Source organism: Haliotis rufescens, unplaced genomic scaffold (genome assembly GCF_023055435.1).
Source record: "Haliotis rufescens isolate VD_foot unplaced genomic scaffold, xgHalRufe1.0.p SCAF_4, whole genome shotgun sequence".
Classification (NCBI taxonomy): Eukaryota; Metazoa; Mollusca; class Gastropoda; order Lepetellida; family Haliotidae; genus Haliotis; species Haliotis rufescens.
The window spans coordinates 43,600,028-43,672,116 of NW_025964112.1; the positions used below are offsets into that span (position 1 = coordinate 43,600,028).

General features: G+C 40.9%; 1 protein-coding gene across 1 annotated transcript; it reads right to left on the reverse strand.

The window, feature by feature from the left end:
- Positions 1-418: 418 nt before the first annotated feature.
- On the reverse strand, positions 419-18,485 carry LOC124135914. The gene is made up of 4 exons (XM_046501597.2): positions 18,301-18,485; positions 2,910-2,981; positions 2,008-2,113; positions 419-1,404 (listed from the first exon to the last, which is right to left on the reverse strand). Exons 1-4 carry the CDS (start codon positions 18,340-18,342, stop codon positions 743-745), a joined length of 882 nt encoding a protein of 293 aa, XP_046357553.1. The 5' UTR covers positions 18,343-18,485; the 3' UTR covers positions 419-742.
- Between the last annotated feature and the right edge of the window lie 53,604 nt (positions 18,486-72,089).

Consider the following 72,089-nt stretch of genomic DNA (forward strand, 5'->3'; position numbering starts at 1 on the left):
AAATCCGGTTCGTAAACTGTCGTGCCGATTTCGGTCGACTGCAGGATTTGCAAAGCATGTGCACCACCAACTCGTTGTCAGCAGATATTTTCCAAATCTTTTCATGTTTTTAATCAAGGTGCTCACGTGATTTGATGCATTTCGCGATGTAAGACAATTTAGATCTTGATTATTTATCAGATCGTCCTGAATTGGCGCCGCCGTTTTGTTTGAAACAAATGCAAGTGATACGAGAGGTGGAATCTGATTGGTCAAAATGAGAGGCTTAGACGGGACATAACTGGTAATAGCCACTGGTGGCACTACGATCGAGCCCAGGAATTCCAGCGTCGTTCAGCAAGGGTGAAAACTGGACTTTTAAAGTCAGTTAACTCCCTTGCCTCGGTAGGATGATAGAAGTTAATTCTTCATTATAACCGTTACTATTATTCATTAAGTCTTCAGTTTCCTTCGCCCCACATGATCTTTCAGCTACTTTGATGACACTATGACGTATCATGTCGGTCTCTCAAAGGCATCCCTTAGACGTTACTAGTCATCTGGCCCCCATCCCTACAACCAAACTGAACCAGTGACATTATTGATGCAGTATTAGACGATAGTAGTTGCTATAGGAAGGGAACTGTTTGTTATGAGTTTTGTTCTCTGTCTTTCTCTGATTTGAGTGAAGGAAGGAAGACTTTGACACATTGCACTGGGTTTTAGACACAATGTCCGAAAAAGAAACGTCACACCTTTATTCTCAGCGTAAGGATATGCCAATAGGGTTGTCTTTACTCGCAAGGATCCTGAACAGTCTGAAGTTCCTGTAGAATGATGGCTTGCTCTTTCGGTATTTCCTGATTTTCCTCTCCCTGTTACGTTTGGCCAACTTGTCTTCTCCCTGGTCATTCTGCGCCTTCTCCGATCTGTAACTCGTCTTCCTCACTCTCAGTTCAGCGTATGGTCCGGTGATGTTGTGCTTCCTCCCCCTTCGGCGCTTGCCCTTCCTCCCCTTCCTACCTTTCCTGTGCTTCCTCCTCAATTTATATTCCCTCTTCTTCATCTTCTTCTCCAGTTTCTGCTCATCCGTTTCTGTGTCCAGCTCAAAAGCTTCTCTAGCATCACTTGCCTTCATCTGTAGTGGTATTGGTGCAGGATGAGGAAGAACAGCCGGCTTCCTCAACGCTGGGTCAGCAGGAATGCTCACAATGGCGTTAGACGTTACGAGGGATTCTGACGACGCGTTGGCGTGGAGGCAGACACGTTTGCATTCTTCTTCGTTCCGGAAGTTGTTCATGTTGCCGTCGCAGCCGCCGTAGGTAAACCAGGAACACTTTCCGGCGTGGACGTTGAAGTACCATCTTCTGAAGCGGGCACCGCAAACTCCCGGTGCCGGTGCCAGCTCGCAGACCTTGGATTTCACTGAAATCAGACAAACGGTGACGTATAAGTTCAAATTTGTTCTTTTCATCTCGATTTTGTGTGGTTCTAATGGCGTGTGTTCTTCAACAGTGTTTACGAAGCATACTTGTGAATGTGTATGAGGTTGACGTCACGATCCAGAGTAGTGCGCTTAAATCAAGCGACGTTCATACACGTGTGTGAGTGTGGCTTTATGTACTAGACACATCACAGGGGAAACTCACAGGAATGGGTCTCAAATATTGTGTCCATGTGGGCCCCCGGCGTAATTAGCAAAAGCTACCACACCGTCCCGACGATACTCGAAGTGGTGTTTGTAATAGAATTGTGTATGTACCCAAATTATTACTTTGAGATGGTAATGTTGCGAACGATCCAGCAATGGTATGCTACTCCACATAATGAAAGTATCTAGAGGTGCCGGACTAAGCGTTAAAGTATATTTAACGCTTATGTCAACAGCGAATTTCGGGTTGAAGGAAATAATATCAGATCATGTTGAATCAGTTGACGACCCGATATTCGTTAACCACCAATAGCGTCTATCAGATCTGGAACCAACTGGAACAGTGTTACGGTATAAAAGTGTATGGATGTATCTACCTTCGATCTTCTGTTCATGGACGCAGACAGGGAAGGACATCTTCCTGGGCCAGACCAAGTGTTGGATGACGCAGATCTTGGAGAGCGGACACACTTTCTTGTAGGCCTGTAGCAGGATGAGTGTACTGGGTGAGTGGTACATATCAACAGGTTTATTCGTTCCGTCATTTATTCGTTCATCCATTCATTCATTCATTCATTCATTCATTCGTTCGTTCATTCATTCATCCTTTCGTTCATCCATTCATTCATTCGTTCGTTTATTCATTCCCTCATTTATTCGTTCATCCATTCATTCATTCATTCATTTATTCGTTCATCCATTCATTCATTCGCTTGTTCATCCATTCATTCGTTCGTTCATTCATCCATTCATTCATTCGCTCATTTATTCGTTCATCCATTCATTCATTCGTCAATTAATTCGTTCATCCATGCATTCGTTTGTTCGTTCGTTCTTTCATTCATTCATCCGTTCGTTCATTAATATGGTTCTAAACCGCTTTCAGCCATATTCCGGCAATATCACGGCAGAAATGGGTTTTACATATTTTAGCTATGAATGGATTTGAACCCGGGCTTCGGTTTGACGAGCAAACGCGTTACCTCTTTGCCACCACACCGCTCAGAATCAATCAAGCAATCGATGAATCAGCAATCAAATACATTTTCAATATTAAATAACGTGTACATTTGCTGCCACCAAATCTCTGTTTGGTAAAATACTGTTTTATATTCAGTAAGCAACTTATCTTTTTATTGGATCTTTTTATCCCGTGTTCCTAGTGGAAATAAAATTTATTCATTTTTTCAATGGTTTGTCCCGTATAAAAGTATTCACTTGTTTGGTAATGTTTGTACAGGAACATGGAGACAAGCAAGCCCAGATGCGAGATACTCACTTTACATAGCCTCTCAGCCTCCACTCCGTAAGAGAACTTCTTCGTTCCAGGATCAAGGGTCATACTGTTGACCTGCGAGTAGATTGACATGTCAAATTTAAAATCTTGCAGAAATCAGAATCGACACAAAACAAAATTAAATGATTTCTATATGTCTATATCATTGATCAACGTAAATGTGATAAAAGGATAAAAGTTTAAATATATTTTATTTATTTATTTATTTATTTATTTATTTATTTATTTATTATTTCATTTTATTTTACTTTATTTTTTTATTTGGGGGGGGGGGGGGGGGGGGGGCTCATTCATGATTCTCGAATGTAATGAAAATGCATTCCTCTCATTCCTTATTTATGATTTCCATTGTCTTGTTTCGATCAAACAACCTCTACCAAAGACAGCACCAATGGAATTGTTGGTACAAGAGTTAGAGATGACCTCACAGCCATATCGCTTTAATCGCATTCAGTCCGACAGCATGAATCTGTGATCTCATACTCTCGGAATCCTTGAGGTCATCCTAACATGTGGAAATACCGCAGGGGTTATGATATCACGATTTCCTCTTGTTTCACAATCGTGGAAGCATTTGCGGGTAATTAAGATAACAATGCGATACCGACAATGCACGCAAGGCACTGAGGGGTATGAGGTACCCCACGTAGTCCAACAAGGCCACGTGGCACCACGTGAGTCTCGGAAGGTTACATCGTTGTTGTCTAGATACATACAATGTTTCCCTAGATACCAGCATTGTGTTGGCAACGGAAAATACAAAGACTGATTAATGCGTTTCTCCATGTATTGTCATATATGGTAGGACGTTTCTTGACCAGGAAATCTTAAATATGTGAGTGAGTATGGTTTTACGCCGCTTTTAGCAATATACCATAGCCTAGTGGTTAAAACGTTCGCTCGTCACGCCGAACACCCGGGTTCGATTCCCGACATGGGTACAATGTGTGAAGCCCATTTCTGGTGTCCCCCGCCGTGATATTGCTGGAATATTGCTAAAAGCGGCGTAAAACACTAGTCACTCACTCCATATTCACAAGACATTACTGCTAAAAGCAGAGTCGATTGAACGATTCCGACTACACCTATTTAGCATATACAGTAGTCCTTTTCATAATCGTATCTTGTATCACCTTTCTGACGAAACAGTTGCAAGGACGGCAATAATGTTTCCTAAGGTTATATGGAAGCTAAGGCTATATGAAAACAAAGAAACAAAGGAGTGATGTTCCAGTGTGTGTGTGGCTGCTTGTACCAGTCCGGACTGATGCCGATTTATAGTGCTAGCCCACTGAGATACCATGCCGCAGTTTAACATGAATACCCCACTCAGACACAGTATACTGACTCCGAGCCGACCAGTCCTTGTTTTAGCCCCTTAATGCCGAGCGCCAGGCAGGGTAACACCAATTACCATCTTTTAACGTCTTTTGGTTAGCGCGGGTGGGGATCGAACCCCCAACCTTCCGCTCTCCGGGCGGACGCTCTACCACTAGACCACGGACGCGGTCTTCTGTCAAAAGACTACAACAGCCTATGTCACAAACAGATACCCATACATTCCTTCCTTCATTCAGACTTTGCACATCTGCCCTGAGCTGCATATAGACTTGTTTGTGAGGTGCATCAATTGCACTGCTAACGCAAGGCCACGCCAGACATGTCTTGCTGGGATCACACGTTGCGAAATGTCATTACAACTTAAAGTACATCCGAGTCTTTGCACAGCCCTGCTAACATCACACTGGTGTGTTAAAGGAACGTAAAAGTTACACCCTAAATGATCTGTACACCATAGGCTTGTTAAGTTGTTATCAATTACGTTTATTGTTCTTTTTATTGTTTACGTACAAACATGATGAAATACAAAAAAAAACACATGAGTACAACACGCGTATATTTTTGTTCATTTCATGGTTTCGTATCGTCCAATCTCGTGAAGATCCGGGGTAGAATGGGACTTCAGAAACCCATTCTTGTCGTAAGAGGCGACTAACGGGATCGGGTGGTCAGGCTCGCTGACTTGGTTGATGCATGTCATCGTGTCATCGTGATGCATGTCAACAAAATTGGCTGGTTCGATGCTCATGATATCAATCACTGGATTGTCTGGTCCAGACTTGATTATTTACTGACCGCCGTCATATAGCTGGAATACTGAGTGCGGCGTTAAACAACAAACAAACAAGTAGCATCCAATCTCAGTAACCAAATGCTTGTTTACATGACGCCATACGCATGTTACGTCAGAAGGCCTACAGAGATTATCTATCTGTCATGCATACTAATGTCGCGAACGGACATGTGTTAAAGGGGTATGGTGGTAGCCTAGTGGTTTAAGTGTGTGTTCGTCACAAGACCGGGTTCGATTCACAATACCCATTCCTGGTGTTCCTCGCTGTTGTGTAGCTGAATTGTGGCTAAAACTATTGCAAAACCCAACTCACCCAGAATGCTCAAGAAAAAAAGAGGATATAAAAAAAACTTAATTCTTTAAAAAAAAAATCCTTTTTAGACGCAGACAATCTATTTATAAATTATTTCAGGGTCTCATCCTTCATGTAGTGATGCGGGGCGGTCGGGTAACCTAGTGGTTAAAGCGTTCGCTCGTCACGCCGAAGACCCGGGTTCGATTCCCGACATGGGTACAATGTGTGAAGCCAATTTCTGGTGTCCCCCGCCGTGGTTTTAGTGGTATACTGCTAAAAGCGGCATAAAACCATACTCACTCACTCATGTAGAGATGCAGTACAGGGGTTTTAATCAGTCTTAACCAAATACATATACCAATTCCAACAAAGGAGAGCAATAAAACCCCACCCTTGGTTCCCCGCCCCCTCCTGTGCCAGCTACATTCTGCACCGGATGACCTCCTATACTGTTATATCACCCCTCCCCTCCTTCAGAGATAGCACGTGTAGGGTATTTATATACTCAAGGTCAAGTAGATTAACATTTCACTCTTCCTTATCGTGTGATATTAACACTTAAACGACAGGAGAAAAAATACAAATGTGTAATATGTGTTTGCCCTTCTTTATTACATGTGTTTTGCTGAGGGTTAATGTCACTGATTTGGGTGAGGTGTGATAAGGTATGATTAAACAGCTTGGGACGCTTTTTATAGCACATTCTTAAGATTCTGACTGACATTATAATTATAAAATGTCAAGGCAAGAGAATAACTACTCCTGATTATCGAACGAAACAGATTCATTTTGGGGTAAAAGTGCAAAATAGCTCTGTAAATTATATAAACGGGGAACTGAAAATCGGTTATTGTGACACCAGGTTTTTGCGAAACGCAGTATTAGGATGTTAACGTTTAAGGCATAGCCAAAGATGAGCAAGATTGAGCATTGTCATACACTCCAGCCTCAAGGATCTGCGTTGGGATTTCGGGTTTGGAACAATTTACATTTCCAAATTTGACGCATCAGTGACAGAATGAGTGTTCTTTAGATATATGACTTGCCTTTGCATGTGTTTGTGACGGATGCACCGGTGGGGGCAGGTCGCGAACACCTGGTATCGTTACTATTTGATAGTAATTCATAAACACATGCTGATGGCATAGTCGGAATTGTGCAATGGACTGGTTATAGCAGAGATGTCTTAGGATTGTGGAAGAGTTTTGTCGGTTTTAGTTTATTGGCTTTGTCCCCTGTAACATATGTTGGTCGTGAAATACAAGTGTCTGGATCCAGTTGTTAGGGACTACGTGTATTACGTCCCATCGTGGGGGCACGGGTGGCCTAGTCGTCTAAGGCGCCGCGATTCACTGTGCAGAGTTTCGTTCCTTTGACACGCCAGAAACCTATGATTGTGGGTTCGAATCCCGGTTCGCCCCAATTATGTTTCTAGGTTTGTCGGCGCCATAGCCGTGCTCGTGTGTTTCACCGAAGTGGTAAACGTCTAAGACCTGCATCACTTCGGGCTTTCCTCCCACATTAAGCTGACACGCAGTGATATAACTGGAATACTGTTAAAATCGGCGTTAAACCCAACTCACTCACTAACTCACACGTGCCATCGTGACCACGCCGTGTGGGACGGTGCTCATGGTATCAGTCACTGGTTTGTCTGGACTAGAATATTTAAAGGGCCGCGACGAAACAGCTGGCAGCACCGTTAAACGACACACATACAAACAAACAATGTTAACCTCAGAGACTGATTGGTTCGCAAAGAACTTAACACATCAACTACAAGTGCCTCAACAAATATTAAGCATAATCTAGCATTCGCGTCAAAGTAAGCTTAAAGGAGTGTTTTGATGACGTTCCATCCAAGGCTAATGAGGGTGGATTTAGCAGCGTGCAAGGCTTTAGCGGGTACGGGATACTATGTTCTTATCTGTGCACAGCTCCTGTTTGAAAAGGATGGTGCAGTGTCAGTCTCATGCAAGGTTGTGTGAATGGACTCAAGGGGGCTCTAGAAGAATTCCTCATTCCGCAAGAGTCGCGCACCTATCTCGCCATACTCGCTGTAAACATGGGTAAACAGCATGCGAAAAGGTGCACCTTTTTTCATATGTTAAAGTGCGAATTCTGGGACACGTAAATATTTTCGTATGGAAGAGCGTACCTGGTTGCATTCAATTGCGGTTTCTTTGATACCTGACAGGAACCTCTGCTATGACAAATATTTTGAACTTTAACTTTCGTTAATGGCGTGTTTAAACCTGCTTGACATAACAGCTACATCTGTTATATACTGGGAACTCGTAGATTTAATATATATAAAATAATTGTGCCTTTGACATCAAAATATCAGGTTGGTTCAGGGTCGGCGTGGAGCTGATTAAAATGTCAAATCTTTGGCCATAATCGCATTTGTCTCAAGAATGAGTAAGATGGATTTTACGCCGCTTTAGCAAAATGCCACTTCCACGACGGGGACACCAGAAAAGGGACTCACATGTTGTATCCCCGTGGGAATCGAACCCGGGCCATTAGCGGGACGAGCGAACGCTTTAACCACTAGACCAACCACCGCCCGAGCACCCTTAAAAAAAGTTTCATCACTATATTTTGACTAGTGTCCTCTGTGAACTGAACATCGACAGAGTTCAAAACAAGCTCTGTTTGAAGTGTAACAACCTCGGTAAAAAAACACGCCCCTCCGCAATTCCACCCACAGTAAGTTCAGGATACCGCAGTCAATACACCAGACCTGGCTGTGATTGGGGGTTGTTGTGACGTTATAAACACGACAATCAAAGCCGTCCTCTGTACCACAGCCAAACCAGTAATGTGATCTAAAACATGCAGTCATTCACCGGCCCCAGGTCCCAATTACAAGAGAAAGGCACGTCTATTTGGAAACGGGGAAAACACCACCGTGATTGTTTCAGTACAATCCCCCCTCCAGCCGTGTTGCAAACGTTATATTTGGTTTAAACCATGCCATCTTGTGTCCGTGAAATCGCAAACCGACGAACTGTGCATAAATCTTAACTGAATGTTTGATAAATGTTTGATTGGCATTCTAGACGTTGGTGAGTAAGTAAGAAAACATACAACTTTATGGATAACAACTTCTCGTCTGCCTAAGAAGATCTAATCAAGCAATATGCGTTTTTATTTAGGATCCAATCAGCTTGTCACAACTGTTTAATGTTTTAATCCTTATCCTTACTCGTTTGTTTGTTTGTTTGTTTGTTGTTTATCGCCGCACACAGCAATATTGCAGTATATGACGGCGGTCTGTAAATAATCAAGTCTAGACAAGACAATCTAGTCATTGACATCATGAGCATCGATCCACGCAAATGGGATACAATGACATGCATCAACCAAGTCAGTGAGCCTGAGCACCCGATCCCGTTAGTCGCCTCTTACGACAAGCATGGGTTGCTAGAGACCTATTGTAACCCGGATGTTCACGGGTCTTATCCTTACTGTACATCTGGCTTCATTGTCCCTCTGCTTCATTACGTGTGCTATTTGTTATTCTTACTGTTCATTTGGCTTCATCCAGTTATCCGAATGCTACTGGGTATCTACTACCTGTTGTTGACTTTGTTAATCTGCTGCTTATCGCAACATGTACCTCTCATCCCTTGGTTGTTGTCACACGACCTTGATAACGTCGCTATATGCAATAAACCAGAAGTTTTTATCCATAAAGTTTACGTTTTCTTAAATGTTTCATTTCGAAGACAAGTCACTGCATCAAGTATATCATGCATGCAGTTCAGTAAACTACGGCTATAACGAACTCAAAGGGACTACTAATTTTAGTTCGTTATGACCGTAGTTCGTTATAAGCATATATACAGCATAACTACAGCAAATAATCGGGACCAAAAAAGTAAGTTCGTTATATCCGTCAGTTCGTTATAAGCGTGTTCGTTATAACCGTAGTTTACTGTATTTATATGAGTTCAAGGTCGGATACAATTTCTCTTTCCATCTTCCATCTTCACTGACCAACGCCCCGCCCTGTTAGGTTTACGAACGTACGTAGGAACACATTGAAGGGTGCTGAAACATTCTCGATTAGCATCAATGGATTGCGGCTCCTTTGTTGAGCAGAGCCCTGACCCTCCCATTATTGTATGTCCCCTGTGTCCAAATCCCCATCAATGGACATGCTAAGTCCACGTAAACACGGACCTAAACCAATTAGCTGGTCCAATGTTCCTTCTTTCTTAGGAAGAGTCCATATCAATACTGCAAGGAGGGGTTGAAGGATTGACACAGTGGTCTCAGGGTGTGACCCTTCTCTTGCAACCGGTGGGTGTTTTCTCTGTGTGGTCAATCAAATTCAGGCAGGTGTACAACACTGTGTCCATATATGTATCTATGTATATTTAATATACTTAATAGTGTTTCCTCGACATATTCTGGCCTTGCATAAAAATATACATATTTTATGATGTATATAACTGATGTATTTTTATGTGTGACACTTAAATTAACAATTCATTCACTTAATTGCCTCTATATGTCCCACCATGGGATGTGACCATAGCGGCGTAAAGGTATATTCACTCATATTATCATGACGTCAACTTATTTATAAATGTGTGAAGGACTACTTTCTAAGCTTTTAGAGTAATGGATACGTTATGTTAAAACATGCACTGATCACTTACATATACATATCAAAGGGATATGGACATTTCTTTACTAAAAGTAAGTGGGTTGCTTTACGACAGCTCTGAACAGGATTTCGGTTTTATAATATATATTACATATACCAGCTGTGGGGAGAAAGCCCAAGGTGATGCAGGTCTTAGACGTTTACAACTTTCGCGAAACCCACGAAGACAACACCAGATTCGAAACCAAGTCAAAGGATTCGGGCAAAACTGTACGTAGCGACTGGGCCGCCCTTACCACCCTTTACCATGACATATATGGTGTTATTACCATAGATACCGCCTCCGTGGTCCAGTGGTAGAGCGTCCACCCGGAGAGCGGAAGGTCCGGGGTTCGATCCCCGGCCGCGTCATACCAAAAGACGTTAAAAGATTATACTTGTTATCCTGATTGGCGCTCGGCATCGAGGGGGCATTATGTTAAACTGCGGCATGGTATCTCAGTCCGGACTAGTACTAGCAGCCGCACACCCACGTGCATGCACGTCGCTATATAAGCGCAATGACCTTGAACGCGACGTTAAACCCTATCGAAACTCACCTATCGCCATGGTTTAAGACCTGGTGTACTGGTGGCAACAACCAAGGACACATGGTACCATGTTTTCATAAACTATATCAACGTGGTGGCCTACAGCGATAGGAATGAAAGCTAAACAATATCTCACAGATGGGACATTTTAGCATAACAGACCCTGTTCCAAGACTAAGGAATTCGTTCGGAATAATATGTTCAAAACATATCCTGCTTCAAATTATTATTCTATTTGTGCCATGCAAACAACGTTGATGAGATGCGATGCCATTTCCAGATTGTAACTCTGAATGGAAGTATCTTTGTTTACTGTTTACATGCAACAACAATATATTGACAAGCATCGTTCCCGGATCCTGGCGTCATTGTCCTTGTAAATTAATATGCTTGATCCTTGCCAATTATGTAAATCGTATTGCTATTTGCTGTTTGATAAAATCAGCCACTTCCGTTCGCAATGCATGGTGGGTGGAGCTTGTACACATGGAGCTAATACATCTTACAGCTGACGGACGTACCACACATAAAGCTTTGAAAGGAATCGCTAGTTTCTTGTGTAAACGTGCAATATACGGGGTAAGTGAAGAACGGTGTCCAAACACAACAAAACACAAGCAGCCTCAGAAATTAGTTTTTTAGACTAGTTCAGATGACTAGTGGAAACGGAATTTACTAGTCCTCAGAGGTTGCAGCTAGTTCTGTTTGAACAAGACAAAATGTTTGCTGTTCAGATGTTTTGTCGGGTTGATTCAGTTCCAATTTGTAGCAAAAATTGAAGCTTTGGGAACGGGTTCATAATTATATTCCTCAAATGCTCCCAGTCAATGGGGACTACCATCATTGGATTTATACTTGTCTCAACACAATTTAGTAGTCTCGGGCTAGCAGACTAGTGAGAATTTCGAAAGTTGACCATAGCAGAGACCATATAATAGATATCTCTGGCCATAGTGTATGGCTGGAACAGAAACGTGAAACAGAAGATCAGAGACCATTGTCAACCTCCGTTAAAGGGGGACCAGACTCAGGGTTCCTGGCAGTCCCAGCACGTCCTTTCAAAACCCACTTTGTTTATCTGTTCATTACAGTGTCTCAGTGTTACACATAGCACTAACAATAACGACTTGAGCTGAAGTGAGTATAGTTTTCGCCGCTTCAGCATTATTCCAGCAATAACACGGGGGACACCCATATGGGCTTTACACACTAGGGAATCAAACCAGAACTTCGGCGCGACGAGCGAACACTTAACCACTAGGCTACCCACAACCCTTATCCAACTGGAAATTGACAACGGGTTGTTAAGCACAGTCCTCCTTTAACTCAGTATCGTTATCTCGCTACATGCAGATCTGGAAGTTAACGTGTGTCGCCATTGCACCTGATTACTGCAATGCTCTGCAGCGCACACATCGTTGTTGAACTACTGTATATATATCACAGACTCAAACTGCATTAACCCTTTGGTCAAGTTTCGCATCAACATCCTGTCAGAGGAAGTGAAACGTCCCCGTATGCACATCTAACATGTGGTACGCTTTAAATGTTTGTTTGTGTGAGATGAAAGCTATAGCATCGCCAAGTAGGGGCATGGATAAATATCATAAAATCCAACCTGGGTTAAGTTCGTTTTAATTTCTGAGACTTCAGAACATTTTCATCATCGACTGCCCGTCCATCGGGCCGGGTGACTTGCATCTCACGTTATATTGGTAACGTAACCTTGGGATTTATTATTTCAATCCTTCAAGGCCGCGGTTGATATAGTCACGTCCAAAAGTGTTTTAATTCTCGTATTTATACCACAGTAACTGATTTATTGAGTGAGTATGTTTTACGCTGCTGTTAGCAATATCATGGGGGTACCAGTTGTACCCATGAGGGGATTCGAACTCAGGCCTTCGACGTAACGAGGAAACGCTATATCACCGCCTTACAATATCAAAGAGAACAGACAGAATGAACACCACTAGGATTTATCATCAATTTCAACATACGATGGCAACAGGTATTCGCAATACAGTTGGGAATCAATCCCTACCAATAGGTTCGTAATGCGTGAAGGCACTCTTTGACGTTGTTGATAACAGTATTCATTAACTATTCAAGTTTGTCCAGAATCAAGAACCTAGGTGTATCCCCTAATCTTCACAAGTTTCAAACAATTAAAAACATGTCAATGCAATGACAGAAATAATTTCCTTATTTTGAATGAGATCAGGCGTTGTATTCTTCATTCAACAAAAGCTAAACGGAAATGGTATTCTTTTAAAAATATGAATGACGAATAACCATAAACAATTAACAAATTCTTAACCGAATTTGCAAGCGTAAACAATATTTTTAGGCCACCTTCAGAGCAAAACAAAATTGTCACGTGAAAACTATAATGCCACTAATTCAAATATTCCTAAAATGTTTACCAGCTGGGCCTGGGGAACCCTGTAATGATTTGGTAAAACGTGAGGGTCTGTACCGCTAAGTTGCGTCTGTTCTACAGCGTTCTGGGGGCACGGGTTGCCCAGTCGTCTAAGGCGCCGCGATTCGCTGTGCAGAGTTGCGTCCCTTGGGCACGCCAGAAACCTATGATTGTGGGTTCGAAACCCGGTTCGCCCCGATTATGTTTCTAGGTTTGTCAGCACCATACCCGTGCTCGTGGGTTTCACCGAAGTGGTAAACGTCTGAGACATGCATCACTTCGGGCTTTCCTCCCTCATTAAGCTGACACGCCGTGATATAACTGAAATACTGTTAAAAGCGGCGTTAAACCAAACTCGCTCACTCACTCGCTCACTCACTGTAACTTCATCATAAAAGCAGATAACACAAATGCAAGTTATGTGATGTTATCCCACATGTTATTGTTTAAATGAATGCCTTATGTATGCATACACAGCTTGGTATGCAAATGTCTCCTCGTGCGAGGCAGAACTTTACCTTTATCTTGCTTTTTCGACCCTCCATACGAAATCAAATATCGTATTGGTTAAACGAGATCTGATAACAACATGAAACAATATACCCAAAGAAGATCAATGATACACGCTTGCAATGAAACCGTATCGTTAAAATGGTGACGAACCTTCACGCCATACACTGAAAATTGAACCAATGCAAAGGCCCCCCGTATTGGCCCTCAATAAGAGCCCCTGTGGTAAGCCCCTGCAAACAACACAGATCGAACGCAAGCCTCTAGGTCACGTGACAGCCCAAATATGTTGTAGTGTCTGTTTTCTTTCGTCCCACTTACTTGTTTACTTGTCAAGAAAGGCATTCTGTTTGTGTCCTACATTTAAAGATACAGTACCAACGCTTCCGTATTTACGGTTGACAATGGTGTCTGACCAAATCTAGATAGTTCATTAAATATAATTAAATGGCAGGTTTACGATATGGTATAGTTCATTATAAACATAGTTGTGTCGAGAACAGCTGGCTATAGTCAATAATATTATTGTTATTGTCATTAGCATTATCATTAACATCATCACCATCATCATCATGATGAGTGAGTGAGTTTGGTTTTACGCCGCTTTTAGCAATATTCCAGCAATATCACGGCGGGGGACACCAGAAATGGGCTTCACACATTGTACCCATGTCGGGAATCGAACCCGGGTCTTCGGCGCATGATGATGATGATTCCAGCAATATCACGTCAGGTGGGCTGTTTGTGTGGCTGTTGCTGTTGCTGACATGGATCCTTTCAGCAATGCAGCCCCAAATAGTTCCCCGTACAACGTAATTATGTTTCTCAAGATCGAAACGCTTTCTTTCATTCGGTAGTCACGACTTTGTTAGACTAGAATACATGTAAATACTGCCTTTATTCCATTGGCCGTCAAAGTCACGTGCATTTGTCTTTTTTATTGTGGCAACTGAAGGTTTTATTGAGCATTAGCTTTACATCCATGTCTTTTGTAGAGATTAATGACCGGTTTAAACAAACAGGAATAATGATCCCTCCCTGCCCTCAGAGAACTTCCTGTGAGCACGCGCCGCCATGTTTATTTTATACTTAACTCTCGTGGCACGCGCAAACAGTCCAACTTCCCAAGGTCATGTGATTATTCAATTAACCCATTCTTCCCCCCAAAACTAGCCCCATGCAAACAGATCAACATTCCAACAAAGAGCAACGTGACAATTTCTAAATTTACACCAATGTTATTTCAAATAATAAACACCCATTCAATAGCGGAAACGTTCAGATCACGAAATAGCTGGGCAAAGTCACTTGAGACGCAAAACATATGAAAGTTCATGTTATTAATTGATATTTACAGAAGAAAAAAAATACAATTTTACATTGTCAAAGTCTCAATGGCAAATATCCCTCGTTACTCAAGTTACCTTAGAAATATGCTTGCAATGTGGCAAGTTCTCTTTCCGTTGCACAATAGGCGACTGTTGTACAGACGTTGTACAACACATTGCCGTGCAGGTGTCAATATCTTCAGCAGCTTCTCAAAGCCTCTAGATACCCAGTAGGGCGCATAGGCTATTTGAAACGAGAGCCTTGATAGCATGACATACACCGATACCCTCGTGCATTGGTTTGTTACAATGCGTACCCACGGATGCTCCGTTTATCAGATTTATTTCATCGCCCGTCACTGAACGTACCTTGAACAGTTGCCTTCTGACATCCATGACATTAACTGAATCTAAATTATCTGTAACCCAAGGTTCTTTGTATGTATTTTTCTGAATCATATCAATTTAAAGAGATCGTTACCGTGAATGATCGCCATTGAACTTTCATCGTAATTAACAGATAAAGTGGATCTGTCGAAAACTTCTCCAACCCAGCACGAACGTGATGCAAATCTTAGACGTTTAATACTTAGGTGAAACCCACAAGGACGGGTATGGTGCCGACAACGAAAGGATCTCAATCAAAGCGAATCTGTGATTTGAACCCACGATCAGTAGATCCGGGCACGACAAAGGGACGCAACTCAGGAGAGCGAATTGCGGCGCCCTACACGACTGAACCACTCAATAACAGAAACTCGTCAGAACTCTTGATATATACAAGACATACACTTGTGCATCTGTCTCGAAAGATGTCCAGTCAAACACAGCTAAGGGATGACAGCATAGAGAGGCGTCATTCTGTCATGTTCGCGTAGACACCAGGTCTTTGTCAGTGACACCACATGTTTTTTTTATCATATTACACATTTGGCGACAGGTTGCGTAAACAGACAATCTACTTACTTCATATCAATCGACATATTTTAAAAGAGGTCTGACGCGACTTTAAAATAGTTCAGTGTTGATTTACATATATACACAGTGTGCGTGACGTCACAATGGCGCCTGAAGTCCGTGTGTGTTCACACCAACCACCGCGCTCTAATGAGTACACGGCAAGTATAAATATATACACCGAGTCTGATATTCTTTGTCTGGCCCAACAGTCCGACCTTGGCCACGTATTCATTTATCCTAGATATTGACAGTTTTCTTAAATCTTTCGTTTAAAAACTGACTAAAACATGTAAAACAAATTCCCCTGTATGTTACCTGGTGCAAGAGTCCACAGAATATGTTTGTGGTGGGTGTCCGCGGGGAGTTATGGCCCCAGAGTGAGTGAGTGAGTTGGGATTAATGATTAATATTTTAGTTATATCATGCGTGATCCTGATGTGAAGTCTGTCCAAGTGACGCAGGTTGTTTCCTACTTTGGTGAAACCAACGGCATTATGCTGACCAGCGGATTCTGGCAAGGTCAAGGGAGGCAACTGTGCAAAGCGAATCCCGGCACCTTGGGCTATTGTGTCGCCCGTGGACAATAGACACTGATTAGGTTGCCAACACTCAGAACAAATTTCTTGTGACTTCCATCCGAGAGGGTAGGTTGGATAGCCTAGTGGTTAAAGCGTGCGTTCGTCACGCCTAAGGCCCCAACTTACTTCTACGCCCATATCTGGCGCAGTGGTTATGCTGGAATTTTGCTACTAGCGACGCAACGCCTTCCTCACTCACACCCCCGGGGTATCACATCCCGAGTGGCCCAGGCGTCGTTCGAATCCCGGTTCGCCCCAATTGTGTTTCTAGGTTTGTCAGCACCATACGTGTAGTCGTGGGTTTCACCGAAGTGGTAAACGTCTGAGACCCGCATCACTTCGGGTTTTCCTCCCACATTAAGCTGACACGCCGTGATATAACTGAAATACTGTTAAAAGCGGCGTTTAACCCGACTCACTCACTCACTGTATAATTTCGTCTCATTCTATGTTTTTACATCTTTCACGAACACCTGGTGTCATCACTGATTTTCAGTGATCCATTCATATATTTATCACCGCTATTTTCCTTGCACTCCAATGGAAACTGTTTCGGCGGATAATCGAGACTGGTCATTCCCTGGCGTTGACGTTTTATATTCACATGCATTAGAAATACTAATCAATGATATCTACGAACCATCATATACGTAGAGAGTTTTTTGCATCACCTGTCTGCTCCATAATATTCAAACCATACAATGTTCCCTAGAGAATGTTGACTTATCAAGTCCCGATGTATAACGTACAAACCTAAGACTCTCCCCTCCAAGCAGATGAATACAACAGTATGATTTACCCTACTTCAGGAACCGCCCGGTCTCTATATAAATATTCATGGGATAAATAGCACATTCAACAGGTCCTACTATTTATATCCAGTGAAAGCATCAAGTCTTTAATCTCTAGCTGATTCAGAAGGGAACACCTGGATTAATTACACCTGTCCGCCCCCGCCACACACGTAATGTCCCAGATGCCCAATACCAGGATCATATGGTGAACGCGCTGGAGATAATCCTTGCCACTCTGTGGTCTTTAGTCGTGCACAAGCTTCAAAGAAAATGTTATCCTTGTGACTAGTGTCAGTTTGAATGATGACTAGTTGCTAGGTCAGCTCATTGTGCTGGCTATGCTTTAAAAAATACTTTCTTTGCCTATCGCCGTCATTGAGATTCGAACCTACTACAATGTCATTGTACAAAGTTACAGCCTCTGGGCGATGATGTAGATCTAGTGTTACGCAGTAGCTAGATCGGTGCTTCTAAACGTAATACTGAACATATCAACTTAAAGGTTTGGTCTACACTCTTAAGGAGTAAGAATACTATTAAATTAAAAGTCTGTAAATATAAACATCAGATTAAAAAACAGCACTGAATAATTTTTAGATACATACAAACAGGAATAACTTTTTCTGATTGGAATCGGATTAATTTAACCAAACACGAGAAAAAAATTAAGTGTTGCATAGTATATTTCATTTTGAGAAGAACAGAAAGCTGTCAAATTAATTACCACAATCTCAAGAGGCTTCGTGATGACATCATCCGATATATGTATTTTATTTTTACGTCACGCTTACATTATAATGCACGCATAACACTGACAGGCACCCCCACAACCCCACGTTACTGTCACACTTATCAATCAACAAAAATATTTAATTTTTTCACTCCATTGTGGACGATCACTGGCGCTGTTAAGACATGCATTTCCACATCATACACCTATCTGTGGAAGCTAAAATATATTTATTAACTCTATAACTCTATTACCCATAATGCATGCTAAAAATAAACCTATTGAGAAAATCGTTTTTTAAGTCAGTATTAGGATGCGTAATTGTCTTGAATATGAAGGTCAAAATCTGTCATCATTGGTAAAACAATTAATAGTTCAATAAAGTAATATGGAAATCAATAAAACACTTACCTTAAGAACGACAACTGTGAACACAAGCAAAGAAAGAATCATTTTGACTCAGTGTAAGTCCACACAGGGCACACAACGTCCGACAAGTCCAGTGTTTTAAAACCAGGAGTTTGCTTCTTCTTCACGCAAGCACGTATCTCTGATAATCCTGAGAAAACTGCCTGTTTTATACTCTTTTACCACACGCCAATCCGTAAACTAGACTTAACCAGTGGGCGAGCGTTACCTCATTTTACTCAACACCGGTGAAATGTTAGCCAATCACATGACTTGTTGTTGGGTCAGAGTTGAAGGGTCAGTTATCTGACCTCGCTATACAGCATGGACGCATAGCATGTCATCTACCAACACGTGGGCAGGCCAAACACCCCCTGTCCAGCACACGGTTCTAGTATAGTCAAACTTTACCTTCTAGGTATTAAACACATCGTTTCCATTCTTCTTCTCCATAGTGGATGAACTTGTTCTCTATGGAGTGTAGAATCACTGTGAGAATATATTCAGAAAATGTTCATGTCAGTTTGGACAAGCAGTTATTATGTAAAAACTTTGCATGTTGTTGCAAGTTGGGGAAGTTAGCCGAGTTGAGCTGTTTGTGGGACTGCACAGCAACCGCTTTACAAATATTGACTTTGTGTTAATGCACACTTGGGTTTCAGTCAAACATTACGATTCCATTCTTTACTCTTTCCCAGAAGAATATATACACAAGTTTATTTAAGAGCCTTTTGAAATTTAACATTAAGAATGAAGTAAACTTACAAAACACAAATACATGCGCTGCATAAAAAAGCTTATATCAATTTCGCCATGCTAGATAGAGCTTTAAGACGAATTCCTACGTCTGTTTTCATTGTTCGGTGTGAAAGGGGAAAATGCTTCAAGGGTTTCTTTGTGCATTGTACTTACGTCCACACAAAACAAACTCATGCTTTTGATCAGATAGGGTTATCTAAAACACATGTGAATGAAGGTTTGTGGTACGTGTATAAATGATAATCTGATAACCATGTTACAATGTATCCGCTTCCATGAAATTACTTTTCAGACCAAAGATTATTTTGGTAACAAAGTGATGCAAGTCGCTGACAAACCAATAATATGGGATTCGAACTCGCAATCATAGGGACACACAGGGATACAGCACTGTATTGGGAATGGCTCACCTGAAACCCCCTTAGGAGATGTGAATATGGAACTAACTGATTGTAGTGAATACTTCTACGTTCCTGTTCACACTGTTCACAGTGACATGAGCGATGACATCAAATTCATGCTTTCAGTACAAGAATGGCGAAAAGGGGGATCCTTTATGATTATGATAGTTGCCCATAGTACAACATATTTCTAAATAATGCATCGAAGTTTAACGATGATGAACGACGGTTTGTTTCTTTGTTGTTTTTTGTTTAACGCCACACTCCAGCTATACGACTCCAGTAATATTCGAGCTACATGACGGCGGTCTTCAAGTCTGGACCAGACATTCCAGTGATTGACATCATGAGCATCGATCCACGCATGGGATACGATGACATGCATCAACCAAGTCAGCGCGCCTGACCACCCGATCCCGTTAGTCGCTTCTTACGACAAGTATAGTCGCCTTTAACGGCAAACATGGGTTGCTGAAGACCTGTTCTAACCCAGATCTTCACGGGTGTTGATAAACGACGGTAGTTTAACGTGGTACCAAACGTGGTCTTCATGGACGACCAACATAGCTCAACGTGATACAACCGGTAATGTGTATGTACGACCATCGTAGTGCAACGTGGTACAAAACGCAGTCTTCGTATTACGATTATCACAGTTCAACGTAGTATAAAACGCAGTCCTTATGATCATGTATGACCAACGAAGTCCACCGTTGTCCAAGACGTAATCTTCATGTTACGATTATCGTAGTTTATCGTTGTCCAAGACGTAATCTTCATTTTACGATTATCGTAGTTTAACGCTGTCCAAGGCGTAATTTTCATGTTACGATTATCGTAGTTTAACGTTATCCAAAGACGTAATCTTCATGTTACGATTATCGTAGTTTATCGTTGTCCAAGGCGTAATCTTCATGTTACGATTATCGTAGTTTATCGTTGTCCAAGGCGTAATCTTCACGTTACGATTATCGTAGTTTATCGTTGTCCAAGACGTAATCTTCATGTTACGATTATCGTAGTTTAACGTTGTCCAAGGCGTAATTTTCATGTTACGATTATCGTAGTTCAACGTTATCCAAAGACGTAATCTTCATGTTACGATTATCGTAGTTTATCGTTGTCCAAGGCGTAATCTTCATGTTACGATTTTCGTAGTTCAACGTTGTCCAAGACATGATCTTCATGTTCCGATTATCGTAGTTTAACGTTGTCCAAGACGTAATCTTCATGTTACGATTTTCGTAGTTCAACGTCTTCCACCAAGTAAGTTTCATGTTACGATTATCGTAGTTCAAAGTTATCCAAAGACGTAATCTTCATGTTACGAGTATCATAGTTTAACGTTGTCCAAGACGTAATCTTCATGTTACAATTTTCGTAGTTCAACGTATTCCACGAAGTTATTTTCATGTTACGATTATCGTAGTTCAACGTTATCCAAAGACGTAATCTTCATGTTACGAGTATTGTAGTTCAACGTTATCCAAAGACGTTATCTTCATGTCACGATTATCGTAGTTTACTGTTGTCCAAGACGTAATCTTCATGTTACGACTTTCGCAGTTGACTATGTTTTCGCTTATTTATTCATGGGCAAAGATAATTATTCAAATAACGGCGTCCTTTTTTAATATTTTTATATACACACGCACGCACACGCACATGCACGCACATGTACGCACACACATGCATGCGCGTTGCTATGTAAGTGCAATAATCGTTAACGCGACGTTAAACCCCATATCACCTCACCTCACTTCACCTGTTTACAACCGTTACCAGGACTCCCATACCTCCGACATATTACGCAACTCTCACAGGTATCGCAGAAGAGAGATGTTTACATTGGACTTACATTAAGTTTACACACTTACAAGCCTTCGTATATGGCAGGCCATTGGGGACACATTTCCTGGATGCTCGAGACGACGCAGTATGATTAAGATCGGTCAGTGTTGATAACGGTTGTCTGTGTTTTTGTGCAACTCAACGGATGGGTGGAAGCGGGATAGGTCGAAGAAGAATGCCGTATTATTACAGTACACTGAAAGGAAGTATGAGGAATATTCGCAGAGTTCATTCATCTGAGGGGATGCTGTTGATTAAATGTCAAGGACCAGGACTACAACATTCGTAGCATACTAGCCATTGGCTTGCATACGTAATATTCTTTCAAACACATTTTCTCGTTCCGGTATGAAGATGAGAAAATATTCCTCAACAAGGACAACTACATAAAAAATATGTCCGATTTGGACATGTTAAATCGTTTTACTTAAAAAGCATTGTCGTATTTACGTTTACTTATGATTGACGGACTCCGTGGTCTAGTGGTTAGAGCGTTTTCCCGGAGGGCTGACGTTCGGTGGTTCGATGCCCGGCAGCGTGACACAAAACGTGGTATTTGTTGTTGCCTGACGCTCGGCATTAAGTGGATACAAGAAGGACTACAAGAAATCACGGGAACATATGCTACATGCCTATATAGGGAACACCATTTTTGTCCTCCACATGTCTACCATAAAACTTTTTGAAAGGTTTACTTAAACCTTTTGAAAGTTTTTCTTAGGCCTTGAATGTTGTTGATCAAACTTTGATAAAAAAAAACTTCTCCGCAAGAGTCTTATGACGCTCTTTGAAATCTTGGTAGAAAGACCGTGCTCGACTGTACCTCAAGAGTTGTGAAATGTAGACACCAAAGCTGGAGCTGCTGGAATATTGCTCGACATGAAGGGAAAGCTGACTATTGGAAAGTTGAAGTCACCCCTCTTGTCATACAGTCTTGTAGGGAGTGTTTTGTCACTCTGAGTGAGTGAGTGAGTGAGTGGGTGAGTGAATATAGTTTTACGCCGCTTTTAGCAATATTCCAGCAATATCACGGCGGGAGACACCAGGAATGGGCTTCTTTGTCACTCTGAATATTTATGCATAGATCTAAAAACAAAACAGACGAGGTGGTCTCACTGGTCCAGCTCAGGTGGGTAAAGGGAATTGGCTGTTTGATGGTTATTGAACGATATCAGATAATCGATATACCTGAAGCTTATTATAAGTTAAACATTTTGGCCAAATTACCTTGTTTTGACTTTGCCAATCTGAGCAATTCATTTGCATAAAGAAACAGATCAGCCAGAAGGGAAGTCTTTCCCCAATATTTTACATAGATGTTATTAATGAGGAAGTCCAGCATTTCACATATTGAGGAAAATTATTTAAACCAGAAGCTGTCACTGGACAGGTGAGGTATGTGGCTGCTTGTACTAGTCCGGACTAATGCCGTCTTATAGTGCTAGCCCACTGAGATACCATGTCGCAGTTTAACATGGATACCCCACACAAAAAAAACAGTATACTGACTCCGAGCCGACCTGTCCTTGTTTTATCCCCTTAAGGCCGAACGCCTGAGAGGTTAACGACAAATACGATATTTTAACGTCTTTGTAACAGTTTGGTATGACGCGGCCAGGGATCGAAACCCCGAACTTCTGCTATCCTGCCAGACGCTATATCATCTATCGGCCTACCTGTGAACAGAATAAAGATCCACAGGTAAATTACTCTTTCGGGGATCCAAGCATCTAATTTGATCACTATTTTGCGTTTTACGCGCAATTGAATCTTTTCGGAGTTTACATTATGGATTTAGACAGATTGATATATATTTAAGAACAGGCAGGCATGTAACAAAATCCCAAATATTTCGAAAATCATGTTTCAGATTCAGCTCATAACGATATGCTATTGACTGAATTCTTCAACAGCTGCCATGGGACTTAAAAGGAAACTAAAGTATGTCATTGTTTTAAAGAATTTCAAATGGTGTTTCCAATAAAGGCGATAAAAAACCTTGACAATAGTGTTTTCCTCGTAGCGTTAGGCGTATAGAGACACAGCAAACGCCTTCGCCAGCAAGGTGGCGCCGTGAAAATCCCACAACACCCTGACATTTGGGTGATATTATGTTTCATAACGGTCAGTAGCTGGGTTGTAAACAAGGTAAACAACTTTCTTAAGGGTAAAGAGACTAATTTGGATCATGTTCTTGAAGACACGTGCATTTTGCATTATAATTACACATTGTATGTTTACAATATGGCGCAAAAATGAAACCTCTCGAAATGTCAACTTTTGCATTAAAGGGTATATTAATAATTCATTTTTTTAAATGGATTATTTTGGTCATTGAAATTTCCTGTGAATATGTTTTTTGGCATTATGTTTCTATGGCCAAAATATAAGGTCAAGGATACGAGTGGCATCTGCTGTAGTTCCGAGGTCTGAAATATGGAACTGTCAAAGATGCTGACGTCACCAGCTTCTCTCCAGAAGGAGTCTTGTTTACGGCACCACAGCTGCGTTCATGGTCACGACATCGTTCACAGGTGTTTAACCAAAACGTTGTACTTCAAAGATTTGCAAAACAACACATATTTTTCACTACCTTGCATTCACGCGTGTTCACTTAACAAAGTCTTACGACTTGTTTATGCCAGTTACCCTTAAACCCACGCACTGAGGAACCACATGTTTTCTATCACAGGTATTTTTTTATGTTTTGCTCAAACAAGTAATGACATTGACATTGACAACTTCTTTGATTGCTGTAAGTAAAAATACACCTACGCGTGGGACAAGAGGGCTGTGACATGCATTGTCTTCTGGTATGCCAAGCGTTTGGGGAAAAGGTTGCTCAATGTTTTTCAAAGCAAATAATCGTGCCGTTCACGTTGGCTGAAATGGATTCCATTATTTTAAAACTAAACAGTCTTACATGCGTTTGAGAAGGCATTACGACCCGTATCGTCCATCCGCAAACGAGGTATGGACTGCAGGTGTCGGGGTGCTACACTTCTGTTCACCATGTGAAACAGGTTACCAATGGGTTTGCATCCTTGTAGGTTCTAGCTCTGCTGAAAGACAAACTCAGTAATGTAACGTTCATTGAAATACCTTTTACCTTTGACGTGAATTAATCATAATATTAAATTTGGTTGTAAATGTTGCCTTTTGATGACAAAGCAATTTTGAATATGCAGGTGCAGTGAATACCCAAAGTGTGTTTTGTCCGGCCGGATACTTTGTCATGGGGAACTATTTTCTCTATTCACAACGCACCTGCGTATATTGTTCTGCGACTGAATACGACGATCTTCACCCTGCATAACATGTGCCGAGAGAACCGCTAAAATATAATTGGTCAACGGTAAATATTTATCCTCGCAGCTGTTTCCTCTGTCGCGATTTACGCCGTATCAAAGACAACTCGTACTTACGCAGCCACGCCTCAAGAAGAACTATTGATAATCTTTGTTGTGTTGGATGTCTGACATTGCGCAGATTGGCGAATATCTGTGACCTTTAAAGAGGGTTACGCAAAACTACACTCTCCTACCTGCGACGTGCCGTACATGTGCGCAACATACGTGTTTGCAGAGAACAATCCGGAATCGGATCTTTCAAACCGGTTCGTGTTGCAGTGGCAATAGAATACAAGACAGTTCTCATACTTCATCCAGTTCTACTCAACCCGTTTAACGAGAACTGAATTAAGGGCCAACCTGTCGTTTCCTTACATTCTGGAGCTGGTTTGCATTCAATTGAACTATTTACACTGTCCTAAATTTTGAGCGTTTGATTGTTTACGCGGAAGTGAGGATATACGTTTCTCAAATCTGATCACAATGCTGCCTTAGAACTGGGCGTAGGAGCATGCATTAGAAATAAACTGTCGAAGTGGGGGAAAAAACGTTTCCTGTGAATATCATGTGCAGTACATGCTCAATGAATGATGAATGAAACGCAAGTTGCATGAACTACCAATGTTCACACATTTCAAAATAGCTGCTAGCCGTTTTACAAGCATTCAGTGAACTTAAGAACGATTTAGCCCGAAGACACAGCAGCCCAGCTTAATATTTAAAACATTATGAAATTCAATCTTTCTTAAATGTGTGGAATTATACGCTAGGCATAAGAAGTCATGTCACTAAATGTTTAAATTTGTTGAAGAATGAATTGTTAAAACCACACATTCTTTAACACTTCTCGTGGTTGACCAATTGTGGAATGATTAAATTCATGGATTTCATACCCTATATATGCTATCCTTGTAAATGATTCCATTATTAAGACCGCCTCCGTGGTCTAGTGGTAGAGCGTCCGCCCGGAGAGCGGAAGGTCCGGGGTTGGATCTCCGGCCGCGTCATACCAAAAGACGTTAAAAGATGGTTCTTGTTGTTACTATGTCTAGCGCTCGGCATTTATGGGCTAAAACAAGGACTGGTCGGCTCGGCGTCAGTATACTGTGTCTGAGTGGGGTATTCATGTTAAACTGCGGCATCGTATCTCAGTGGGCTAGCACTTTAAATCGGCATCAGTCCGGACTAGTACAAGAAGCCACACACACACACACACACACACACACACACACACACACACACGTGCATGCACATCGCTATATAAGTGCAATAATCACCTCACCTCACCAACATTATTATTAATATATATTTTACCTACAGCGTCTTTCGTCTGTTTAACTGTCACTTGGTGTTTGATTAACTGTAGTTTACACAAATGAAAATTTGCCAAAAGTGTTTTAAACAGTACAAATGTATTAATAAGTAGATAGTCTATTCCTGGCATGCCTAGTGCAGATGCAATACAAGATGTTAAAAAACATCCATGGACACAGAAAAATCGTAAACAAAGCACACAACTAATAAACAATGGAAAAAGTGTTCAGCTGACGTCGTAAACTCACGCCCGTATATGTCTTTAAAAACTCACTTCCTGAACAAATGTTTTGCTCTTGCTGTAGTTATCATTTTAGAATGATGCACATTTTAAGATTTTAAGTTTTTAACAGACAATTTAAACTTTAAATAGTATAAATATGTGGACAGGTTCATTGCCACATCGTGCCCACGACTGGTAAGCCTTTTGACAATCGATGCAACAGTATTTTTTCTGATATTAGCAGCCCGTCCCTGGAAATTCACGTGTTTATTTATAACTTTATTATGCAGGTGCGAGAATTGTCAACCTGTGGCGAATACACACGGCCCCTTGACGTGATGTTCACATGTACAATTTGAGGGGATCTCTTGCAACGAAGGTCAACACTCCGGTCAGTGTTTCTGTGCTGAAAAGATAAATACTGTTTAACAATAGGAGAGAAAAGATTACCCTGTAGAACCCCACATTTCGTTAATATCCCTTTACTGTTCATTTGCGGTTCTAGACAGGCTTAATGACTTTATACTTCGCCGCCATATCCTAATTATACACATTTTCTTCATGAATGCAGTATTGCTTCCTACACACCACAGGAATTGTATGGGTTTTCCGTTTTTATTTAAATGTGATGTTTAATGCAAGTGAGTGGGTGAGTATTGTTTTACGCCGTTTTAGCAATATTCCAGCAATACCATAGCGGGAGACACCAGAAATGGCCTTCACACATTGTACCCAAGTGGGGAACCGAACCCGGGTCTTCAGGGTGACGAGAGAACGCTTTAACCACTAGGCTACCACAACGTTCCTTTTTGTAAGTAGCATACATTTACATAAATAGCAACTAAACGATAAATGGAAGCTTTCATAAACAATTACAGAATTCTTTTTCTTTCTTATCCAACATATGACTCTTCTAAAGTTTATTGTTCAAGCTCCCTTACCTAATGACGTTTTATTTAGTACATATTACCGATGATTTTGTTTGTTTGTTGTTTAACTCGCACTCAGCAATCTAATCTTCCAGCTAGATGACGGCGGTCTGTAAATAATCGAGTCTGGACCAGACAATCCACTGATTGATATCATGAGCATCGACCCACGCAATTGGAGTCGATGACATGCATCAACCAAGTCAGCGAGCCTGACCACCCGATCCCGTTAGTCTCCTCTTCCAACAAGCATATGGTACCGATGAATAAGATAAGGGTGAATATAACCAACGCGGACCTTTTGATTCACGTCCTTAAATTCGACGTTTCTGTCGACAGTGACCACTGGTGTTCATTTTCACTGTTTTAGGAAATGATTTTTTTTCTCATTTTACGATTGTGTTATATACTTATGGAGGAAACGCTGCAGCGATATGTAGACAGCCTGATATTAAGATATTAAAGTGACATATCAGCATGAGTGTCCTTATTATGTGGTCATAGTGTTTTGGACAATATTAAATATGCTTCACAATGATCCTTCTGACAATAAACAAGCGAAGACACAAGAGTACAAGTGCTCAGTTAGAGTGACCTAGTTCCGACAAGGTCAAACTGTGACCTACTTTTCCGACAACGCGCATCCAGCTATGAACGCATGGCTTCTGTAAACATATAAATCTCTTTTGATTCTTTCAAATTCTCTCGCTAGTTTCTGTATTTGTTCTTAAAACGGACGCTTCTCAAAAGCTGCTACACTGCTCTGAAACTGCCACATTTACTCCTTGCTCCGTAAGACTCGATCGTGGGACTGTAGTTCCCGTGCGCACGTGATAACACGTCATCTGATGACGTATGTCAACAACTCAGGGTGTTGCCGTACCGCGGTCTGACCTCTGGCAATGTCGTACCTGACCTTTATCGATGTCGTACACGACGTCAGCCTCGCTTTCAAATGACTGCGAGCTCGAGAGTTCAGGTGAAAGGTCATGAACGTTTCAGGTAACTATTTCGAGTAGAAAACGTAGTAAATGTGTGGATGGAAATGGTGTCGTGAATTATTTATGGCTGAATGCAACGTCATCATCCCAGGATGGGCTCTGGTCACACTGTTTGTACAACTATGACTTTTAAAAGCGAGAAACACACCAACTAACGTCTTAGTGAAACGATAATTTTTAATTGAAATTTTGAAGTGTACAACTTCTTAAAAACGTATTCTGCGGTCCGGGTATCTGGAAGCTTGAGAAGGGGACATGTTTTATTCTTTCTTTTTGGGACTGTGGATAATGTAAAAATATGCAGAGAATCTCACCCGAATGTCTTTTGATGTTAAGCATATCAACACAAACCGATAAACGTTCAACGCGCAGGGGCTCACTGAAAAGGGGTTTAAACATTACCGACGCGTGTTGACAGATTTGATGTCAGAAGACACAAGGGATAGATTCAATTTATCATCCAAATGAATTCTTTTCACTTCACTTCTTCACTTGTTTAAAAACACTGATAAATAGTGTCTTTGGTCTAAACTACAGAGCGAACCAGCTTCAGTGGCAGAGAGATTAGTAAACTTTCTGATTCTTTGAGATTCTGACGTCAAGGTCACCGATGATATCACTATAATTTTTTTATCAAGATTACTTTATATTTACGTCCGTCTCGGACAGTGCACGATATTCTGTTTGTTGTATGAAGCCTTCCTGTACGTTATTATATTGAAATTGATCCCCAACAAGATGTGTTGTTCGTAAGAGGCGACGAAGTGGATCGGGTGGTCAAGGTGTCTCCGTACCCCGACGTGGATCGTTGCTTACAATATCAATCACTGGACTGTCTGGTCCAGACAATGTACAGACCGTCGACATATAGCAGGAATATTGCCGAATGCGGCGATAAACAACAAACAGTCGGGTAGCGTTGTGGGTAGCGTTGTGGTTAAAGTGTTCGCTCGTCACGCCGAAGACCCGGGTTCGATTCCCCATATGGGTAAGATGTGTGAAACCCATTGGTAGTGTCTCCCGACGTGATATTGCTGGAATATTGCTAAAAGCTCAAAAACGTATATGAAGGCATGAAGAGAGTTAGTAATACTAGTTTATATTAGACACAATGTTATGATCCCTATACCCTGAAATGTCTTCACACAATGTTTGATAAATGATACCGATAGTAACAAATGTCACACACATGCAGCTGACAACATTTGTATGTCATTTAAATGTGGGGCTATATCGCAACATATATCCGCTGACTCAGCACTCAGCAGAAATCCCCCCATGACTTGTTCGGGTCCGCTTTGCGTTGTTCCTACGTAATTACCACCTGGAAACATCAAAGGCACGTCACACCTTTGATACTCACCTTGACCTAGAAACTGTCTTTTCCGTGACTGTAGGAGTTCGTCAACACATATATCACAATTACAAACAATAGTAATACAAGATCAGTTAATATTATGACCATTCTGACTTCTAGCTGGAAAACACTTTTTTTATCTTACTTACTGGGGTAGCATTCATAAAAGGTGAACTTCGCTCATACCTGCTCTTGACATTCGACCATTAAAGATGCGTGATATTGTACGTATATTACAATGTACAACACATACACGGATGAGGGCGGGCACGCAAGAGCTTGTACCCCCACCCCACCACACACCACACACTCTTTTTCTTAAGCATACTAACTATGTCACATTATTGAACGTATATCTGAATCATTTGGTGACATGCTTTCAACGAAAATAATTATTTGACGACTGTTTGCCTCAAAAAAGAAAAATAATAGTTTCCAGCATATACACTGCCATGTAAAAGAAAGTACACACCCTTGTTTGTCTGATGGTGGCTACAAATGAAACAAGCACGGAATGGTCATTCGAGAGTGATGTATTTGATACAGGTGTCATAGGCAATATTGTATGCGCACATCAAAGATTTTTGTTTGTTTAACGCCGCACTCAGGAATATTCCAGCTATATGACGGCGGTCTGTAAATAATCGAGTCCGGACCAGACAATCCAGCGATTGACATCATGAACATCGACCCACGCAATTGTGATACTATGACATGTATCAACCAAGTCAGCGAGCCTGAGCTCCCGATCCCGTTAGTCGCCTATTACGACAAGCATAGTCCCCTTTTACGGCAAGCATGGGTTGCTGAAGACCTAGTCTACACCGGATCTTCACGGGTGACACATTAATGAGAATCACAACAGGCGACTGATTTCAGCCGTGTACAATCTGTAATGTTTTGGTTTAATTTAATTTTCAAGTGTTTACTTTCTTTTGTCCGGTAGTTTAGTATTTGTTTCCCCTTTATAGTGCACACCTCCTACCAATAAACCTGTACCGCGCGTGTAATACATACACATTTCCTACAAACACATTTGTTTAGATCTTTTAAATTGTAAGAGTAAGGCCGACACAAGCCGTCCCATGCATCTTCTGCACCACACCACCGATAGCCACGAGTTTTGGGGAAAGTATTGAGCGGCTAGATGCATATGATGTCTCTATATCTCACTACAATATGGCGAATGTGTCACGCGCAATCCTTTTCATATAGACTAGTTCCCTTCCCTCTGTGAGCTGATATATTTATATCTAGGCACCGATACTGATCTAACCCGATGAGTGAGTGAGTGAGTTTGATTTTACGCTGCTTTTAGCAATATTCCAGCAATATCACGGCGGGGGACACCAGAAATGGGCTTCACACATTGTACCCATGTCGGGAATCGAACCCGGGTCTTCGGCGTGACGAGCGAACGCTTTAACCACTAAGGCTACCCGACCGCCCTCTAACCCGATGAATCTATATTTGGCCGATACCTGTGTTTGGAATAACATATCATTGAAGATAAATACAATAGAGTAAGCCAGGAACTGCAAAATAAGAGAAGTGTAATCAATTGCAATCGGCTAATTTAGCTGTTTTTTCTTTTTAAATCAGTTCCAGAAACTAATAGGAAAATATATTTTTACCTGATATTTTACAGAAAAATAATACTTGATGTCCTGAAAAATTCTGTGGCCCCAAAAATATTGTTCGGCTTTTCCTTTAAAAGTAACTGTGAAAATAGTCTACAACAAAGTATACGAGCGGCATTCTGTTGAAGACCTGTAGTTTCTTTTCTTATTCTTTGATTGCCATCTTGACCTTTCCTGTTTCATGTTTGGGTAACAAGGGATTTCGTTTGACGACAGCCATGAGTAAGCACACTTGTTTTCAGTAAGACTAACATCAGTTTGGTTTTACACCGCTTTCGGCAATAATCAACCAAAAAACACGACGGAGGACACAGGAAATGGGATTCACACATTGTACCCATGTGGGGAATCGAACCCGGAAGCGTCGAGCGAACGCCTCAACCACAATGATACTCCACGACAACAAAAGAAAAGTCAATGTGTATTCAGTTCATAAAAAACTAGGTGAGTTTAAAGCAGTTATTATACCGTTATACCTGAGAGAGGGAGGACATGAGGGCGTTAGTGAGTAAGGTGAGTGAGTGAGTGAGTGAGCATGGTTTTACGCTACTTTTGGCAATGTACCAGCAATATCACGGCGGAGGACACAGGAAATGGGATTCACTCATTGTATCAATGTGAGGACTTCGGCGTGACGAGCGAGCGCTTTAACCACTAGGCTACCCCACTGTCACTAATAGGGGTTAAATCTGAAAGTATATAACACGGTGTGTCAAGCTAAAGCGGAAAAAAGTGTTGAAGGTTGTATGTATTTACCTCTTTGGTAAAACCCACTGGAACAGACATGAACCTGACAGACCAAGAGATATTCCGAGAGCAAAACGTGGATTTGAAAATGCGAACAGCGGATCGTGGAACATCTAAGGGAAATAACTCCGCTCAGGATTAACGACACCTCAGCCCACTGTAACATCAAGAACCCTTAAATATTATAACCTTGAACATCAAAATGGCAATCTGACTGAGAAATAATGTAATGGTTATTAAGAGTGAGTAATCAATTTCCATGATTTATTTTATTTATCCTTATTATTCTCCACCCTTATGACTTAAACACCACTGAAACAGTACAAACGAATATAAACCATTCACTTGAAGTCCATCTATGCGGATTGATACAAAAACAGCCCCCGTGAGACGTGACATGCCGAACTACATTCCAGGAGGTCGTAAACACGTCGCTGTCACGGCCACAAAAGATGACTGATACCTTGTTTCTTGTAGGTGTTTCTCCTGGGTGGATGTTTGTGTACCAACTGTCTAATTGACGCACTTAGCCTGTCATACCCTGTACAGCGCTGTTATACCAACACACTGACAATTTAGTGGCGACTGTTGAAAAACAACGTTGTTGATGTGTCCAAATACCAAGGTAAAATAGGTGAAGGCTTGAATTGTCAACAAGGTCGTCATATTTGTAGTGGAATAGTGCACCCGGTGTCATCGCTGATTTCAGTGATCCATTCATAAACGTTTCACCTCTATTTTGTCTTTTACGTCCAATTCTATATGTTTCGGCAGATACGTAACACTGATTATTCTCTGCTATATACATATGACAGGTACCAATCAGACCGATTCAGTTCGACTTGATCATTGGTGTGATGATATTACAATGCACACTGCCGGGGTAAAAGGTAAGTGGACACTTGAAAATTTGAATTTGACCCCAACATTACAATCGTTATCAAAACAGTCGCCGAAACAGTGCAAACTTAAGGTCAAAAACACAACTATGATACCCGTATCAAATACATCATCATTGAATAACCATTTCTTGATTGTTTCATATTTTGCCACCATCAAAAAAGGGTCTATCTTTTCTTTTGCCCTGCAGTTTAGATAAAAAAATTGTTGATGCAGTCTAACATGGTCGATTGAGTGAGTATATATAGGTTAACTTCGGATATCAATTATCACAACATAGCACACAACCAAAGGGTAGAACATTTTTTTCAGGACGTGTCAGATCATTGTGTGAGATAAGTCCCGCGCGAAGCTTCTGACGCTCCATCAGGACTATGCTGACAAGCCAAGATTGGCACTTGAACGATTCAACGTTTCTACATGATGGAATCGGATGGTCACAATGGCTGATCGTATTTGGATGAGTGACCTTGAAGAAAGACCAGGCCTCAGTGACCTGGCTGATTGTGTGCCATCGTACCCCACCGGTAGGGATCTCGCATCGGTTTGTATGAAGAAGTTTTGGTTACTTATGGGCGACCGTTATACATGTACAACTGCAATACTGCTCATAATAGTGCTCATCCGTGATGTAAGACAAAAGAGCACTCCCAAGCGGGTGGTCACCTAAAAATAGAACAATTGAAACAGCTAGTTACCTTTATTAAGTTGATTTGGGGTTTTTTTTGGTTCAACGGCGCTCTCAGATATATTCCAGCAAGTCCGGACTAGAAAATTCAGTGATTGATATTATGAGCAACGATCCACGACATCGGTAAATCGGTGAATATATAACATTGTGACGTCATGATCAGTGGCGCCCGGCAATGAATCAGGTTACCTGATATTATCAAAACATGTCACCGCGTCAGGTAGCAACGACAAACTTCGAAATATCTGATTCATCGTCAGAAGACGTCCGCCTCGGCACACAAGGGGGCGTAACTCTCACTCCACATACCACAGGGTGTGACGTCAGGTCAATCTCGAGCGAACGGGTTATTTAAGGGACACTTCAAGTGGTGGTCAAAAACAAACATATTCAATTGATTCAGCTCCATAAGTACCCACTCCAGATTGTAACGAGCACTCCTTAACCAAACCCAGTGATAATATGTGCCTGTAAATAAATGGACTGGTCTATGCCGTGTGTTTAAACATTACTTCGGAAGGTGCGGAAGATCAAGGGACCTAGAAACGTACCTTTGATTTATCAAGTGAATGTTCAACTCGGCGGCAAAAAAGGTGTTACCAACGTCTGTTTCTAAGGGATTGGGATAAGGTGTCGCCAAACATGGCGTATGGGAAGGGCCGGGGGGGGGGGGGGGGGGGGGAGAACTATTTTTACACAACTTTGTTCTGAAATGATAAACTGAAATTAAAATGTTAGATACATTTGGGAAGGTCACAATATTTAGAGATATATGAGGGAGAAGGTCAGATATACTGGGACACATTTGGGAAGGTCATTTAAAAAGTGATACACAATTGGGAGGTCACAATAAGCTGAGTTACTTTTGAGAAAAGATCACAGTGCGGTTAGATACATTTTGGAACATCACTAAAACATGGAAGGTGTGTGTGATCATGTCATTAGAAGTATTTTTATTTCTTCCGGAAAATTTAATCGTAGAATATGCGTTCTTTTAAATTTCAGGTAAATTTGTCAAAAGTCGCCACCACCTGATGATGTATATCCGGCTGGGGTCCATGCAGGTAGCAAAGGTTCTGTAAGTCCCCATGGACCTTAGAATGGGGACCTACCTTCAGTTGTTGGTGATCAATAGCCCGTTTTCATCATATATTGTTGTGTATCGTTATTTCTTTTTTTAGTTTAATACTAGTTTTATATCTATATCTGTGATATTCTAGTTTGTTTTACTGTCCTTTGTTGGCAGTTTGTTTTTTAAATCGTCAAAATATATATTATTAATGTATGAATTGGTCACGTCACGATATAGCTGACATATTGCCGATGTGACGTTAAATCTTTAACTCACTCACTCACTCACTAAACAATGAGATACGTTTGGAAAGGTCACAATTCGATGAATTACATGTGAGAAAGTCATAAAAGAAGTGAGATATATTTGGGAAGGTCACAATATTGTGAGATACATTTGGGAAAATCACAATATTCTGAGATACATCTGGGAAGGTCACAATATTCTGAGATACATTTGGGAAGGTCGCAAAACACAAAGATACACTTTAGAGGGTCAAGTGAAATCAAAACGTGGTATAATTCAATAATAAGTAGAAAAAACGAAACTGCTTTACCATCCCTAGGATTCAGTGTTACAGACAAATAACACATCAAGCTTCAGATACGTTGTTTGATAGGCAAATATGTGGATAACAACTTCTTTATTGTACTGTGACAGCGACGTATCATAGGATCCCAATACAGAGTTATATAGGGTGGGTGAAGGATTAACAGTAACAAAATTTATCATTCATCAGAGGGATTTCGAGCGTTGGTGTATGATGTGGTGAGGGCTTGCTGTTCAAAGAAATCATGTAGATTTCAGCTTGGATATAGTAAGAATGGGAAACCCATGGGTAGGCCATGTATCCGTTTGTAGAAGTCGATCCCCAGGTGAAGTAGGTGGAGATGATGCAGGCGGCCTATCTGCTGCTACAAATAAGTCGACGACACCTTTGTCATCCTATAAGCAGACCAAGACCCAACCCGGATTCTACAAGACCTAAACCAACCATACACCCGAGTACAGTTCACCAGTGTATCGGAAAAGGATAACCAACTACCCTTCCTAGATGTCCTTGTCTCCAGAACCCCAGCCAACAGAATCCAAAACAGTGTCTACAGACAGCCTACCCACGCCGATCAGTATATCAACGCCGATCAGTATATCCACTTCAACTCCAACCACCCCCTTAGAACTAAGACTGTCATCATCTCTTCTCTCGCCAAACGAGCCATCAACCTTTCTTCTGCTGACCCCAATCTGAGATCCAGCACCTTCTTCATGTCTTCCGCATTTCAACAATTACCCACCTAAGCTCGTCGACATCCTCATCACACTCCACCCCAGACCCAGATTCACGACCACCAAACCTGAACAAGCGCCCTTCCGCATCGCCCTCCCCTTCACAGGAAAAGCTTCCCACATCATCAGCCGCCTCTTCCATACTCAGCCTTCAATAGTCTACTTACAGCCAACGGCAGAAACACAACGAAACATCAAGAACCTACAGGGGTAGTTTATAAAATTGACCGTAACTGTGGACACTCCCATGTAGGCGAACCATCCCGCACGTCAACACCAGTCATCTCGGATCATGTCAGCAACTGGACTTATCACAACATCGATTGGCATAACATCTAAATCCTCTCGAACACTGAACGAAACCTAGCAGAAGCAGTCCACCTCCACCGCCACAAGCCATCAATCAACAGAGATCTAGGCTATTTCGTCTCACTCCCCATTATAAACTCATCAAGCAATAGTTTTTCCCAACCATCCCACCCAGTATTTATTGGCTTCCTGTTTAATTGTCTCCATCATCGTGTGTTCTCTGCCCATCATGTTGTTACTATATTTCCGTATGTTGTTGCTAGTTAACCTGCTCATGTTAATCCCTCTGATGAATCACAATTGTTGTTACTGTTAATCCTTCACCCACCATATCTAATTCTGTATCATGTTCATGAAACAATCTTGCTTGACAACGGTATAAGGATAATAATAAATAAGAATAATAGGAATTCTTAAACCTCCACGCAACAAAGCATGCTAAAAGCGCTGACAATACCATATACATATGTAAACTAGGGTTATATGGCTTAGTTTTCAAACAAAAATGTTTAAGTCTTGACTTGAAATTATCAAGTGATGGAGCTGTCCTGATGGCAAATGGAAGAGCATTCCGTTTCTTTGCAGCAGTTTCTTAAAAAGTTCGGGCACCAAAGGATTTAAGTTTCCATGTGTGAATGACCAGCTGAAGTTTGTCACCAGGCCGCAAGTTCCTAGATGACTGGTACACATGGTCGTTGAGATAAGATGGAGCTGTTCCCTTTGTACACTTGAACGTAAGGGTAGCGACTTGAATTCAACTCTCTTTGCCAAGGGCAGCCAATGAAGGGATCGTAACATTTTGATATGTGTGTTCTTACACCAGATTTCGTTACAATCCCTGCCGCAGTGTTTTGGATCTTCTGAAGCCTGTTTATGTGACTTTTGGATATTATTACCAGACTGTTACAATAGACTAGCCTGGATAAGACTAGTGATATTACTAGTGCTGCTGTGGCATCCAGACGGTGACTTCGTGAACCGGTGTTCCACAAATGGTAGTAGCAACTACGATATACATGTAAGTTGTTGACATGATATCTCATAGACAGGCTTGAATCAAGTTGAACTCCCATGTTTATGACTACAGGAGAATGGAGTGTCTGATTTGCCGACGGATGGAAAAATATTTCAAACCAACATTGACACCTATGATTAGTTCAATTCACTTATGAACCATTCGGTCGAATAAGGACGTATTTGACATAAAATTAGTCTGAATCAGCTTTGATGAAACGCTTAAAAAGTAATCAGGCATTATTTCGGCCACATAATCATGGGCTTCCAGGCTAAGAAGCTGATGAGCCTTTTTTCTGTAGAATGTGTCGCGGCAAGTGCGCAACCAGATTTGTGAATTTGCCTACTTCCTAATTTACGTTTCAAAAGTGCACCGAGTCAAAGTTGACTTTTTACCTCCTTAAATGCTCTTGGGTGTTCGAGAAGTTTGTTTATTTTACCAGAAACGCTTGAGATGTTTACGCTGTGTGAACTTGATTACTTGTACTGTGATCTGGCAGTACAACAACTTGATCCCATTATAACGATTTATTTAAATGAGTTTAACACGTCCCATTTTAATTCTGGAAACCCAAAAGTCCAGAAACTCTACGCTCTTTGCCCAGTCTCGGTTAAAGGTATTTACAAAATTAAACATGCCGTTTTCATGGGAACATACCAAGGAAGAAAAAATGAAAAAAAAATTGTTTAAAAACTCAATATTTAGACTATGTCGCCCATGGGCCTGCCCATGGGCGAAGTGTGGCCCATGGGCCTGCCCATGGGCGAAGTCATTGTAGGCCCATGGGCAGGCCCATGGGCGAGAATATTTTCCTCTACTTAAAACTCATGTTTTTGTTTCGCAAATACATTTAATGTATTCATTCAAGTATCATGACACAAAATTTAACTCATTTTAACTTAATTCAACGATTTTATAGCGATATTGAAATATTTCGCCCATGGGCGAGAAAAAGGTTTGGCCCATGGGCAGGCCCATGGGCGAGAATATGTTCCTCTACTTAAAACTCATGTTTTTGTTTCGCAAATACATTTAATGTATTCATTCAAGTATCATGACACAAAATTAAACTCATTTTAACTTAATTCAACGATTTTATAGCGATATTGAAATATTTCGCCCATGGGCGAGAAAAAGGTTTGGCCCATGGGCAGGCCCATGGGCGAGAACATGTTTCTTTATTCAAAACTCATGTTTTTGTTTCGCAAATACATTTAATGTATTCATTCAAGTATCATGACACAAAATTTAACTCATTTTAACTTAATTCAACGATTTTATAGCGATATTGAAATATTTCGCCCATGGGCGAGAAAAAGGTTTGGCCCATGGGCAGGCCCATGGGCAGGCCCATGGGCGAGAATATGTTCCTTCACTTAAAACTCATGTTTTTGTTTCGCAAATACATTTAATGTATTCATTCAAGTATCATGACACAAAATTAAACTCATTTTAACTTAATTCAACGATTTTATAGCGATATTGAAATATTTCGCCCATGGGCGAGAACATTTTTCTTTATTCAAAACTCATGTTTTTCTTTCGCAAATACATTAAATGTATTTATTCAAGTATCATGACACAAAATTTAACTAATTTTTACTTAATTCAACTATTTTACGGCGTTATTAAAATATTTCGCCCATGTTTTCGTCAGTCCCTTTCAAGCATCAACTAACTGTTTGCAAAGTATATTGTATCATGTGAAATATACTTTATATTATATATTACATTACTATTTAAAAAGGGCTTTTGGTTGGATGTTTCCTTTAGTTCTACAAATTTCACCTGTTTTACATATTGTAGCGATCTTTAATGAACCCGGCCTTACCTCTCAAAACGTTTTGACAGTTTATCATACGAATTCATGTGCGTGTACTCAAATTCATTGGAGTTATTTTCCACAACATTAAATTTTAGTTAGTTTCTATTTCATTTCCCATTTTATGTCCCGTTGATACAACACACTGGGCAATTACGTGACACCAGGTATGCAATATACAGGTACGCGTGCGCGTATTTTAATGAAAAAAACTATTCGTCTTTTATTGCATAACGTTTGGCTGAATATCTTACATTCTAACGAAATCTCGAAAGAATTATTTAATTACAAGCAGTGTCGAACTGACCAGTAGGAATTATGTTTCAATGCGATTGAGGAAAACGTGAGTGAATATTGTGACACTAAAGCAACTTTTAACTGCATTGTCACTTTTGGTATGAAAATGGTAATAGTTAAGAAAAACGTAACAGCCTTCTTATGATAATTCTCATATTCTCATTAGTACGTTGTGTCTAATTACAGTGTCGGCCTTATTTACAGGTGATTCTACAGTACTTCTTGTCGGTCAATTACAATCTGCCACACCACGCGTGAATAAACAGTTATGCAGGTGTTGCTGTGGGCAAATACCTAGCCTGTACATGTATATTTTTATGGATACATGTATTACATATTTTCGTTGATATGTGGATAGATTAAGCACCAAGACACAAAAAGTTTATGAAAGATGAATTTGTGCCTTGATATATATATTCAACGCGAACGAAGCTTGTATTTTCTCCGCGATCCTGATGTGTAGCATCGTTTAATTGGTCATTCATTAAAAGTATGTTGTGAGGCGATATCAAAGGAGCCGCTCAATATACACAGTGTCGTCCGTTTCGCGTGAACTACCACCCTACCCTGTCAGTAAGAGTTATGTAATCGGTACACAAATATATTTGGTGCAATGTCAGTGTGGAAGGAGTTTGAATTACGTCCGCCAGTGACCACAGAAAGTATAGTACCAATCAACAAGGCCAATGCCGTACAAATAACCTAGTGACTCGCGTAACAACGGCTGTCAATATGTCTGCTACATCTACCATACCATCATCCCTGTCACAACTGGCGTATTAACGGCTTATTCAAAATATTAATTGTAGAAATGTCGTTACCAGACTAACGTACGTCGTATTCAGTCCTCAACTGGATGTTACATTCCTTATATCAGTTAACAGCCCTGTTTGTGAAAATATTTACTAGACATAAGATTTAATGACTAATAAAATCAATTGTAAGACCGCATAGACCATAAAACCGAATAAAATATGTCTTGGTATCATCTCTTGTGTATTAGATGATGGCAGTGACCGGAAATGTTATAACGTTAGATTAAGAAGGAGAAACATTAAAGTGTTTTACAATACTTGGAAACATGAGCAATAAGATGTAGCAACATAAACATGCATGGAATAGGGAAAAAGGATGAAAACAAATTGAAAAGGATTTTAATACAAAATTATCGAACTAAATAACTTGCCTGAACAGAAGGGGTACCCAAACTTGTTTGACAGTTATTCGTGTGTTGTAGACTGTCGAATGGGACTCATGTGTGTACGTAGGGTACGCATATCTATTGCAAGTTTTAGTACTCATACACTTTCTCTTTTTGTTTTTTGTTTGTTTGTTAGTTGTATAACGCCACACTTAGCATTATTTCAGCTGTATGACGGCGGTCTGTAAATAATCGAGTCTGGACCAGACAATCCAGTGATTGACATCATGTGCATCGATCCACGCAATTGGGATACGATGACATGCATCAACCAAGTCAGCGAGCCTGACCACCCGATCCCGGTAGTCGCTTCTTACGACAAGCGCTGTCGCCCTTTTACGCCAAGAATAGTTTGTTGAAGATCTTCACGGGTCTATTGAATGCAGGGATTTGTGTAAAGTCATTCAGACAGCATACAATGCCAACTAAAAAATTATACTCAGTGTCTCCGCAAAGTAATATAGTACGGTACTTAGAGTACATGTGAGATTATACTCAGTTTAGGGAGATGTTTAATCCATATAACGTGTTATTATTCTACCTAACAATGTATTTAAGGAAATGAATGCAAAACAAACTCAAAAAGTTTCATTGAAAAAACTACCCCTGGTCTTGACTTATAAAACAACTGCAACCCGACACAGATTAAACGCAACTTACAAACACAATCATAATCTGGTTAGTCTGTATCACTCAACGAGGCCGCTTACTCTGCCCACAGTATGACAGTATTGGGCAGTTAAGTAATTAGGAGCCAAATCCAGGCAGGTACGCTGGTCACACTTGACTGGTCTGACTGATGATTAGGTCGTCTGACAATTGGGAGTGAACCATAGCAAGAAGTATCTGCGAAACTATTTGCTCCTTTTATGGGACCGATTAGTTTTATTACCATGGGCCTCGGCACAAGCGTGGTGTTGGAAGACAAGTCATACATGTACATCCGATATGGTGACTGTTTTTCGCTATTCATATTCTAAATACATTCATAATACCACAACATTTTAGTACTCCTTGAAACTTTACAATCACTTCAATATGTACAATAGATTGAACGAGAACACTTGATATATTGCAGATTATTAAATCATTGTCTCTATTATCAGCCGCTACGTTTGTATCGTTTGCATTGTACAAAGAAATATTTTATCTGTCCTTTTGCAGATTTAGCCTCAGAATGTGCTCATTCGAATTAGGAACGAAAATAATTGCTTATCATGAGTATATATGATACAGTTAAAAGTTACTTGTACACTGTAGACGTATTCACTTTAAAGTCGCATACGACCTTCGCGAGCGAGTTGAATGATCCAGGTTAATTGGAACGAAGTCTAGAAAGGGTTATAAAGTTTTGTATTTGGTAATGTGTAGGTTTGTTAAATATAATTTTGAAAATTCCTTTTATTTCAATATGTAAAAACATAACTATGCGCTTACAAACAGAGCTGACTTGATGGGAGATAGCCACCTGAGATTGTCTGTTGGACACGGTTTAACCTTACTGTGTCCTCACCCTGGTTGTTGTTACCGTTGTTATAAGGGATTAAGAGCTACGGCTCATTGCATTTTTGGTTAAAGTCTGTATCACTAAAGTGGACATGTGCAGGTGAACTCTGTTCAATTAGTATATGAAATGCCCCAAAATGTGAACTCCAGAGAATAATAACCTGAGGGTAAATCCACGTGCGTCTGCCTTTCCCCTCGTTCACCTTCGAAATCCTTGATTATTATATCATGCCAGAGTTCTGAAATTCAGTGACAATGTTGCTGAACAGTAGAATCTGATGGACGTTTTGTGCAGAACCTGTTTGACACTATGGGTTTCAGGACCACTAACACTCTGAGCTGAAAAAGTTTGGTCCTAACCGCACCCAACATCTACAAGTTTGTAAGCTTGTAGACATCATTAAGAAGTAATTAACAGTCCCATGCTGAGACCTTTCTCAAAATTCAGACCGGTGGCAGGCTGCCAACAAAGAGAAGAAAATATCGCAACCCCGACACGAGTGTGCTCAGTTAAACAATGAACTTACGACCGGCAGAAAACAACTCCAGTTGAGTATGCCGATGCTGTATCTCAGCCGTGTTGGCCTGAAAATTTAAACATGCTAATTAAATCCAAAATCGTATAAATATTTTTAATAGAAACCGTATCTTAATTTGTTCTTGCACTGCATCATATCGTGTTTTTCATTTGTATATGTGTAATGTGTATATGTATCAATGACTACACTTATACCGCATATTCTGCAACAGACTATAATTAATCACCTTATTATTGTCTCTCCATTTACCATGGCCTGACTGCACTAATACCCTTTTAACAGTGGACACCGATATCAGTATACATGTAGGCTTTTTGTTCAAAAAGGAATATGCAGGAAATTATATGTAACAATTAACTGTGTACTAATTACATGTTTGAATGTTATCAGTTTTACGTTCTGAGATAGAGTGATGTAAGCATCTTCTAAAATCTTCTAAAAATATATTAACATACAAAACTCTCTGCCGTAATTTTTTGTGGAAATCATTCGATCAAGTAAAAATGACTGCGTGACAAGACGAATCAACTATTTATACCCGATAAAAGAAACTGCCGTCTTTTAGGAACAGTGCTATAACAAGACATTTGAAATTTCTAACAAGCAGATACATTAGATACAGTGACTAGACTACAGGTACGTAATCCGTATCAATCAAAGGTGTAAAAAAACTGAAAATCATATCTGTCGGAGACCTACCAAATTACCAAGTTTTATCATTACTATATTTATTACAATGCAAATACTTTAGTGATACATTTTTTAGAGGAGAGGGCATACACACAAGTATATTGCTTCCGTGTGTGAATGCAGGTTGTACTTGGTATCTAAGTTCTCAGTTTCATACCGGTTGTATAACTGAATTTGTATATGGAACCATGCGTACAGCATGACAATTACTTGCTATTCGTCAGTTTACAACACACATAACACGGTCAAACAATTTTAGGCACCGCTTTTGCGAGTTATTTAGTACAATAATGTTTTATTAAAATCTATTTCAACTGACAGTCGTTGTTGCGTGCGTCACTAGGTAATTAGTACGGATTGACCTTGTTTATTGTTTCTATACTTTGAGGAACTCCTTCCGCACTGACACCGCATCAAATATATTTGTGTACCGATTACATAACTCTAATGGACAGGGTGGGGTGGTAGTTCACCGGACGACACTGTGTATATTGGGCGGCTCCTTTGATATCTCCTCCAAACATACGTTTATTGAATGACCCCATTAAACGATGATACACATCTCGATGAATATATCAAGGCACTAATTCATCTTTCATAAACATTTTTTTGTCTTTGTGCTTAATATATCCACATATCAACGAACATTTGTAAAACATGTATCCTAAAAAAAATAAACATTAACAGGCTAGGTATTTGCCCACAGCAACACCTGCATAACTGTTTATTCACGCGTGGTGTGGTAGATCGTAATTGACCGAGAGCAGGTATTGTAGAATCACCTGTAAATAAGGCCGACACTGTAATTAGATACAACGTACTAATGAGAATTATCATAAGAAGGCTGTTGTTTTTTCTGAACTGTTACCATTTTCATACCAAAAGTGACAATGCAGTTAAAAGTTGCTTTAGTGTCACAATATTCACTCACGTTTTCCTCAATCGCATTGAAACATAATTCCTACTGGTCAGTTCGAAACCGCATGTAATTAAATAATTCTTTCGAGATTTCGTTAGAATGTAAGATATTCAGCCAAACGTTATGCAATAAAAGACGAATAGTTTTTTTCATTAAAATACGCGCACGCGTACCTGTATATTGCATAACTAGTGTCACGTAATTGCCCAGTGTGATGTATCAACGGGACATAAAATGGGAAATGAAATAGAAACTAACTAAAATTTAATGTTGTGGAAAATAACTCCAATGAATTTGAGTACACGCACATGAATTCGTATGATAAACTGTCAAAACGTTTTGAGAGGTAAGGCCGGGTTCATTAAAGATCGCTACAATATGTAAAACAGGTGAAATTTGTAGAACTAAAGGAAACATCCAACCAAAAGCCCTTTTTAAATAGTAATGTAATGATATAATATAAAGTATATTTCACATGATACAATATACTTTGCAAACAGTTAGTTGATGCTTGAAAGGGACTGACGAAAACATGGGCGAAATATTTTAATAACGCCGTAAAATAGTTGAATTAAGTAAAAATTAGTTAAATTTTGTGTCATGATACTTGAATAAATACATTTAATGTATTTGCGAAAGAAAAACATGAGTTTTGAATAAAGAAACATGTTCTCGCCCATGGGCCTGCCCATGGGCCAAACCTTTTTCTCGCCCATGGGCGAAATATTTCAATATCGCTATAAAATCGTTGAATTAAGTTAAAATTAGTTAAATTTTGTGTCATGATACTTGAATGAATACATTAAATGTATTTGCGAAACAAAAACATGAGTTTTAAGTAGAGGAAGATATTCTCGCCCATGGGCCTGCCCATGGGCCTACCCATGGGCCAGACTTCGCCCATGGGCAGGCCCATGGGCGACATAGTCTAAATATTGAGTTTTTAAACAATTTTTTTTTCATTTTTTCTTCCTTGGTATGTTCCCATGAAAACGGCATGTTTAATTTTGTAAATACCTTTAACCGAGACTGGGCAAAGAGCGTAGAGTTTCTGGACTTTTGGGTTTCCAGAATTAAAATGGGACGTGTTGTTTGTATTTAACCTGAAATTTCTTGTTTGAAATGAAAATGTCCCCCTAAGACCTACCACGTGTCAATCATCCACGTCGTCCACTCCGGAACTCTCCTCTTGCCATTCGTTAAAATGCTTCCGTCCTCCACACACAGTCGCGTCTTCCCACGTGACCCGATGTCCGAATCGCGTGTGGGCATTGCGGGGGGTCCACGTCTTGGCGCCTCTGAGCAATATGAAACGGAAATGTTCCGTTAGCCTTTCTAAAACACTTGTTTGGGTATTTTGAATTCTTGAGAATAATGGTGTGGAGTTTCTAAACAAAGCTGAGTCGAAGATTTAATGAAAGTTAAGTGTTCGTAGCTCGAAGAAAAACAATACCTTGTAATGTACTCAATATCCTCAAACAATTTGTTTTAGTGATAAAAAGAAATACACGTAATGGCAACTTGAAAACGAAATGAGACTGTTTTTTAAAAGTATTTGAAAATTTACGTGTTTTTTTTCAGAAGTACAGAAAAACCATAACTCTAAAATCTATAAGCAAGTCACATCGCGATGGCACAATAGTGAATGCATACAATACATACTTGGATGCGAGCGGTACAGATAAAATACACGAACAATCGTACTGTAAGTACTTTCAATTCACATTGTGTATCGTGACGCTCGGACTATTTCTATTCATCGTTGTATTATTCGCCTCACGAACTACATTGTCTGATCTAATCACGACTTCTGAAAGAAGAGTTCCTCCGCCCGGCTGAGTTCGTGTGACGTCACAGGATGAATGACGTGACGTCACGAGGCGACACCTGGTGGTGGTATCACACTCCCTACTACACGTTCTTGGCAGGAATGTTTTTAAGATGGTTCTCTCAGCTCGGCCAACAAAGACATATCGTGCATATTCATGTGTGTGTGTGGCTATTTCCAGCAGCGTTCTTCTGGGAGAGCGTTGATGTCACTTATGTGTTGAATGAATCTAAACTTGGATGTCTACATGGGCGTGAATATATTTTCTGTGAAACCCCGTTAATCCGGAAAGTATGGAATCCTAGACGGGACACTATCGCATTGTCGCCATTACAAAACATCAAAATTAAGAAAGTACGACAATGCGACATTTTGACCATTTGCCGCACTGTCGTATTTTGAATAATGTTCTTCTATATGTATCAAAAGAGCGACAATGAGACAAAGCGTCATTTTTCAAAGTCAAAATATATCACGATTTCGCCCTTCCGTAAAGACACCGGACATATTATTCAAAGCGCGACAATGCGTCTAATTGAGTGAGTGAGTGAGTTAATATTTAACGTCACATCGGCATCGTCTAATTGACACTACCTATGTAATATATATTACATAAAATTAAATATGTTGTATATTAATATATATAAATGTATGTTGACCTTTCATGAAAACATTGTACTCTCTCTCCCCCACCTCCCCTCTCTCTCTCTCTCTCTCTCCCCCCTCTCTCTATCGTGCGCTCTCTCCCTCTCTATCGCGCTCTCTTTATCACTCTCTCTATCGCTCTCTCCCCCTCTATCGCGCGCTCTCTCCCCCTCTCTCTATCGCGCCTTCTTTCTATCGTTCTATCTCTCCCCTCTTTATCGCTCTCTCTCCCCCTCTCTATCGCGCCTCCTTTCTATCGTTCTATCTCTCCCCTCTTTCTATCGCTCTTTCTCACCCCGCTCTCTCTCTCTCTCTCTCTCTCTCTATCGCCCTCTCTCTCTCTCTCTCTCTCTCTCATTCCCTACTAGATACGAGGTCCAGCAGTTATTCCATATCGTCCATGTTAAGCCCCGATGCCCTGACATGGTGACCTTACAAAAACTTACTCTTAAATCTTAGAATTTTCTTCATACAGGGGCACGGGTGGCCCAGTCTTAGGCGCTGCAATTCGCTGTGCAGAGTTGCGTCCCTTTGGCAAACCAGAAACCTATAATTGTGGGTTCGAATCCCGGTTCGTCCCGATTAAGTTTCTTGGTTTGTCAACACCATATCCGTCTGATATTCCAGGTCTATCATGGCGGTGTATAACTAATTATGTTTGGACCAGACAAACCAACGACTTAAAACATGAACAACGACCTACGCCATCGTGTGACCATCCAGTACCCTTTGCCTCTTCTGGGGTTGTGGGATAGCCTAGTGGTTAAAGCGTTCGCTCGTAACGCTGAAGACGCGGGTTCGATACCCCACATGGCTAGAATGTGGGAAACCCATTTCTAGCGTCCCCCGCCGTTTTATTACGGCGTGGAACCATACTCACTCACTCACTTTGCCTCTACAAGAATGGGGTTTTGGGGGCCTCTTTTCCCTGGACTACCCACGGAGAGCAGTCCATTTGTACACTGAAGATTAGCAACTCTGTACGTTGTTTAACCCTGTATGTGGCAGTGCTTACTGTTAACGTCGCCTTGCAAGATCCGCTCAATGGTCGTGGGTTCAAATCCGAAATTCGCGTTAGATGTGTCAGCCATATCCATGGTTTTTTTATTACAACAAGGTAACACACGTCTAACATCTGCATCACTTTGGGTTTTCCTCGCATGATGATATAACTGACATACTGTTCAAAGTGCAAATGGGGCGGTTGGGTAGCCTAGTGGTTAAAGCGTTTGCTCCTCACGCCGAAGACCCGGGTTCGATTCCAGACATGGGTACAATGTGTGAAGCCCATTTCTGGTGTCCCCGGCCGTGATATTGCTGGATTATTGCTAAAAGCGGCGTAAAACCGTACTCACTCACTCAAAGTGCAAATGAACCTAACTCACTCACTGTTGACCAGCTGTTGCTATTCTGCTGCCAATACTCCAATACATCCAAGAATTGTCACGCTCTAAGACTGTGACATTAGACATACATGAATGTGACCAAGGCGGTGTTTGAAGTCGTGCCGTATCGCCATATATGCATGCAGCTTGCATGTACTTCTCAAGCTCTGTTTGCACACGACACACACGTGCTGAGTCAGCTCAATCCAAATTTGACCTGGATTCACATTTCGTATTTTGTCATGTTGTTGTTTTCAGTTTCCAACTGTAAACACAGGTGATGTAAACATCTTCCCCTCTCTGGTTCTGTCTGTTTGCTGCAGTCTCCTCAGTAGGACCACTTCGTCAACGTAGAAAAAACGTGCCGACCAATTGTGTCACGTACGCACGTCATCTGCGCACCTGTCGGTGACGTAACTCTTACGTGAAGGTTGTGAGTTTGCAGACATCTCGCGAGATGATCTGCAGGTCGTTGACAGGTAAAGGTCACATCTGCCAAGGTGAAGGTCAGTCGATAACTGTCATCCCGGGCTCCATTTCGACCTGTTTCTTGCAGGCGTTGGTCTTTTCTTATTGTTTTGCTGCCTCTGCTGCTGCTGCCGCTGTTGTTGTTGTTGTTGTTGTTGTTGTTACATTTTCTCTTTTATGAGGAAACACACACACACACACACACACACACACACACCACCACCCCCCCCCCCCCCCCCCCCCCCCCTCTAAAAGGTCTCAAACTATGTTAAACCCGTTTCACTCACTGACACCCCCTGAAATCAGTCGGGGGAAGGGGGGAGGGGTCGGGGCGTGATTGCGTGCGCATGCGTATGTGTGTTTGTTGGAGCAACGATCCCATTGAATTCGTTAGTGTTTTACCGGTTAAATGATATCCAAATATGTTTTCTCGGATGAAGTATACAATAAGGTCAAATCATAAACATCTTTAAGCGTTGATTTTGTAACCAGAAATGTAGTTGAAGGTCAATGACCGATAATTTCACACTGTTAGATCTCACTAAATTCCTCAAAACTGTGGAAATCTGGGCGCTTTTTTTTTCAGGGAAGATCAGAGAGCTGTTTCCCGAGGCCCTTACCCAGTCCGTAGCGCTCAAAGCCGTGGCACGTTTTCCAGCGTTTGTTCTTTCGGCAACTGTTTTTTTTTTGTGTGATTTTTTTCTGAAAATAATTTAACAATAATCTCCAGTATTACGTCTCGGAACAAGTGGGACATGAAACGAAAGTAAACATCTCTACCAAATCGACCAGTAGTGGGACCTATTGTTTTAACAATCGTAACATAAAGGTGATGCTGGAATTGGCTTAAATGCTTCATGCGCTACAAACAAAATACGAAAAGGGATTTATTTTTATGTGGATGTATTTTGGACATATTCTCATCATAGTTGCTGGTATTGTACTGATAAGGGCCCTGTCATTTGATTTTCGAGGAAGGGGGATGGCGAAGCGAGAGGGGTAATTTTGCATGAATTTTAAACTTGCCGAAAGCTTTGAAATATTGGTATGAATGTTACACTTGCAAATATGGACACCTGTCATCATCAAATATACAAATATGGCAAAAATGAGGTGAGGTAAGGTGAAATGGGGTTTAACGTCGCGTCCAAGATTATTGCACTTATATAGCGACGTGCATGCACGTGTATGTGTGTGTGTGTGGCTGCTTGTACTTGTCCGGACTGACGCCGATTTATAGTGCTAGCACACTGAGATACCATGCCGCAGTTTAACATGAATACACAGTATACTGACTCCGAGCCGACCAGTCCTTGTTTTAGCCCCTTAAAGCCGAGCACCAGACAGGGTAACAACAAGTACCATCTTTTAACGTCTTTTGATATGACGCGGCTGGGGATTGAACCCCGGACCTTCCGCTCTCCGGGCGGACGCTCTATCATTAGACCACGGAGGCGGTCTCGCAAAAATGACTGAAAGGGGACGAATATTCGAATTTCAAATGAGAATCTATTAAAGTATAAACAAGTACGGACCCAACATGATTGTTTACCATATGTTTGTTCTGTTGTTATCTTTTTGTTTGTTTGTTTGTTGTTTAACGCCGCACTCAGCAATATTCCAGCTGCATGATGGCGGTCTGTATATAATCGAGCCTGGACCAGACAATCTAGTTATTGACATCATGAGCATCGATCCACGCATCTGGGATACGATGACATGCATCAACCAAGTCAGCGAGCCGGACCACCCGATCCCGTTAGTCGCCTCATACGACAAGCATAGTCGCCTGTTACGGCAAGCATGAGTTGCTGAAGACTACCCCGGATCTTCACGGATGTTGTTATTTACGTATCCTAAGAAACTTAACTTAGATCAAAGACTTGCCCATGTTGTTTTAGAAAACGCTTCAGCCTCAGCCTCAGCCTTTTTGACACATAAGATTTTGTCTGTGCAGTTTGTATTGTCATAATTCCCAAATATGACTATATTAAAATAAATAATTTAAAAGCGCTTCCGTGGCATTTGATTGGCTAACCAAACCACATATTTTGCATTTAAGTTTCCATGAACCTTAAGAAAATTGGGCCACGCCCACTTAGAAACTACTGATTCCTGATTGGCTGATGGTAAAATGGGCAGGGTAGATGTTGCATTATTGCGCCGAGCGATGTCACTGGCTTCGTACTGCTGTCTACAGTTTTAATCATTAAATAAGAAGTCTGTGAAGCAATTGTTGTTGACTACATTTATTTATAAGAATTGACTCCAATATTTGTTTGCGTTTATTGAGGCAGCAACGTAACGTCCTATGTGCAAACTGTGTGAATCCGAGTACATTGAAGTCAATTCTTAAATGAACAAAGCCCAGGGGCCATTTGCACAAAGCGATCTTAGTGCTACGACTATTGTAAGCCTATATTAAAGTATGGGAGTTACGATCATCATAGCGCTAAGATCGCTTTGTGCAAGCGGGCCCAGGTCTGATTCATATGAGCTCTTCTGATCACTTTTTAAACACATTCTAAAAATATTGCTAATTTCTTAAATAATGCCAAAAAGGGCCAAAAAGGGCCAAAAAAGAGCTAAAAAGGGCCTTCACCCTACCTTGTCCTCTGTTGCCGAAAATACTGGATACAAATATATAACATTGGGGTTTACACCAAAAAATGGTTGTCTTCTACTAACAAGTATATAAAACGTTAACCAGTCATCCGCCGAAAGAGATTCCATTGAGCGTAAAAGGCAAAAGTAGCTATGAATATTATATAAATGGATCACTGAAAATCAGTGATGACACCAGGTGTTCGCGAAAAGGGAAGCATGCCGCGCCTTACAATATTCAGTCTATAGCAAAATCCCGTGGCTTAAAATAAATTGATAGCGTTAATATAATAACATAATAAATACCATTAGGATAAACTAATAATCAAATAATGGAATCAATTACTTTTTAAAAGAAAGTGTCAGTTAATGAGAGATGAAATTTCTTGTTTTCAACACAGTTTCAGGCTGTTTTTATGTGGGGCACAAACACGGAAGAAAATATAAACAATGCCAGGCCGGGACACAAATAAACAGTGATGCCCGAATTGAAGGCTGTGTGTTAATGTTTATTTCCGTGTGAACGTTTATTGACGTGCGTGTTTTCTTATTGACGGCTACATGGTAAGATATCATCAACACAGGGCGCTAAGATAGGAAGCGTGAGTCCTAATACCGTGAGAATATCCTGATTTCCTGATATATATACTGACATATAGAACAGTGTGAGTGAGTTAAGATTTAACGTCACATCGGCAGTATTTCAGCCATATCGTGACGAGAAGTACATTAATAATACACATAATTATACGAAATAAAAACCTGTCGACGAAGGACAGTAAAATAACTAGATTTATCACAGATGATGTCTAAAACTAGTAGTTTGCAATAAAAATATAACATCATACGAAACAATACATGATAAAAATGAGCTATAGATCGCCAGCCACTAAAGAGAGATCACCATGCTAGGGTCCATGGGACATATAGAACAGAGAAGTTTAAGTTTTTTTCCATGCAGCTTTATCTTAATAGACTAAGAGTAGTTGTGATGTAGTAGTAGTAGTAGTAGTAGTAGTAGTGGTAGTAGTGGTTGTAGTAGTAGTAGTAGTAGTAGTAGTAGTAGTAGTAGTAGTAGTAGCATCAGGAAGAGTAGTAGTTGCGGCGGTGGTGTTAGTAATAGCGGGGGTGGTTGTAGTTGTGGTAGTAGTAGTTGCAGTGGTTGTGGTAGTAATGTTAGTAGAAGTTGTTGAGGTGATAGTCATTGTAGTTGCTGTGGTAGTAGTAGCAGTAGTAGTAGTAGTGGTAGTAGCATCCGGAAGAGTAGTAGTTGCGGTGGTGGTGTTAGTAATAGCGGTGGTGGTTGTAGTTGTGGTAGTAGTAGTTGCAGTGGTTGTGGTAGTAATGATAGTAGTAGTTGTTGAGGTGATAGTCGTAGTAGTTGTAGTGGTAGTAGTAGTAGTAGTCGTCGTAGTAGTGGTGGTGGTGGTAGTAGTAGTGGTAGTAGTAATAGTAGCTGTAGTAGTAGATTTGGTTGTGGTAGTAATAGTAGTAGTAGTAGTAGTAGTAGTAGTAGTAGTAGTAGTAGTTGTTGCTGTTGTGGTTGTGGTTGTGGCTGTGGTAGTAGTAGCGGTGGTAGATTGTCAGAGCTCTAGGATATCCAACGTAGTTTGCCGAGAGCTAAGGTATCACCCGAAGTTTGCCGAGAGCTAAGGTATCACCCGAAGTTTGCCGAGAGCTAAGGTTTCACCCGAAGTTTGCCGAGAGCTAAGGAATCATCCAGGATTTGCCAACTGCTAGACATGCTATGTACTACATTTAGTTCCCCGCTTTATCCGAGGCCATATGATTGCCACTGTTTACCGATTGAAAGGTGTGTGCAAATGTCAGTTTATAATGAACAGTCAACTGCCAGGAAATCAGACCTAGTTTATTTACAGAAAATTACCCTATATCTCTGGAAATATGTTTGATAATTAAATGTATTATTTCAGCACACAGGGCAGACGGGTTTTTACATGAACGAACCCATTAAATAAATGTTCCCATGACCAGACGACACTTGCAGAAAGCTTAATGCCTTATGTCGGAGACTCTCAAGTCTCACTGCATACTATGACATTTTCAAGGCTTCATCATCTGGCAATAAATCACTGGTTACTATTTTTTTCACGAATGGTTTGTTAATCATTTCCTTGCCGTCATTTCCTCGTTTTTCCAACGAACATAATATGGCGTAGTTAGTTACAACATAGGCCTGCACGTGCAACACGCGGACTCGAACAGATATGCATTTCATAAACCGTTTTGAAGTAAGCAGGCGAAGGTCCCGTATTATTTCTTAAACGTCTTCATTGTGTAACAGTCAATTCCTTTCTTATGTGATAGTATTTTTCCTTGAGATCACACAATTCCTTTCTCATGTGATAGTATTTTTCCTTGAGATCACACAATTCCTTTCTCATGTGATAGTATTTTACCTTGAGATCAAACAATTCCTTTCTTATGTGATAGTATTTTTCCTTGAGATCACACAATTCCTTTCTTATGTGATGGTATTTTTCAGTGAGATCACACAATTCCTGTCTCATGTGATAGCATTTTTCCTTGAGATCAAACAATTCCTTTCTTATGTGATAGTATTTTGCAGTGAGATCAAACAAACAATTTTTATGTGATAGTATTTTGCAGTGAGATCAAACAAACAATTTTTATGTTGTAGTATTTTGCAATGAAAACAGGCAATTTCTTTTTCAGGCAGTAGTATTTTTCAATGAGAGCAGACAATTTCTTTCTTATGTGGTAGTATCGCGATATCCATCAATGAGATCAGACAATTACTTTCTTATGTGGTAGTATCTATCAATGAGAGCAGACAATTTCTTTCTTATGTAGTAGTATCTATCAATGAGAGCAGACAATTTCTTTCTTATGTGGTAGTATCTATCAATGAGAGCAGACATTTACTTTCTTATGTGGTAGTATCTATCAATGAGATCAGACAATTACTTTCTTATGTGGTACTATCTATCAATGAGAGCAGACAATTTCTTTCTTATGTGGTAGTATCTATCAATGAGAGCAGAAAATTTCTTTCTTATGTGGTAGTATCTATCAATGAGATCAGACAATTACTTTTTATGTGGTAGTATCTATCAATGAGAGCAGACTTTTTTTTCTTAAGTGGTAGTATCTATCAATGAGAGCAGACAATTACTTTCTTATGTGGTAGTATCTATCAATGAGAGCAGACAATTTCTTTCTTATGTGGTAGTATCTATCAATGAGAGCAGACAATTTCTTTCTTATGTGGTAGTATCTATCAATGAGAGCAGAAAATTTCTTTCTTATGTGGTAGTATCTATCAATGAGACTAGACAATATCTTTCGTATGTGGTAGTATCTATCAATGAGAGCAGACAATTACTTTCTTATGTGGTAGTATCTATCAATGAGAGCAGACAATTTCTTTCTTATGTGGTAGTATCTATCAATGAGATCAGACAATTACTTTCTTATGTGGTAGTATCCATCAATGAGAGCAGACAATTACTTTCTTATGTGGTAATATCTATCAATGAGAGCAGACAATTTCTTTCTTATGTGGTAGTATCTATCAATGAGAGCAGACAATTTCTTTCTTATGTGGTAGTATCTATCAATGAGAGCAGACGATTTCTTTCTTATGTGGTAGTATCTATCAATGAGAGCAGACAATTACTTTCATAATTCCCGCAGCGTTTTTCAATGCTTTCATACGTGGCAGTATTTATCAATGAGATCAGACAATTCTTATTTAATCTGGCAGAATTTTTCCATGAGATCCGAATTTTCCAAAATTATTACACAAATATTTCGAAATCATATACTTTTTCGTTGACAATGGGAAATTAAATGCTTTCTTCACAAAACATTTCACTTCTGAACATGGCAAGAGAAAAGAAAGCCAGTAATACAGGCAGTTGAAGTTTAACACTTTAGTAAAACTGATTCCTCCAAGGTATGATGCCGACAGACCAAGGGTGACACTATGTCAGAACCTGGGATTCGAACCCACACCCTGCTGGGGGACACAACTCTGCACATCGAAGTGTGGCAACCTAACCTTCTGAGCTACCCGTGACCTCAACACAAACACATAGGTGAGCTACATTAACCGGTTCACCAGATCTGCACGCAACAAGCTACCATGGTATGTCTGTGTCAGATCTGATGGAACCACGCGAGCAAACGTTTCCCCGTCTGCAGCTCACTGTGCCAGTGGAACCAGCCTTAAGCCCTTACCCCACACACCCAAGACTCATCTTCCCAATCTGAAACAAGATTACCACAATGAGGATGATTTGACACACAGGTGTGACTGTATGTGCACAGGCCGACTGCATCTACACGTGTTTGCTGACATGCTTATTTTGATCATACTGGATTTCTATGTTGACTGCGTTGACGCCAATATTGCACTTTTAACATTACGTATTACAAGGGGCCTGGTCAGGTGTTCCAGTTTTTACATATCTGAACCAAACCGTTTATTTGCGTAAGACTATTTATAAAACGACCCAAACAATAATTTCCTGTTTTCCAAATGAAACCAGCAACATTACTCTACGTAGTTATTTAAACCCAAAAAAGTTTAACACAGAGTTTCTTTAATGTTTTTTTTTGGCGAATAACAGCGAAAAACAGATATTGTGTGTGATTTGCGTGCTTCCTTGATTATTACTCGACAACCATTCGATAACAACAGTAAGTTATGCAGTGCGGCAACGCAGTTTACCGTTAACCTGTGTGTCAGGTGTAAGTAATTATCAATCAAGTGTATACATAGGTGCAAATATCTCACCTGTCTGTGGCGACACATTAATTACCTGTCGTGAAGCTAGTGGGGTGACCGCGACATTCCGCTGGTTTTATTTAGAAATCAGGGTACGTCAATACGTTAGTGTTGGGTTTTGAAAGTTAGTGCAGATATATATTTAAGGCCTTCAACATACGTGATATGTAAACTCAAACTGGGAAAGTTTGTTTTGAAAGCTACTGAAAATATTTGCACACACCTTTGCTAAATTTTCAAGCGTTTAGTGACAACGTGTGTTTTTATTTGAGATTGTGTGGGTAAAATATTTAAGTTCGCTACTTTTTAATTTGTCGATCTTCTATCGTAGAATACTGTCCCATTATATGGCGTATTACATGGCAGTTATCAATCGAGCGCATTGACAAGGAAAGCGTTATAATGAGTGAATGAGTATGGTTTTACGCCGCCTTTACTAGTATCGCAAGGGGCACAGCCCAATGGGCTTTACACATTGTAGCCATGTGGAGAATCCAAACCGGGTCTTCCACCTGACGAGGGAACCACTTAACTATTAGGCTACCTAACCGCACATGAGAGTGCCAAAGTGAGTGAGTGAGTGAGTTGGTTTAATGCCGCTTTGATATGTATTTCAGTTATATCAAAGCGTGTCACCTTGATGCAGGAGCAAAGACCACGTTGGTGAACCCAGAAACGCGGATATGGTGCTGACAAACCTAGAAACAATCAGAGTGAATCTTGGATTTGAACCCATGATCATAGGATTCTGACACGTCTAAGGGACGTAACTCTACACAGCGAAATGAGGCTTCAAAGACGACAGCGCCGAGACTTCCATCCTTCATTTATGACAGACAGAATGACTTTGATAACCAACACCTAGGCGTCTGACCATGCAGCCATGCATGCTAAATTGTTTAGACTGATGACGAGGACAGACAATATACTGTAAGTAATTAAGTGTGAATGCTTCAACGATATACGTTCCTAATGTTCTTGTAAAACTGGGCATAGAAAAAGTGGGTTTAGTGGTATATCGGTGGCATCTAATGAAGGGACCCTGACTCGTTGATACAAAGAATAAACAGCTCGTTATCCACAAACAAGTGTCTCGTATTCATCATCTGTCATGTTTGGTTTCGAGTATACGCGCCGGAAGTGGAGAGTTGTCCGGGGAGACAACTCTGTCTAAATTCCCCTAGGGCTTTCTAATAGTCCTAAAACAGGAAAATCAGTGACATGCGGTGATCGGGTATTGATGTATTAGTACAAAACATGTACCCACTGGCCTATCTGCTCTCAAGATGGCGTTACAACCACCGCGTTTTCGTGTCAACTTGGTGTTTACATGCTGCGGTTCCATCAGGATATAGGAGTTAGAGACACAAACAGTCCTAACCAATTTCAGGTGGGCGTGGTTCCTGATATCATCATATTCCCCACAGACAGCTGGCCGTCTGGCGCACGGCTCTGTGTTTATCGGAACATGCGCTGAAGCTAATGCGCATCTCTCTCAAGGCGTGTTTTGTACTTGTTTGTTGGTAAATGGTATACGTGATCTGTTTGATTGGCATGTTTAGAAGTTGGTAAGTAACAGTAAGGCAAGATCTTTTGTGGATGACAACTTCTTTATTTTATTATTACGCGACGTTTCGGTATAGATACTTATACCGTTGTCAAGCATGCGTGAAGTCAGACAGCACTGTACACCTTACATAGATCTAATAAGGAAGGATTGACGGCCCGTGAAGATCCAGGTTTAGAATAGGTATTCAGCAACCCATGCTTGTCGTAAGAGGCGACTAACGGGATCGGGTGGTCAGGCTCGCTGATTTGGCTGATGCTTGTCACGGTTTCACAATTGCGTGGATCGATAATATCAATCACTGGATTGTCTGGTCCAGACTTGATTATTTACAGACCGCCGTCATATAGCTGGAATAATGCTGGGTGCGGCGTTAAACAACAAACTAACTAACTCATAAGGAATAACACGCATAACAAGGCTATGCATTAACAACAACTTAGGATAATGGTTGCTTGATATAGTAACAACAGTGAGTGAGTGAGTGAGTGAGTGAGTATGGTTTAACGCCGCTTTTAGCAATATTCCAGCAATATCACGGCGGGGGACACCAGACATGGGCTTCACACATTGTACCTATGTCGGGAATCGAACCCGGGTCTTCGGCGTGACGAGCGAACGCTTTAACCAAAAGGCTACCCGACCGCCCTAGTAACAGCAGAAAGGGTACAGGTGTTAACAGGTTAAATTAGAGACGATAGATGCAGTGTTCTATTTGTTTATAAATAAAGAAATTGTCATCCATAAAGATATCTTGCCTTTACTGGTATACGTGATGTAATATAACAGGAAAAATTCGTGTTGTCGTTTTGTTCATTTTTAAATATTTATGTAATTACCGTTTAGGCATTATTCCTGAAATTGCCGGGGTTGGTATTATAATTTACAACTGAAATGGGGACGCTGAGATGGTGGAACTTATTAATATCAAATTATATAGCTCACCGCGTTCTTGACCGCGGCCATAATGGCGCAAGTCGGAAGAAAGAAACTTTAGTCTGTGTTGAAACAAGTGAAACCAAAACGAGAAGAGCTGCACAAACACATTTTGATATAGGTCTCACTGACTCTTACATCAAATTTCACTGTACAAATATAAAACATATTAATTCCTTTTTTATTTCTAATTTCGTAATGCATCTCAGCCGGAATGGGACAACAAGAGAACGGGTTTACTCCATTAGACCCACAAAAAGTCCTTATAATTGACATCATACGACTTCATTTGGACCCTTGTGGAGAATCTGGATGTGTACCCAGGTGAACCATGCTTGTCATAAGGGCCGACTGTTGCAAGGATAATGAGATAAATAATCGTATAATGTTATCATTTGCATGCCAACTGGAGACACCCTGTGCAGAGTTGTGTCCCTTGGGCACACCAGAAACCTATGATTGTGGGTTCGAACCCCGGTTCGCTCTGATTATGTTTCTAGGTTTGTCAGCAATAATAGTCGGTTTCATCAGAGTGCCAATTTAGGCACCACTGGGAAAATAAAGTGAATTCAGAGAAAGATCGACCAGCCGTTATAACTCAGAAATATTTTACAACCATATAAACCAATTTTACTTCAGAAACTTGATTTTAGAAATTTCTTCACAAAAAGCCACCCATTTGCTAAGTGTTCATAATGCGCTCCACGAGAAACAGCTGTAGCCAGGGTACTTTTGGCATTATTCTAGATATTTATTAACCGAGAAATGGAACTGCATAGAAAGCGACCGAACAACTTTACAGGAAATTTAAGGAAAAAACTTCAAGCAAGCACAGATTTAACTCATACGCCTGTTTGTAGTGCCCGCAAAATACACCCATAATCCCACATTGCCTAACCGATCCCACTTAATTTTCAAATCTACATGCCAAAACCCCATGTGTCTTCCCGGTTATTTTGTATGAATGTGTTTTACTACACCCAAGACACCTGTTTCCCATTGTTGCCTCTCCTATCTGGCACAGGGTCTCCGTCTGGTCAAGATCTCGGTGACCTTGTGTCCTCAAAGGTCAAGGACGTAGCACAAGTCACGTGACATATTGTCTCAAAATATTGGCGGTCAAGTAATGGTAGGTATTTATGTCGTGCCTTCGGAAATGGCTTGGCGTTGCTGACCATGTCAAGAACGACGCCGCGGTAGGATTTGCAGTACATGATGCAGTCGAAAGAATTTTACACGAATTTGGAATTCGGATTATGTTGTTGCCTGGTAAACAAAAGCATTCTTGACGTTAGCGTGTTTATTTGCGTCCAGTTGTATTGTATTAAAGAATGTTGTTTTCTGTTCGATTTTGTATTTTGTAACAAAACTATGCCTGTCATTTTCACCATTAAGTTTATTGTTTCAGAAATTAGACATTCTTCAAAACTAGTTACTTCTCTCACGGGCGTTCACTCCTCAAAATAAGGAGAGAAAAATAAAACAAAATATTTATCTAACTTAAACTTGACAAATACTTTCCCAACAAGCTAAATATCTACACATTGAGTGTTGGGACAACAGCCATGGCTAAACCTAAACAACTTCTTCTTGAAAATGGGGCGGTCGGGTAGCCTAGTGGTTAAAGCGTTCGCTCGTCACGCCGAAGACCCGGGTTCGATTCCAGACATGGGTACAATGTGTGAAGCCCATTTCTGGTGTCCCCCGCCGTGATATTGCTGGAATATTGCTAAAAGCGGCGTAAAACCTCACTCACTCACTCACTCTTCTTATAAATCTGTATTTCCTCCGCGCACTGTGTTTCTGTGGGCCCCGTGAAGGACAGCGTCACATCAATGCCGTTATCTTATGATTTGGGGAAATAGAATCTGTGTCAACAGAAAATGTTCATATGGTCACTCAATCAAGTTATATATTGAACTTGTTTATTCATCAATCTTTTAGTTCTATAAACACCAAGTAACATTCGTTATACAGTGAGGTTGGTTGAAATGGGGTTTAACGCGATCAAGATTATTGCACTTACATGTAGCAACGTGCATGCACGTGTGCAGCTGCTTGTACTAGCCGGGACTTATACCCGTTTGATAGTGCTAGCCCACTGAGATACTATGCCGCAGTTTAACATGAATATTCCTCTCAGACCTAAATGCAAACTCCAAGCCGACCAGTACCTGTTTTATCCCCTTAATTCCCAGCCCCAGGCAGGGTAACAAGAAGTACCATCTTTTTACGTATTTTTGTATGACGCGGCCTGGGATCGAACCAACTTCCGGACAGAAACTGTATTCAGTACACCGCAGATACGGTATACAGTGGACGAAGTATTACTGTGAAGTCACTGGGCCACGGAAAATATCGACATCGAATAATGGATAACTTTAAAATAATGTTAGGACATGTTCCTATAACTAACAATAAGCATTTCTTTCTTTCTATCATTTGCACGTTTTGCACCGACGACGTTACTGTTGATTTTCCGTATTCCGAGATGAATCTGTTGCCATATTTATGTATGTTATCTGTGACATATCACCACATAGGTACAATGTGTGAAGCCCATTTCTGATTTTTCACCGATGCCAGAGGCGGCTCACTCCACTCACTCACTCACTCACTCACTCACTCACTCACCAAATTTCATTATATCGTGACCTCCTCCGTGGTCTTGAGCTAGCGCGTCCGTCCGGAGAGCGCAAGGTCCTGGGTTCGAGCCCCGGTCGCGTTGTACCAAAAATACGTGAAAAGATGGTGCCTGTTGTTACCCTTCCTGACGATCGATGTTAAGGACTGCTTAAAGAAGGCCTGGTCGGCTTGGAGTCAGTATACTGTGTCTGAGTGGGGTATCCTGTTGAACTACGGCTAGTAGTGGGCTAGCACTAACAAAGGCGACGTTTCGGTTTAGATCTTTATACCGTTGTCAAGCAAGACTGAATGAGGAACAGAAGAGGATTAACAGTAACGACAATAGCATACATGAGTGGGATAACATGAGTAAGTAATGACAACAGAAGGATAATACTGTCACAACATGATGGACAGAGAACACATAGGTGGAAGCCAGTGGGACTTGAAGCCAATTAAACAGATTGAGTTTGCATAGGTGTGGTGATTACTGCTTTATGAGTTCATTGCAGGCGGATGGGTTGAAATAGCCTTGATGGCTTGTGGCGTACATTAACTGTTGAATGGCCGTTTTTATGGTTTTACGCCGCATTTAGCAATGTTCTAGGAATATGTTCCAACAATCTCACAGCGAGGAACACCAGAAATAGGCTTCAAACATTGTACCCATGTGAGGAATCGAACTCGGGTTTTCAGCGTGACGAGCGAACGTTTTAACAACTAGGCTACCCCACCGCCCCATTTATCAAGACAGACCACGAGGGTTGATGTGTTACATGTGTATTAGGGCAAGAAAGATAGTTTTACAGTCGATACTGCCGTACATGTAATTGAAAAAACAACCAGGCAACAGCCGTGAATAGTGTAAGAACACACAGACTGAGAGGTAGCAATGGACTTTGAAGTTTGAAATTTGTTTGATTTTTTTTAAATGAAAATATTAAGCCAAATAAAACATCAGAACATGTTTTTCTACCAAAACAGAAAATGTCAGGATCTTTGGATGTTATCTTTTAACAAGCACAATATGGCAACAGTCACATTTACTTTTGTCCAATGACATATTCAGCCACTGTATGAAGCAGACAACGGGAACATGCAAAATCAACTCGAGGACAATTTCATTTGGACAGTGTGACCCACGTTTGAGATAAGTGGGTCAGTCTTCAAATCTCAAAGACTAGCCGACAGTTGCTTGCGTTTAGCCGTGGTCACTAAGTATGTTAGACAAATACTATCAGAGTCCCTGTAGGAAGTTCGACACATCACACTGTCGCCATAGGCTTTTCTTAACTATGTTAACCCCCAGAGGTCGCTCTTTTAACAATGTCTTCTCGGAGGTCCGCCAAGAGATCACGTGATGTCTCACTTCCGGTTTTTTACAAATATTTCCAGAATCATGTCTTCATTTTCGACCCGGAAAAGGGGCTTTATTTTGAAACAATAGTTTATCATTTGAGAAACACAAAATCCTTATGTGGGGTCTCAGACGCTTCAGAGGAAAGGTAAACATTATTGGCGAGGTAAATATGATTAGGTATTATGGAAATATTTAAGACATGGGGAACCGGAATCAAGAACAATGGCTACTTACTGCCTCCACGAATGGACGTCTATTTGTCTAAACGTGACGTTGGAAAGTAATAACTTTGCGAGTTAGATATTAAATACGTCCATGTTTCCTTTTAACTACAAGTAAGAAACCCTATCTCCCGTAAGTGCCCACTGACCAATTTCCGTTGGAGTTTGACGTTCATTTTTTTCGTTAGCTGTTGTTTTATTAAGATAACCCTATAGAATATTGTTTCGATAGGGGTCTGTATATTGAACCATCATTTCCGAGGTCCCGGAGGCTAGCATTAGGACCGATTGCATGAAGCGATGTTAGTGTTATGTTAATATGGAGTTTATGTGGTTTGGGCAGATGTTTCCGTGATGGTACCTGCTGTAGGTCGAGATCCAATTACAGCTCAAATCGATTGGTATTATGATTTACAGTAATGACTCCTATTTGAAGGTGGGATCTCATCAACGACGTGACGTATTATCATGACGTACTGCCGTGGCTCGACGTAACCGAAAGTCTGATTCCAGCATTGGTTTGCATGGCCCGGATCAGATCAAACTAGGAATATAGACAATGGCACCGATTTGATTTGTTAAAAGAATATCGCAAGATATTAGATTTAGCTGTACCGAATAAAACTATCAGGTCAGGTCGAGGGGTGGTATTCATACAATACAATTATTCATACAATATTTTATACAATATTACCAACAGTGTCTTAAAATGCAAACACAGAATTTAGGTTTATCAACGTCTTTCATGTGAAATACACAAACAATGGTATTTCCAAACAATTTTTCACCTGTTTTAAGATTACCTACGATATATGTGTTGAGGAAGTAGACGATGGTGCTTGAATGTTTTTATACCCTTCAAGAGTCTGCTCTTTGGTTCTTGTCACAGCTACATCGGATGCTCTCCCTTACCACACAGTCCAGGAAGTGGTGGCTACAAGGTCAAACTTCCATGTGCATATTTACTCGTTACCAGGGGCAAAACACCATTTATCATGAACATAACAAAGTTATCGTTCGTCCAGTAGCAGGGTGTTGACAGAGATACGGTTACCGCCGCTCGCATAACTTCGGCTTGAAACAGTGTTTGGAGATATTACACCATGTTATAGAGTGGAGCTACATCCTCCAAAAAATGGCTTACACCATGGGGACAATCGAATTAGATGCATTTGTGTCAGCAGTAGAAGGATTAATATCTTCAGTTGCAGTAGTTGAAATAGTAGTAGTAGAAGTAGTATTAGTAGTAATGTTAGTAGCTGTTGTAGTTGCAGCAGTAGTAGTAGTAATAATAATAGTAATTAAAGAAGTAGTAGTAGTTGCAGTAGTTGTGGTAGTAGTAGTGGTAGTAGTAGAAGTAGTATTTGCAGTAGTAGTAGTAGTAGCAGCAGCAGCAGCAGTAGTAGTAGTAGTAGTAGTAGCAGCAGTAGTAGTAGTAGTAGTAGCAGTAGCAGCAGCAGTAGTAGCAGTAGTAGTAGCAGCAGCAGCAGTAGTAGTAGTAGTAACAGTAGTAGTAGTAGTAGTAGTAGTAGTAGTAGTAGTATAGCAGTAGTAGTAGTAGCAGCAGTAGTAGTAGTAGTAGAGGCAGTTGAAGTAGTAGTTGAAACACTTTGACCTGCCTGCTAATCCACTCAATAAATTTCAGAGCGTCGGTTACCAAAATTACAGCAAAATAACGTATATACTTCAACATTCCTGGCGTTAAAAAAACATACTTTATACATACAACAGTGTGAAAATTGGTCATGTTATGGTCTTGGGACGCCCACAGGACAATAAATTTCTAGTAAACATGACCATATATAGAATCACAGAGTTAGGACCAAAACAAGTTGAAACCTGCCTGGGCCAGTTCGCGAGGACCGCATCACCTCAGTCACAACCTGTATACCTCCGCATGCCACGAGCACATGCACTGAAAACACGTCTGATACCAATCACTCTCTGTTCTTCCTTTCTTGCATCTGATTACGAATAACGTTTAGAGAAATAAACAGGGGCGTGCCTGTGATAGGATTCCGCACTATGTCTAAGCGGGATGGGGGCATACTCTTCAAGAGCCTATGCATTACACCACGCCTCTTTAAAGATAATCTAACAAAGCGATTCACAGGTTCTCGGAATGTTAGAACCCGCTCAATGCCTATTTCGAGTTTTTGATATTCCCCAATTTACACCAAACCTCAACAGTTAAGGAGAACTGATTGACACCAGGTGACCACGCGACACCATGGCAACTAGCACGAGCGTTTTGGCGCCCATGCTTGTCCACAGTTTGTCAAAAGTGAACTAGCATAATATTTGTACAATTAAATTGTGTGAAGTGTTACATTAATCGGAAATGGTTAAGCCAGCGACGTTCTTTAAGGCTCGTTTTAATGAACAAAGCTTATAAAAGAATCAAATCTTTCCATAGCAAATGTGTATATTAGACAGGGGAGGTGCTATGCTTTTAATAAAATTCTTTTCCCCGTATGATTAGTTTCACTTGACATTCCGAGCGTTAGTTTGATGTTTGAGAGTGGAACTGCTACTCGGGCGCCATCGTACGACGCCATCTGCACAACAGCATTATGTCTCTACGCAGTACAAAATGGTCAGGGGTGTAGGGTCTCTAGGGACATCTCTTAGATGATTTACTCCAGAGGAAAAAGCTTCGTTCGTTTGTATGTGACGCTTAAAGCACTCAACACAGACTCCATGACACCAGCGAGTGTGACATATTGTTCTCTGAGTAATAAGGCGAAGGTTTGAGGAAATGCGCATATACAGTACCGATGTGCCTTAGCGGTGACGGCAAATGAAAATAAACGTCAGTTCAGTTTATTGGCGGTAAACACGAAGTATACACATTTGAATACACGTTACCGGCCGAGAATAGAAGACCGAGAATTGTTGTCAAAACCCAGCGACAACAACCTGTCCAATAGGTTGTACATGTTCTTGTGAATATGAATGAGTGAGTTGGTTTAACGCCGCTTTGGCATGGTATCTCAGTGAGCTAGCACTATAAATCGGCATCAGTCCGGACTAGTACAAGCAGCCACACAAACACACACACGTACATGCACGTCGCTATGTAAGTGCAATAAACTTGGACGCGACGTTAAACCCCATTTCACCATCACCATAACGCCGCTTTGAACAACATTTCAGTTATAGCACTGCGAGTCAGATTGGTATGGTAGGAAAGCGATGCAGTTCTTTGACGTTTACCACTTTTGTGAAGCCCTAGAAACATACAAAGGGGGAATCGGGAATCAAACCACGTATCACAGGTTTCCAGTACGCCTAAGGGACGCAACTCTGCACATAGTTCCGGTCCTGGGCCATCACTGCCCTCCATGTGAATACGAAACAAAATAGGTGTCATTATATCAGGAGGGAACATACAGATATTGTTCAAGAGAGAACATCATCACTGCATATTTCCGCAGTTAAAAGTTTGATGTTGTAGGATGTCTTTTAAGCAGTTTGACCTTCAAGTCCGAAATCCAAAATGGCGACGGGCGAACTTCCTGTTGCAGTTTATTCGTCTTTGAAGTTAATGCTTTTATGTCACGTGGACAGATTACATATTGTGGGCAGACTCACACTTCAAAGCGGCGTGCAGATTAGATAGGACTTTATTGAAAGGATGTAAACGGAGCACTTCCTCGTATTACGAGGAAAAAACAACGGTTTTATTACAATTTTCATTTTCATCAACAGGGTACTTTGTACAAACATGTAAATGAAACTTTGTTGTCACACTTCAAAATAGGTGGCCCAATCCAGTTATTTCACGGCGTGTCAGCTTCATCCGGTAGGAAAGCGGGTTAAACAACTTTAGAGAAGCCGATGTTATTGATGCTGTCAGAGCAGGGGTCATAATCGGGGCTAATATTGGATTGATCATTGATCAGCGGATCCTAGCACGCCTAAGAATCAAACATGCACCTTGGACCACTGAGCCGCCCGCGTCGCCCGTAAGCCGGAAACGGAGAGGGAAGAAACTAGATTTCATATACATTCATGAGTCCAATATACTAGTACTTTGTTCTGTTTGCAAATATTAAACGTCAACGCCAGTGAATAAGCAGTCTAGATTAGCTGGCGAAACAGATTCTATTTGGCGTAAAAGGCAAAATAGCGGTGAAAATTATTTGAATGGATCACTGACAATCAGTGATGACACCAGGTGTTCACCTCTCCTCCCCTACCGGCAGTACCCGCCACTCAGAATATATATCTATTTATGAAGAAAACAGTGCTGGCATCCCCTATCCATGATGCGACAGCATACAGCAGTATATTCCACAGACAACATCAGCACTGACACTACATCGGTGAACATGCTCCGTCCAGACGCTGGTTTATACTCCGTGGATAGGCCAAGGTCACATATGGCCCAAGTCCATTCTTAAGGTCTGGGGCATTATACAAGGGGTACAGATTGTGATATATGCTATTTTAGGACCCAAGAACAAAACTCGGGTTGGTATAAACGGTTCAGTAAGGCGACAATATATCAGTGTAACATCATTTGTTGAAAAAAAAAACTTGAGGCAAATCCTTTTATTAATTATATTTTTCTTAAAACTAAGGGTATAATTATATTAAGAAGATTGAAGAACAGCCATAGTTTATAAGCTGCGGCGGACCAACAATCTAATATTCTGTCAGAATGTTACCGAAAGAGTAACAATAAAAAAGCGCTATAGTTAATACCGGTGTGTGTGTGTGTGTGTGTGTGTGTGTGGGGGGGGGGGGGGGGGGGGGGAGTCGGTGGGGTGTGGGTGTGTGGGTGTGTGTGGGTGTGTGGGTGGGTGGGGGGGGGGGGGGGGGGGGTCGGTGGGGTGTGGGTGTGTGGGTGTGTGTGGGTGTGTGGGTGGGTGGGGGGGGGGGGGGGGGGGGGGTCACCGTTTTATGTTCTGTCATCTGCCGGAGACCTCGGATTTCTGTTAGAGAAGAGAAACATTGTTCATTTCTTCCATTTCATACAACCTGTAGGCAAACACTAGTTGCCTTAAAATAATGTCACGACATGTATTGCCCGCCACGACTGCCATAGCTTCTTTTAACACGGGCTTGCCATTGAAATAGCGTAGATCACTTTATGGAGCGAGCCGTTACACGGTATATCAAGCTTCGCTGAACGCTATCTACAGGCTTCGCTGAACGCTATCTACAGGCTTCGCGGAACGCTATCTACAGGCTTCGCTGAATGCTATCTACAGGCTTCGCTGAACGCTATCTACAGGCTTCGCTGAACGCTATCTACAGGCTTCGCGGAACGCTATCTACAGGCTTCGCTGAACGCTATCTACAGGCTTCGCTGAACGCTATCTACAGGCTTCGCTGAACGCTATCTACAGGCTTCGCGGAACGCAAACTACCTGAAAGGCCAGGAAGAAACTGACATCAGAAAGTTGATTCCAAAAGAATTACCCTTGAAAAAGGCCAGCCCTTTCCTACAATAGTTTCTAAGTGCGGGATAAGCCGCATGTCGTATTAAGGTACCTAGAGAGACAAAACAATATGCCATAATCTTACAAATCTGAGACGGATCGTATAGAATCTGAAGATTTGATATTCTGACTCTTGTGAATGTTGAAAAAAATGACCAGGCGCCAAATTGACATCAAAACAAATGCTTGGAAACATTTAACATAACCAGAGACCTCGACCACGGTGTTATTGTTGACGGCTATGTTTCTTAAGGTTATTCATATTTGATAACCCCATGAGACGTAGCGCTGATCTGGGCTCGAACCTGTCTATATCTAAGTCATCAACATGCTGTCCTCATAACGCCGAATACCACTTTGCTCACGGCTAATTCCAGAGATGTGTTCTTCAGCCTACAAGAACGATTGTCTTACACCACATCACCCGGAGGTTCAATCTCACACCTCTTTATGTCATAAATCAAGGAAGTGGGGCATTCTCATCCCAGCTTTTTTCAATACTTCGTAAGGGTAATAGATATGCTGACCTTTCCGAAACTCGTTGATAATGTTGTGTTGACTTGGAAATATTATAGTGGCGTGACAGCCAAACGGTGAAAGGTATTGCATACGATGTATATCTAACGCCCAGTAAATAGAATGCTTTTAGAACTAATAACTGTTTGCTTTGCGTATTACGTGGAGAGTCGTGTGTGTTCGCATGACGTTTGAATCCTAAATTGGAACAAAGCCATGTAAATGTATTAGTAAATTAAATAAGATTTGAAACAATGAAAGCAGGCCAGTAATTTTTTTCTGGAAACTGGACAAGTAACTCTGCTAGAAACTGGATATGTGGAGCAGTAGCTTTCCAAGAAACTGGACAAGCGGATCAACAGGTGTTCAACGATCTGGACATGTGGACTGACAAGCGGACCACTTTCTCTTTAAAACAATGGACAAGTGGATCCCTCGCTGTCTAGGAAACTGGACAAGCAGATCAACAGGTGTTCAACGATCTGGACATGTAGACTGACAAGCGGACCACTTTCTCTTTAAAACAATGGACAAGTGGATCCCTCGCTGTCCAGGAAACTGGACAAGCAGATCAACAGGTGTTCAACGATCTGGACATGTAGACTGACAAGCGGACCACTTTCTCTTTAAAAAAAATGGACAAGTGGATCCATCGCTGTCCAGGAAACTGGACAAGCAGATCAACAGGTGTTCAACGATCTGGACATGTGGACTGACAAGCGGACCACTTTCTCATTAAAAAAAATGGACAAGCGGATCCATCGCTGTCCAGGAAACTGGACAAGCAGATCAGTAGCTATTTAAGGAACTGAACAAGCGCAGCAGTAACTCTTGAATAGGTGAGGTGAAATAGGGTTTATGTCGCGTCTGATTAACCAATCCTGATGACGGTGTTATAGTGCAAGCCCACTGATATACCATGCTGCAGTTTCACATGGATACCCCTCAGACACTGTATACTGACTCCCAGCCGACCAGTCCTCGTTTTAGCCCTATAATTTCGACGCCATGCAGGGTAACAACAAGGGCCATCTGGTCTTCTGATACGACGCGGCCGGGGACCTTCCGCTCTCTGGGCAGACGTTATATCCACAAGACCACGGAGGCGGTCGCTCTTGAAGAAATTGGTCAAACGGAGCAGTAGCTCTTCAAGAAAATAGTAACAGCCACTTACTTACAGAAACTTACATTTCCTGTTTATGAAAATGGCCAAGCGGACAAGCATTTCTCAAACACACTGGACAAGCGAAAACATAGTTCTTCAAGAAACTGGACAATAGGACCAGTAGATAATCAAGAAACTAATCAAGCGGAACATCCATCTTCAAGAAACCTCAAAGAAACTAGACAGGCGGACCTTTAACTTTTCAAACGTACAAATCAAAGGTAATAACCAGTCGATAAACAAGAAGGCATCTTGGCACCTGTTACTATAATTGGTTGGTTGGTTTGTTTTTTAACGCCGCACTCAGCAATATTCCAGCTATATGACGGCGGTCTGTAAATAATCGAGTGTGGACCAGACAATCCAGTGATTAATGTCACGAGCATCGATCCACTCAATTGGGATCGATGACATGTATCAATCAAGTCAGCGAGTCTGACCACCCGATCCCGTTAGTCGCCTCTTACGACAAGCATAGTCACCTTTAACGGCAAGCATGGGTTGCTGAAGACCTATTCCACCCCGGATCTTCACGGGTCTGTTACTATGAACATGACAAACATACGAGTGACGATAAGAATAAGACTTGGAATTGTTTTCACACAAATACTATCAATAAATAAGTAAGTGAAATGAGTTGGCAATAAGTTTCCCGGCAAGCGGAATAATTCAGTGAAAACTATGAATGCATGTGGCGTAACAGACAGGTGTCTCTTTCGAACCATGGCATCAACATATACAACAATACAATGGTGTGGATTTTATTGTGCTTAATGCGTCCTTAAATAAGATCCTACAAGTTCTAAGAGTGAGTAATTGAGTGTGTGAGGGAGGTTGAAAAAAGTTGGGTCTTCGGAATTATACGCAAAGCATTAAAGCATCAACCACCAGGTTATCCCACTGCCCCTAGTGAGCGAGTACACCGCAATCTGCGTAATCTAGGAATAAACTAACAATTACACACATTAATCTCTGAACTCAGTCACTGGGGCATTGTCATTATATTTGTATGATTCTTTGAGAAGCCGTGCGTTGCCCAGTCGTCTAAGGTACCGCGCGTGTAGTGTTACGTCCTTCAGCCGTGCCCGGATCCGTTGATCGTGGGTTCGAATCCATGTTTAGCCCCGTTACGATCCTTGATCTCTCGGCTCCATTCTCATTGGTTTCACCCCCTAATAGTAAATATCAATGACTTGTGTCACTTTGGTTTTTCCTCAGATATCAATCTGACACGTCGTGACATAACTGATCTGCTTATTAAAGCCGCGTTAAACCAACTCGCAGGCGGGAAGATATTTTCCTTAACGACTACTTCCGATACGACACTAGTTAAAAATATTTGATGTAATCAAAAGAATATATATTGTTATATACCTAATTGAAATACGATTGCTATACCAAATACGAGTGAGAAGTTTTACGCCGCTTTTAGCAATATTCCGGTAATGTCACGAAGGGGGATACCAGAATTCGGCTTCACATATTGTACCCTTGTGGGGAATCGAACTCGGGCCCTCGGCGTGATGAGCGAACACTTTAACCACGAGGCTACCCCGCCGCCCCCTTAACATGAAGTACGCGACAAATTATACCATCACATATTAGTATAAATTAAAACTGACACTTATTTGACACATTTAATGCAATCGAATGGTGTTAATTTCAATATTGGCTTCCCAACCTTATGCAGTCTCAGGTATTACACGGCCATGGCTACTGTTTCAGCTGTAATATTATATCACACATGCAAGCTATCATTTACAATGGAACATATTAATGCATTACCACATTCCCAATCTCCATTTTAACAGCCACGAAGGAATATGGCGAAAACACCTTAGGAAATACAACACACAGCATTCTTTTGCATATCACCAAGAAAAAATAAACAAGCTTGCTCGGGTTGTTTATCAAAGTAGTTCTTGCGTAATAATAGCTTAACTCTCGTTGTATCCAATATGTGTAAGGTGTGTATTTTTCTGTGTTTTATTTCCGACGTTTTCCTGTTTTATTATCGTAACGTGTTTGTTTAAGATGGTCAGCAACATGCTATGCAAATGCTGAAGTATGTTTGACGGATGTGTGTTAGTCATTAAAATACCACAGACATCTTGTGATAGACACAAGTCGGTTTAACAATCTCTAATCGCTATCCTATATACCCAGCACGCCACGTATTTACAAGAGCCTAAAACAAATATAGTCAAATTAGTGGTTTGATCCTTTGTGATTTAAATGGTAGTCTTATTTTTGAAAGCGCTTTGGCTCACGGTACCCGAAGTTCAAATGCTTGTGATTTTCATTACCTAATGTTAAGCTCACAAACTCGCAAGCAAAAAATGTCGTTTAAGGTAAATATTTTGAAATCAAAGGAAGCATGTTTTTTAATCAAAAGAACAATTACCCATGTTGATGTCGGAATGTAGGA

Bases quoted from the DNA above. Each gene is read 5' to 3' on its own strand.
- LOC124135914 (XM_046501597.2), bottom strand. From the start codon at position 18,342: ATGATTCTTTCTTTGCTTGTGTTCACAGTTGTCGTTCTTAAG. The intron at 2,114-2,909 runs GTGAGTATCTCG...ATCCTGCTACAG, and splicing joins AGGCTGAGAGGCTATGTAAA to GCCTACAAGAAAGTGTGTCC. The intron at 1,405-2,007 runs GTAGATACATCC...GTCTGATTTCAG, and splicing joins CCATGAACAGAAGATCGAAG to TGAAATCCAAGGTCTGCGAG.